General features: G+C 39.9%; 1 protein-coding gene and 1 pseudogene across 2 annotated transcripts; one reads left to right on the top strand and one right to left on the bottom strand.

The window, feature by feature from the left end:
• The first annotated feature begins 14,538 nt into the window (after positions 1-14,538).
• Positions 14,539-21,041, top strand: LOC113894320 (annotated as a pseudogene).
• An 11,977-nt stretch (positions 21,042-33,018) lies between these two features.
• On the bottom strand, positions 33,019-59,036 carry LOC113894319 (RE1-silencing transcription factor-like). Of its 2 annotated transcripts, none has more exons than XM_027544579.1 (4): positions 58,680-59,036; positions 50,397-51,300; positions 45,138-45,221; positions 33,019-38,634 (listed from the first exon to the last, which is right to left on the bottom strand). In XM_027544579.1, exons 2-4 carry the CDS (start codon positions 51,289-51,291, stop codon positions 36,620-36,622), a joined length of 2,994 nt encoding a protein of 997 aa, XP_027400380.1. In that variant the 5' UTR covers positions 51,292-51,300; positions 58,680-59,036; the 3' UTR covers positions 33,019-36,619. The 2 variants fall into 2 exon arrangements, with proteins under 2 accessions (XP_027400380.1, XP_027400379.1); XM_027544578.1 differs by lacking the exon at positions 58,680-59,036 and adding an exon at positions 57,669-57,844.
• Between the last annotated feature and the right edge of the window lie 13,053 nt (positions 59,037-72,089).

The following is a 72,089-nucleotide window of genomic DNA, read 5'->3' as shown; positions in this document are numbered from 1 at the left end:
AAATCTCATTAATAATTTTACATTGATTATATGTTGAAATTAAAATATTTTGGATTATCATGTCAAATAAAAATATTATTTAAATTATTTTCCTCTATCTCTTTTTTAGTTTAATATGGCTAACTAGAAAATTTTTAATTGCTTATGTAACTTAAATTTTATTTCTACTGAGAAGCACTTAAAAATACATTCCATGAAAATTTGCAATAGAGGACATAATAATTATTAAAAGCACTTCAGATTTTGAAGTATCTGTATATAAAGATGGGCTTCCAAGGCAGCACTAGTGGTAAAGAATCTGCCTGCCAATGCAAGAGACTTAAGATATATCAGTTCGATCCCTGGATGGGGAAGATCCCCTGGAGGAGAGCATGGCAATCCACTCCAGTATTCTTGCCAGAAGAATTCCATGGATAGAGGAGGCTGGAGGGCTAAAAGTCCATAGGGTTGCAAAGAGTCAGAAACGACTGAAGCAACTTAGCACGAATGCATGCATACATAAAGATATAAGTCAAAAAGTAAACAAATAAGAATTTCCAGTGAATTATTTATATCTAATATATAATCTTGGAAGTCAACTAAGAAATGAACTGCCAGTTAGTTGGAAAATGGAAAAATAGCATTTTCCCACAATAGTACTTTAAAAAAGTAAAATCACATCTGGATACTTTTATTTTAAAAAGATCAGGTTTATTAGGAAAAGACTTGGATTAGTAAGTTTAAAAACAGCAGTAAATCATAAAAGCTTGATCAAAAACATCAAGTTCTCCCACAGAGTCCAAAGTCAAGAAACAGAAAATGTGCTACATTCTTAGCCCCCTTGCTGTCCATAGAAAACAACCTAAGGTGAAACACTGGGAGCCAAAACAGCATGAGTGGCATTCTCAAATGCCTGCTTTGAATCCTTAGAGAACTCAGAATAGAACATAGAATATTATGTTCAGTTCAGTCCAGTTCAGTCGCTCAGTCGTGTCTGACTCTGCGATCCCATGAATCGCAGCACGCCAGGCCTCCCTGTCCATCACCAACTCCCAGAGTTCACTCAAACTCACGTCCATCGAGTCAGTGGTGCCATCCAGCCATCTCATCCTCTGTCGTCCCCTTCTCCTCCCGCCCCCAATCCCTCCCAGCATCAGAGTCTTTTCCAATGAGTCAGCTCTTGGCATGAGGTAGCCAAAGTACTGGAGCTTCAGCTTCAGCATCATTCCCTCCAAAGAACACCCAGGGCTGAGCTCCTTCAGAATGGATTGGTTGGATCTCCTTGCAGTCCAAGGGACTCTCAGGAGTCTTCTCCAACACCACAGTTCAAAAGCATCATAGAATATAACTGTTGTCTTAACAGGAAGAAATAAAGTGAGCTGTGTTCTCCTTGAAGACTAAACAGTATCATGTGCTCCAAAGGAAATACATGAGTTTCAGTAGGTCTAGAAAGGACTATTGACAGGAAAGTCTATTAGAAACGAGCAAAATGAGGACCTCTGGTTATCAGAAAATATGAAGGAGGAGAAAAGTACTAGACTCATGAAAAATAAACACAATATTCCTACTTAAGAGTCTCCTAACGCTCTTCAACAGGAGATTAAAGAGCCCAGTCCAAGGACACAGGGTCCATTTATAGGTTCAACAAACACTCACTGTCAGACACTACGTGTCAGGCACCATGCTCAGAGCTGAAAATACAAAGTCCTTTTAGGACACATTCCCTGCCTCCGAGAAGTGAATAGTATAGTGAGTGAAGTAGGCATATATACCAATAATTACCATCTGGTTTACACATTCTGTCAGAATTTATTTAAGGAAAATATGCCATATACAGTCACAGAGATAGGTCCAAATCAGGGGCTCAGAGAATAGCCTGCAAGCCAAATCTGCCTTCATCTGCCACCTACTTTTGTAAATAAAGTTTAATTGATTTCTGTATTGTCTGTGGCTGCTTTTCGCTACAATGGCAGGGCTGAATACACAACAGACACTGTAAGGTAAACAAAGACTAAAATATTTAATATCTGATCCTTCACAGAAAACGTTTGCCAATCTCTGATCTAAATCAAACTGGGGGGTCAGGTAAAGTATACTGAAGAAGACAAGAATCAATACTAAAGTTTTGCAGAATAAGTGAGATTTATCTGAAAAAAGTAATAAGCATCCCTCTTCCTATTACCCATTTTTGAGGAGGCATGGGAAATAGGTTGCACAAGCATTCCAGGTTGAGGGAATTTGCCCATGGAAAGGTAAAGAGGCCTAAAACAATATGAAGAACATAATTTTACCCTAGAGAACACAGAAAAGCTGAAGGCAGTTCTCTTCAGAAATACACACATTAACAGTAAGTTCTCAGTCATAAAAACACAGCCTGTTGGTTGTCAGGCTTTCTCTTATCCCTGCAAGTGAAGCATGCTGCTCCTGAACTTCAAGCTATGAAAACACTCAGGTCAAAACTCAGGGTCTATCATCCACTGGAGCAAGACCTGGAGCAGCCAAATCTCAATTCTCTTCTTTGCTACATAGACAGAAGACCAGCTCTGGCTAAAGTGTGTTACAGTTTCTCTCTAAACCCATTTTCACCAAAACAGACTCCAAGATGCGTATTTGAGAGAATCAAAAGCCTGAGCCCTACCCCTTAATACAGTATGGTAAAAGCAAAAGCCCTATTTTGGGGAGGAATAGAACTCATATTCTACCTTAATGATTAAAAAAAATTCACCCTAATCCCAGGGTACTTTAACAGCTATCTAAACATGAGAAAATCTAGAAGTGTATCACATTTCATGAATGAATCTCTGGAATAAGACAAAGGGGAAATCATAGAATGCTCATCCATTCTTCTCTGTTTCTCTCTCTTTTTTAAAAAAGTTTTTGGCTAAGCTGTGCTGCATGCAGGATCTTAGTTCCTCAACCAGGGATCGAACCTGCGACCTCTGCAGATTCTTAACCACTGGATTACGAGGGAAGTTCCTCATTCCTTTTTTTAAAATATTGTTGTCAGCTTTACAAAAAGATTCTCAAAAGAATTTTTTACTTTAAAATATAATTTGACTTCTAAAATATAATTTAATAACATAAATTACATGTCAAAATTTCAGATGCATATATCTCAAGCAATAAAGCAAGCAATATCTTATAATTAAATTTAGCTCAAAATATCACCTTAACTTTTGACTATATTTTACAATTCAAAGGAAACCAGTTTAAGAAAGATACAAATAAAAGGATAACTTTCACCAGTCTTATGCCGTGTTTGGAAATCCCACAGACCTTAGTTAATTAAAGACTCTTACTTGAGACACAGTGATGTCCGTCCGATACCACAATTTCCAAGGAGTGTTCATATGCTGTTCAAGATGTTTATGTATTCCAATTCAGCAGCCATTAACAAAAATCTTGATTGCACTAAAATGTAAAACCAAAAGCATTTTTTACTTAGTAGCTTTATCATAAGCTATAACTAAAGGTTAACAATAAATTTTTTTTGCATCTATACATACTCAGCCACAGGGAGAGGAGAAATTTCTTCACAGTGGCAGCTGTTCGGTTCCTCCACTGTAAAATAAAGTTACTACTTTTGTGCAAAGTTTTATTCAGTTCAGTTCAGTTCAGTTGCTCAATTGTGTCCGACTCATTGTGACCCCATGGACCACAATACGCCAGGCCTCCCTGTCCATCACCAACTCCTGAAGTTTACCCAAACTCATGTCCATTGAGTCGGTGATGGCATCCAACCATCTCATTCTCTGTTGTCCCCTTCTCCTCTTGCTCTCAATCTTTCCCAGCATCAAGGATTTTTCAAATGAGTCAGCTCTTCACATCAGGTGGCCAAAATATTGAGTTTCAACTTCAACATCAGTCCTTCCAATGAACACCCAGGACTGATCTCCTTTAGGATGGACTGGTTGGATCTCTTTGCAGTCCAAGGGACTCTCAAGAGTCTTCTCCAACACCACAGTTCAAAAGCATCAATTCTTTGGTTCTCAGCTTTCTTTATGGTCCAACTCTCACATCCATACATGACTACTGGAAAAACCACAGCTTTGACCATATGGACCTTTCTGCAAAGTAATGTCTCTGCTTTTTAATATGCTATCTAGGTTGGTCATAGCTTTTCTTCCAAGGAGCAAGCATCTTTTAATTTCATGGCTGCAGTCACCATCTGCAGTGATTTTGGAGTCCAAGAAAATAAAGTCTGTCACTGTTTCCATTGTTTCCCCATCTAGTTGCATGAAGTGATGGGACTGGATGTCATGATCTTAGTTTTCTGAATGTTGAGCTTTAAGCCAACTTTTTCACTCTCCTCTTTCACTTTTATCAAGAGGCTCTTTAGTTCCTCTTCACTTTCTGCCATAAGGGTGGTGTCATCTGAATATCTGAGGTTACTGATATTCCTCCCAGCAATCTTGATTTCAGCTTGTGCTTCATCCAGCCCAGCTTTGAGTCTAGATAAATATACATTTTCTCATCAATCTTTTCCATTGATGAATATCAATTACGCCTCAGACAAAGATCATCAATGGAAAAGACTGATAAGGAAATGCATATTTATCTAGACTCAATAAAACTTTGCACAAAAATAGTAACTTTACAGTGGAGGAACCTAATAGCTGCCACTGTGAAGTTAACATTACCAATGATGGGACATAACGACATCATGTGACTCCTGATATGATGTCCTGGGAAGCACACAATACGACCTCTAGATTTGTTCTGCTAAGAACTGGCATAAATTGAATATAATCATGAAGAAATTTTAGAAAAATCCAAATTGAAAAAAGTCTATCCTTTTCAAAAATTTCAGTGTTTCAAAACATTCAAGATAAAAACAAGGGAAGATTTTTTTTTTGCATTTGTGTGTGTTGATCAGTCGTCTGAGGACTGTTTGGAACCCCATGTTGCCCACTAGGCTCCTCTGTCCATGGCATTTCCAAGGCAAGAATACTGCAGTAGGTTGCCATTTTCTACTCCAGGGGATCTTCCTGACCCAGAGATCTAATCCCGTCTCCTGCATTGGCAGGCAGATTCTACTGTGCCACCTGGGAAGTCCTTTTGCATTTATATTCTCTTAAGAGTTTATTATAAACTAGTGTCACAGGCCACAAGGAAGTAAGAGGACCATGCCTTACAGAAAAAAGGCAAGGAGTTGAGGAGGACCAAGATGAGTGTAGGGCCTTGGTGGGAGCATTCATGGGTAGGTGGGCCTCTAAGGGAAACCAGACAATCCAGTAAGACTCCTCGAACAGCTTAACAAACAAACAGGTGCGGTAATGTAGCCCTAGGGAATCAGGCCCACTCCTTTGCAGAGATACTTCCACATCTCCAGACATGATCCACACTATCCTGTGTAGATATATTTAGAATCCTTTTTGGCAAACACATAGACTGTGTTGCCATTTTCTCTTGAGCAATCACAACCTACATGGACAAATTAAGAGTTACAGCCATAAAATCCAGAAGATATTTGAAGTAGAAAGAACAGTGAAAGCTGCATCTTAATTTAATGTCATTACATAGGCTCACTGAAACATCAACTCTTGAACTTTATAAACTTCATTTTGCAAAACTGCTCCACAGAAACATACAACTAACCAAATTTCTAGTGCATAGTATATGCAGTTGAATAAAACCTTGTTATGTAAATTCAGCCATCACCCTCCTAAATAATTCAAATGCCACTTTCAGGTTAATCTGTATAAAGGCTTACATTTTAATTTCAACTTTCATAATATAAATCTAATGCTAATTGTGTAATTTTTTTTTTTAACATAAGGCTACTATACTTTTCTGATCCATTAAGAATGAAAGAGCCATCAGGATCCAAGGGGCATCCATTTAATTCACAAAGATCATGATCTGTTAAGCCATTGAACAGGCAATATATTGAATGCAACATAACTGGAGTTTTACCATGAAAGCTTGCTGATGCTGCACCTGAAGTTGTTCTTTACCTTCCTTAATGACTATTTCTATAATATCAACATAAAGAGGACCAGAAAATAAAAGTAGATCACAAACTAATAGTAAGGTAATTGCTAAAACTCTCAACTGATTAAAATTACATTTTCTATTTTGTTTCGGTATCAGCTGCTGAAATAACTTTTTCTTACATGAGATTTCTTAACCTGGCTTCATGAGGCATCACTGGTGAAGTAGCACAATCTCTTTCCCAATGGGTAGGTTTGGAGAGGTAAATTTATTCAAACTTCAGCAAACATCTTGGCTAAAATGAAACCAAAGAATATAAAAAAGGCAAATAATATTTTTCCATAAAAGTTTTGATGATTCCATTTATACCAAAATTGACATTTTAAGTAGAAGATGGTATATAAATTGGCTAAATTAATCCACCTTGCTAATATGGATACTCTTCAGAGTTAAAAGCCATATTCCATAGACATTAAGTTTTATACTTCATCACTTTCTTAATACAGAGGCAAAAATAGAATTAATATACCACAAGTAAATAAAAACTATACGTATGCCAGGACTTTGCTGGTGGTCCAGTGTTTAAGAATCCATCTGCAATCCAGGGGATGTGGGTTCAGACCCTGGTTGGGGAACTAGGACCCTACATGCTACAGAGCAACTAAGCCCACACACTGCAACTACTGCCCGTACGGGGCAACTCGAGAGTCCATGCACCACAGCAAGAGATACTGCATGATGGAACGAACATCCCAAGTGCTGCAACTAGGACCTGATGCAGTCAAATAAACAAAAACAATTTTTAAAATAAATAAAATACAGACTGTTTTAAGAGACAATGATGGATACTACATAATAATCAAGGGATCAATCCAAGGAGACATTACAATTGTAAATATGGACCCCGTGGACTGTAGCCTACCAGGCTCCTTTGTCCATGGGATTTCCCAGGCAAGAATATTGAAGTGTGTTGCCATTTCCTTCTCCAGGGGATCTTCCCAATCCAGGGATTGACCCAGGTATCCTGCATTGCAGGAGGATTCTTTACTGACTAAGCCACCAGGTCTCAGCTTTCTAAATATATATGCACCCAACATAAAAGCACCTCAACAGAGAAAGCAAATCCTAACAGTCATAAAAGCTGAAATCAACAGTAATACAATAATAGTGGGGGACTTTTAACAATCCCTTTACATCAATGGACAGAAAATCAATAAGGAAACAAAGGTCTTAATAGACAGATTAGACCATTGGGCTTAGTTGATATTTATAGTACATTACATCTGAAAGCAGAAGAATACACATTCTTCTCAAGTGCACATGGAACATTCTCCAGGATAGATCACAAGCTGGGCCACTAGGCCAGCCTAAGTAAATTTAAGAAAACTGAAATAATATCAAGCATCTTCTCTGACCACAGTGCTATGAGATTAAAAGTCAACTACAAGAAAAAAACTGTAAAAAACACAAACTTATGGAGACCAAACCATATGTTACTAAACAATCAATGTATCACTGAATAAATCAAAGAAGAAATAAAATGAAAATGAATGAAAATGAAAACACAGGATCCAAAACCCATGGGATACAGCAAAGACAGTTCTAAAAGGGAAGTTTATAGTAACACAGTCTTGTTGTTGTCGTTCAGTCACTCAGTTGTGTCCGACTCTTTGCAACCCCATGGACTGCAGCGTGCCAGGCTTCGCTGTCCATCATCATCTCCTAGAGCTTGCTCAAACCCATATTCATTGAGTCAGTGATGCCATCCAACTATCTCAACCTCTGTCATCCCCTTCCCCTCCTACCTTCAATCTTTCCCAGCATCAGGGTCTTTTCGTGAGTCAGTTCTTCACATCAGGTGGCCAAAGTATTGGAGCTTCAGCTCCAGCATCAGTCCTTCCAATGAATATTCAGGGTTGGTTTCCTTTAAGATTGACTGGTTTGATCTCCTTGCAGTCCAAGGGACTCTCAAGAGTCTTCAACACCACAGCTCAAAAGCATCAATTCTTTGGTGTTCAGCCTTCTTTATGGTCCAACTCTCACATCCCATTAATGACTACTGGAAAAACCACGGCTTCGACTATATGGACCTTTGTCAGCAAAGTAACGTCTCTGCTTTTAATACAATCTTAACTTCAGGATATAAGGAAAATTTCAAATAAGGAACCTAACCTTACACCTGAAGTCACTAGAGAAAGAAGAACAAACAAAATCCAAACTTAGTAGAAGGAAAGAAATCACAAAGATCAGAGCAGAAACTCAATGTTGTGTCACAGCCTGGATGGGAATGGAGTTTGGGGAAAATGGATAAATGTATATGTATGGCTGAGTCCCTTCACTATTCGCCTGAATCTATCACAACATTGTTAATATGCTATAGTCTAATACAAAATAAAAAGTTTCTTTTAAAAGATCTGAGCAGAAATAAATGAAATAGAGACAAAAAATAGCAAAAACTAAACTAAACTAAAATCTAAAAACAAACAAAACTAAAATCCAGTTTTTTTAAAAGATAAAGGAAACTGATAAACTTACTGCCAGAGTCATCAAGAAAAAAGGAAGAGGACTCAAATCAATAAAATTAGAAAGGAAAAAGGAGAAGTTATAAGGGATACCACATAAATATAAAGGATCATAAGAGATTACTACAAGCAACTATAAGCCAATAACATGGGCAACTTTGAATACATGAGCAATTTCTTAGAAAGGTACAATCTTCTGAGACTGAACCAGGAAGAAATAAAAAATATGAATACACCAATCACAAGTACTGAAATTGAAACTGTAATTTTAAAACTTCCAACAAACAAAAGTCCAGGAACATACGGCTTCATAGGTGAATTCTACCAAATATTTAGAGAATAGTTAACACCTATCCTTCTGAAACTATTCCAAAATATTTCAGAGGAAGGAACACTCCAAACTGATTCTATGAGGCCACCATCTACTTGATACCAAAATCAGAGGAAGATACCACAAAAAAAAAAAAGAAAGAAAATTACAAGCCAATATAACTGATGAACATAGAAAATCCTAAACAAAATACTAGTAAACCAAATTAACAATATATTAAAAGGATCATACACTACAATTAAGTGGGATTTATCCCAGGGATGTAAGGATTTTTCAATATCCACAAATCAATCAATGTGATTCATCACATTATAAGTTGAAGAAAATTAACAACAACCAAATGATCATTTCAACAGATGCAGAAAAAGCTTTTGACAAAATTCAACACCCATTTATGGTAATAAACTCCCAGAAGTGGGCTTAGAGGGAACCTACCTCAACATAACAAAGGTTGTAAATGACAAACCTATAGCTAACATCGTACTGAACAGTGAAAAACTGAAAGCATTTCTTCTATGATCAGAAACAAGACAAGGATGTCCACTATTGCCACTTTTATTGAACACAGTTTTACAAGTCCTAGCCACAGCAATCAGAGTAGAGAAAGAAATAAAAGGAATCCAAATTGGCAAAGAAAAACTGTCACTGTTTGCAGATGATTCTATACATAGAAAATCCTACAGATACTACCAGAAAACTACTAGAGCTCATCAATGAATCTGGTAATGTTGTAGGATACAAAATTCATACAGAGAAATCTCTTGCTTTTCTATACACTAACAACAAAAGATCAGAAAGAGAAATTCAAGAAACAATCCCATTTACCATCACACCAAAAAGAGTAAAACACAAAGGAATAAACGTATCTAAGAAGGCAAAAGATTTATATCCCCAAAACTATAAAACATGACAAAAGAAATGGAAGATGACACAAACATTTCCAATCCAAGAAAATCCTTGTTCTTGGATTGGAAGAATCGATTTGTCAAAATGACTATACTTCCCAAGGATATTTACAGATTCAATGAAATCTCTATCACATTACCAATGGCATTTTTCAGAAAATTAGAAAAAATTTTTAAATTTGTATGGAAACACACACACACACACACAAATAAATCAGATGAGTCAAAGCAATCATGAGAAAGAAAAAATGGAGCTGGAGGAGTCCGGCTCCATGACTTCAGACTATACTACTAAGCTACAATAATCAAAACAGTATGGTACTGGCACAAAAATAGAAACACAGAACAGGAGAGAAAGCCTGCTGGGCATATAAAAGCTATGTTTACACTACACCATAGTCTACTAAGCATTATGTCTAAAAAAAATGTAGGGGCTTCCCTGGTGGCTCAGAGGTAAAAAATCTGCCTGCCAATGCAGGAGATATGGGTTTAATTCCTGATCTGGGGAGATCCCACATGATATGAAGCAACTAAACCTGTGCACCACAGCTACAGAGCCTGTGTTCTAGAGCCCAGGAGCTGCAACTACTGAGCCCACATGCTGCAACTCACACACCCTAGAGCCCATGCTCTGTAACAACAGAAGCCACCTCAATGAGACTACAAAGCCACTACATACCACTAGAGAGTAGTCCTTGCTCTATGCAACTAGAGAAAAGCCTGTACAGCAATGAAGACCCAGCACAGCCAAAAATAAATAAAATAAATAAAATTTTAAAAATAAAAATCAATGCACTCGCCTTAATTTAAAAATACATTTTTTGTGAAGAAATGCTAACCATTATCTGAGCCTTCAGCCACTCATAGTAGTAAAATCAAAGATCACTGATCAGAAATAATCATAAAAAACATAATAATGTAAAAGTCTGAAATATTGCAAAAATTGCCAAAATGTGACACAGAGTCATGAAGTGAACACATGCAGTTTAAAAAATGGCATCAATAGACTTGCTCAATGCAGGGTTGTCAAAAAGCTAAATCTGTAAAGAATGTAATATTATGAAGCACATAAAGAGGAGCAAAATTTTTAAAAGCATGCCTATAAATACTTGTCAGCCCAAGGTAAATTCAAATTTTCCTTCCTGGAACTTTCCTTTCTGGAACCTTCTTCCCAAATATTCTCCATCCAAAGTTAGTTAAATCCCCAGATGCTGAACCCACCCATATGGAGGGCTGACTGTACTTAGAAGTCATCCACTAATACATGGTAACTGAAGCTACAGAGAATGAATGAAATCATCCAGGAATAATGTGAACAGCAGAAGAGAATGAGAAAAAAAGTCACACAGGTGAGAATTATAAGTGAGAGGGATGTAGCAAATGGAAGGAAGGAGTTTTCATGGAAAAGTAATCAATAGTGTTGACTACCAAAGGGTTTACATAAGGTTTTAAAAACGTCCATTTGATTTGTGTCAATTGAGATGTCACTCATTTTCTTAAAATACTGAAAGAAAAAGGAAATATTAAACGTGTTTTCTCAAGGACAACAGAGAGCTAGTATTTCGTATAAAAAGAAGCCAGCTCAAAAACAAGTGTCTAAAACCTGATGAAAGTCAAAGTGAAGTTATTCTGTTGTGTCCAACTCTTTGTGACCCCATGGACTGCAGCCTACCAGGCTCCTCAGTCCGTGGAATTTTCCAGGCAAGAGTACTGGCTGCTGCTGCTGCTGCTAAGTCGCTTCAGTCATCCGACTCTGTGCAACCCCATAGACGGCAGCCCACCAGGCTCCGCCGTCCCTGGGATTCTCCAGGCAAGAACACTGGAATGGGTTGCCATTTCCTTCTCCATGGGACTTTCCCAACCCAGGGATTGAACCCGAGTTTCCCGCATTGCAGGCAGACGCTTTACCGTCTGAGCCACCAGGGAAAACCTGATAAGAGCATATCTAATAATGATATCAAAGGACACAAGCAGGAATTTAAGGAAGACTCAATGCTAGAGCAAATGTGATCACCAATCTAACATTAACTCTTTTTCCACAGGATTATTATACATTGCTAATGAGAATATTAATTAACACAATCAACTACAGTGGTCGCTTGGAATCGTCTAGCAAAATGTTAATAATTTGTGTAACAAGTGTCCATTTTCTAACCCGAAATTCTATACCTAAAAATTTATCCTGCAGAATATACGTGTATTGAACAAAATGATACGTAGAAGATTACTCATTACAGCACTGTCTGAAGTGGAAAAAGACTGGAAATAACCCAATATACATCAAGACACAACTTTATAGTATATCCATACAAACTACGTATCTGTGAAAAAAAATTAGGATGTTCTGTATGTACTGATATGAAACTCTTTTGGATATAGATATATAAAGCAAAAAATAAAAGTACAGAAAAGTGTGAAGCTACTTTTGGTCTGTAAAAGCAGGAAAAATAGAACACTATTCATATTTCTTTGAATATAAATGAAGCATCTGGAGAGCTAAGAATCTAGAACAGTGGTTACCTACAGAGGAGATGGTGGACAGGACAGGATGGCGGAAAAGAATAAGACCTCACAGTTAACATTTTCATGGTTTATGAACCACAAGAATATATGACCAGCTCGAAAATTGAGCTAAAAAACGGTTTCAATTTTGAATGTAATGATTTCTAGACTCAAGATTAAAAGGTGACAGAAATAAATAGTAGAGTTTAAGCTTCTTCTATTTTCTCTGTGAAGCATCTGAGAGAATAAGGAGAAATGAAAGGGTTGAAAACGGTATAAGGAGCTAGAAGAAAACGACATATGAAACAGAAGCTGTAGAGAATGAAATTGGGAGCTTCGGAAAATACACTAGACATGACTAAGAATTCTACATATTAAAAAAAAAAAAGATATGTTGACCATGTTCAGTAAAATACGTGCCACCTAGAACTGTGTCATCTTGTGGAAAGAGGATATGTAAAAGTCATCTTTTAGGATAATCTACATAGGCACATGACATCATGAAGAAATGCCAAACCAGATCAATCCCTGATCCCTACCGCCCACCCCATTCTTTGTCACTGGTGTATTTCCAAAGCCTAGCACAGTGCCTGGCACAGGCTGACCCTCAAAAATTCAACAATTCAATAAATCCATTAACTTTGGCCTTAAGGGAAATCAAGAAAGCAGCCCTTTGCATCAAAGTCAGAACAACGGAATTTGTCCTGTTTCTGTACGCTATTTTCTTTCCTTTTTTTTTTTTTTTGACAGTTCCACAACTGAGATATTTTAATGTAAATATTATAAAATACATACAATAGAAAATACAGAATGGTAATAGGTGATACAAGACAGAAAGTAAAAGGGGCTTTCCTGGCAGTCCAGTGGTTAAGACTCCCCACTTCCACCGCAGGGGACAAAGGTAATCCCTGGTGAAGGAACTAAGATCCTTCGTGCTTCTCAACCCCCCCCCCAGCATGAACAGAAACCAGTTACTTTTTTTCTTGCTGTCAAATGTAACAACTGGTCTAGTCAACCTTTCCATAGATACATTACACAGCAGTACCCCTTGGGCCTTGTGCCTGCTCAATCTCTACATGTTTACCAACTGCTTAATTATATATGTGCTACACTTGCAAGACAAGACAATCAAATTTTGGTGATCAACAGGGGTACTATATGTTTTGAGCAATATTATGTTAATGAGGAAGAATAAATATAAAGTGTGAAGAAAATGGGCGTCTGTCAATCCAGGGTTAAAGTTTCATTCCTGCTTTAACAGTAGTGATGCTTAATACTTTACATGTATGTCAACACTGTAAAATCAATATAGAAGAAACAATGCCTTGTGACTTGTTAGAATACTTCTAAATTTTAGTTATTTTAAAGAAGCTGTTGTGTTTACAGTTGTGACACTGTACGCTATTTTCAATACGCGAAGGGAGTGTCAGATTTACCGAGAAGACAAGGGAAAGAAGAGTCCCTCCGACCGAGATCATAAAGACTGCGTTTCCCGAACCCTCCACCTCTCAAAATCCCGGACTCCTTCCCAGCCTGGAGAATGTGGGTAAACGACTGGGGACGTGGTCCGACCGGCCCGGTAAAGTGAAAGAATGTTGGTCTCTCAGTCGCCTCCGACAGCAAGGACTGTAGCCTGCCAGGCTCCTCTGTCCATGGAATTCTCCAGGCAATTCTCTGGAATACTGGAGTGGGTAGCCATGCCCTCCCTCCAGAGGATCTTCCTCACCCAGGAATCCAACCCGAGTCTCCTGCATTGAAAGCAGATTCTTTATCGCCTGAGCCACCAGGGAAGCCCAAGAGGTACCCTGGATCGGGAAAGTGAAAGTGAAGTCGCTCAGTTGTGTCCGACTCTTTGCGACCCCGTGGACTGTAGCCTGCACCAGGCTCCCCTATCTATGGCATTTTCCAGGCAAGAGTACTGGAGTGGGTTGCCATTTCCTCCTCCAGGGGATCTTCCTGACCCAGGGATCGAACCCAGGTACCCTGGATTGGGAAGGAGGCCACAAATCCTCCATTCGTTCAGCCCCCCCTTAGATGGCTCGCCCCTTAGATGTTTCCCCCCTTAGATGGCTCGCCGCGGAGTATTCTGAATGTTCACGTACCCTTGTGTGTGTCACACATACTGATTAACGGTTCACGACACTCTTAAAATCACAGACAGAATGGCCGAGCAGCCACACACACACACACACACACACACACACACACACACACACACACACACACACACACACACACACACACGCGCGCGCGCGGCGTCAGACGAAAGCACCTCTCCCAGAATACTCTGCGTCTTACACTGGAGGCGGGAGGGGCGGGGGAGGGAATATAAATTATGCGCCTGCGCAAAGCGTAGGTTAAGGTTTCCTAACGGCTAGAAATTCTGCACACTCGCAAATTGTAGGCGGACGCTTCAAGCTGTTTATATACGGGGAGGATCGCTCCTACACGCTTGGCCTCGGATATAGCCAATGAAAAGTTTTTGCTTTTTAGTGCTGTTACATAATGACACAAGGGTTCCTTGGTGGCTCAGCCATACAGAATCCGCCTGCCATGCAGGAGACGCTGGTTTGATCCCTGGGTCGGGAAGATCCCGTGGAGAAGGAAATGACTACCCACTCCAGTATTCTTGCCTGGAGAATCCCATGGACGGTGAAGCCTGGGGTCGCAAAGAGTCGGACACGACTGAAGCGACTGAGCACGCACGCATAATGACACATGGGGAAAAAGCCAAGAAGATGTACTAATGAAAGGTTTCTATTGTGGCTATAAGTCTGCGGCATTCGATTTTCGACTTTTTTTTCCCTCCTACTTCCAAAGACAAAAACCCGAAGATTTTAAAAATAAGATTTTTTATTAGCGGGCAGTGCCAGCGGCGGGGCGCTGAAAAGCCTGAAAATGAACAGACCCTCACTCGCAAGCCTATTCCACCAACCCACTCTAGTCTTAAGTCCCCGATATCTTTATCTCAGCTTCAAATGGGTTCTTGGGCCATAGAGCCTTCATCGAGAGAACTCAGGCGATTAGACGCGGAAGAAATAGCTTCAGTGCGACGCTGACGAATGACAATTCTCAGATACTCCCGGCCTGTCCCTGTTGTTTCACCAGCCACAGTGCTCCTGCCCCAGGTGGCTCCGCCCCTTTGCCCTCTCCAGCATTAATTATGCTGCCCGCGCGCCTTGCTTGCAGACTGCTCTGCGGCTTCCTGCGGGGACCCACTCCCACGTAATACTCCCATGTAGTGCGCCACGACGTCCGGGAGACGCTCCTCGAGAGGAGATGCGCGGCCGACTCCTCCTCCCGGCACCCAGCGCCTGGGACGTGGCCTTCCCCGTGGCGCGGTGGCGACTGGGGGTAACCCAAGAGGGGCTGACCTGGAGGAGAGTTTTCTGTTCCCCGAATGCGTCCAGGATTCGGAGCCGGAACTGACCCTCCAAGACTAGCTGTGGGAGCTGCAGCAGCGGCGGGAGGGGAAGGAGCGACAGCGGCAGCGGCGACGGCAGGAGAGGCGGCAGCAGAAGTTACGGGCCAGCCAACAGGTGCTCCCGGCCCGTACGCCAATACTGCTTAGTGTTGGTGCATCACCAGCGCGCCCTGCGCTTTCAGGTGAGCCAGGAACAGTTCCTGGAGGTGGTGAGCGCCGCTCTGCGGTGGCCGGAACCCGCCCTGGTGTTGTACAAGGTGGAGCTGCTGGATCTGCCCGACGTCCTGCTGCTGCACCTGCCCGGCCCGGTGGGCCCCAAGCAGCTGATCGTGCTGAGAAGCAAGGTGGACCTTATGCCCCAGGACACTCCCGACTACCAGCAGCGACTCCAGGAGCGACTGTGGGATGGCTATTGGCGCCGGGCTCTTGCCGCCCCGTGGCTACCGAAGGCCACAACATCTCAGCGGGCACAGGCCACCGGATGGGGAGGAGAATGAGAATGTTCCGTCCAAGATCCGCACGGTACTCAGAGCCGTGCGGCTTATCAGCGCCAAGACTGGCTATGGAGTTGAGGCGTTGATCTCCGCGCTCCAGCGCTCCTGGCGCTACCGCGGCGACGTCTACCTGGTTGGTGAAACCTACGCTGGCAAGTCAACTCTTTTCAGTACGCTTCTGGAGTCCGATTACTGGATCGCCAAGGGCGCTGAAGCTATCGACAGGGCCACCATCTCCCCTTGGGCTGGTTAGCCTTGGGGCACCCATCTCCTTCGTTTTCATAAAAGTTATAAGTCTGATCATGTTTCAGGCACCTAATTCTGTATCCTTCAATGTCCAGCAGGGGCTGGTGGGATGCTTCCCTCTAAAAAAATTCTCTCCCTACTTTGGTCACATTTCTCTTCCATATCAGCTTAGTGCTTGTAAATTCAGTATAGGTTGTAGTAACTTTTCAGTAGAAAAAATTATAATACTCTGATGTTCAAGCCACTGTTCTAAACACTGAACCAGGGGACATGGTTCAATGAACCAGGGGACAAAGCAGTGTCTGCTCTCTTGGAGGTTTCCCTTGTAGCTTTAGTCCTTTGTTTCTCCAGAAAATCCTTTACTCTCTACACCTCCTCCACTCCTGTCTTCCTCTTTATATCTTGAGTTTACTCATGAGAATACTATACAGATTTATTATTATTTACTTATTTCGGGTTGTGCTGGGTCTTTGTTGCTGTGTGTGGGCTTTCTCTAGTTGCAGCCAATGGGGACTGCTCTTCACTGCAGTGCAGGGGGCTTCTCTTGTTGATCACAGGCTCTAGGGTACATGGGCTTCAGTAGTTACCCCTCCCAGGCTCTAGAGCACTGGCTCAGTAGTTGTGGCGCACAGGCTTAGTTGCTCCACAGTATGTGAAATCTTCCCCGGATGGGGGATGGAATCCGTGTCGCCTGAATTGGTAGGTGGATTTTATCCATTGTACCACCAGGGAAGTCCCTACTATACAGATTTAACATTTGAATTCTTCACTAATGCAATATGATTTGTGGCTTTGTTGAGAAGAAACGTCAAATATGTGGCTTTAAGAAACATCTGTAATAATTGCAAAATAGGTGCTTCTAAGACCTTGTTTTTATTTCAGTTTTATATGGGTTGGTAGACTTGCATTGTATAAAATAAGTTCCTTCTTTCTTCCTTAAGGGAAACCAGTCAGCTTGGTTTACAGTTGTGGCTTCCAACTTTCTTCCTGTTTTGTTGGAAAAGGTGGATACTATATATCAGAAGAAGCACATGGGTTATACGCTACTGAAGGTGAGCCAACATGATTTGATGGTTGAATAGTTAGGTTAATACACCCTGGTAGTCCCAACAGCCCTGATAAAAAGCCTTTGTTGGACAGAACCATCTTTGTTACACCATCAGCTAGCTCTCCCTGACCTTGTTCACCTTGAGGATTTTGGGTATAAAGTGAGATGGGCTCTGATAAGAAAGGGGATGTTGGATTGGACTGATCCCAGGATACTGACAGAGCTTTTCTCTAGGTGACACTGTCCAATATGGTAGCCTTATGTGGCTAAATAGCCAACATGTGGCTATTTCAATAAGTTAATTAAAATTAAATAAACTTTAAAATTTAGTTCTTTACTTGCACTAGCCACTTTTCAACTGCCCAGTGGTCACATCATTTCAAAAAGTTGCACTGGATAGAGTGAGATGTTGGTTTTTCTCACAACTGGGTGATGCTCCTGACATGTAGTGGGTGGAAGCCAGAGATGATGCTAAACATAATGCGTGCACAGGACAGCCCCTCACAACAGGGAATTATCTGGTTCACATGTGAGTAGTGCTGAGCTTAGAAGCCCTTGTCTGGGTAGAAAAGCTCTCCTCCCAGATTCTTAACCACAGACACTTAGAGACTATCGTACGTCTTCTCTCCTGCTTACTTGATCCTTCCTTTGACCTGTTAAGCAGTGTGAAAATTTCTCTGATCTTTCAAAAACAAAACAAAACTCAGTGTCCCACTCCTTCCTCTTCTTTACAATCAAGCTGACTCCTGCTCCTCACCTCCCATCCTCTGCAGTCCCTGCTGTGCCCTTTTTGTGCCACTGAAATTGTTCCAAGTTCACCAGAAACTGAATGGGGCCTATTTATAGTTCTTTAACCAGACCTGAATACACACTGTTGGCTAGCCTGTAGTGTATGATGGTTAAGATCACTGGAGCTAGGCTGGGTTCAAATCCTACTCTGCTCCACCACTTAGTGAAGCTGTGTGACTTTAGGCGAGTTTCCTTTACCTCTGTCTGTTGTGACCACACCGTGAGGTTGTGGAGAAAATCCAGTGCCAGGGCACCGCTGTCACTGCTGTGTAAGTGTCTGTGGCGATGAGGAGGGGGTTGGGACATAGCTCCTGCAAAAATACCAGGTGCATCCAATGCAGATGTGATTTACATTAATGAATGCTCATACAACTAAAAATAGGTCAAAATGCACACCTGCCTTTCAACCAGGATAAAACCAACCTGACTTCAGAAGCAAATGCTTCTTTCTCTCTGGACTAAAAAAGCCAGAGTGAAATTAAGACTCCATTGAAATAACTGGCCTAAAGTTGATGCTCCAGACACATGTAGGATTTGAGGGGAAGGCTCCACCTTCATGCATCTGTGTAGTCTTCAGGGTGGACTCACTGATGCTTCTCAAAGCGACACCCAGGCTTCTCTCCCCTTGTAATACAGTTTCTTGGGCCACTCTGCCTCCTCCTTGCCTTCTGGTTTTCATTCATCTCCCGAGTCAAAGTCAGTCCTGCCTCCTAATCATCACTGAGACCAGCCTCACAGTCCAAACTGTAGCCTGCTTTCTGAGATTATGAGGTATAATGTAGACTCGTTTTATTGTCTTCCTCCCACCCCTACCCCACTACAGCTGTAGTTCTCAACCAGGTTGACTCTTACCACAAGGCAACATTTGGCAAAGCCTGGAGACAGTTTTGGTTTTCACAACCTGATGGACACTGAGTAGAGGCTGCTAAAGGTCATGCAGTACACAGGACAGCCTCCTCCGACAAAAAATTATTCAGCCTAAAAGGTCAATAGTGCTGAGGTTGACAAACCCTGCACTACACAAATTTTTCCAAAATACAAAGCAGGTCAAGTATTATGTTTTATTCTTTTCTCTTTCCTGCATATAATTCCTTGTTAGTTCCACATTACTGAGAGAAATCTCAACTGATAGCCTCATCACTATTACACACACACACACATACACCTAACATACTCTACACACTTAAACTACAGTTCTCTGAACTCATCATCCTTTTTCCAGTTTTTTGTCTGTACATGATTCTAACCCACAATACCTTTTCACTGAGTACTCTATTTTTCAAAATTCTGCTCATGTTTTCCTTGACCAAATCACATTAATTACTCTCTTCACAACCATAGTACTTAATAGAGGACTCTCATCACTTTTCTTACCCTACAAATTATTTACTTGCTACTTCCACCTTCTGATTTCCTGTGGGATCAGGGACCATATTGTAACATCTTTGTGTCCTTAGTGCTAAACACAGAGAGATCTATTAATACTTCCAATACATGGAAACACTTGTAAACACAGAGCTGAATCTTACCCATTTGCCATGTACCCTTCAATTCTAGTGAGGTAGGGAGCAACTTCTGTCTAGCTAGGCCTGTAAGAAAGGTGTTTGGAAGGTTGTTGCCTTAATTGCCCAGTTACTATGTCTAAAGCTTTATGGAGGGCTGTCAAAACAGTGTAAGCTAATAAAACAAGATTCTGCTGTCTGGAGGTGACCACCAGATGGATGTCATGGGGCCCTTGTCACTGGGATCTGTAGGTTTCATCCTGTCACAGAGCTCCTGGCCTTTTCATTTGATCTAGAAATGATTGAGGGTCTTTATCAATATTTTAAAGTTTAAAAGGGTTTTATTATTGATACCTGTACAGTACTATTGTATCAGTGCCTTACTTAATATTAGAGTTATCAGGGGTTTCATTTGAATTTCCAAATAACTTCATGTCTCCCAGTGGAAGGTTCCAATGGGTGGAGAAGAAACAATGGCGGGATTTCCTCCTCTTATTGCTTAAGACATCACATTAGATGAAGGATTTGAGGAATCTGAAGCAGTGGCTGACATCAGGTTCTCCTCTGCAGGTAATTTTACACCAAGCACTTTTCAAAAGGGGAATAATGTAGCCTTCCTGATGTTTTGGGCTTCCCTGGTGGCTCAGACGGTAAAGAAACTGCCTTCAGTGTGGGAGACCTGGGTCCATCCCTGGTTCAGGAAGATCCCCTGGAGAAGGAACTACCAACCCACTCCAGTATTCTTGCCTGGAGAATCCCATGGACAGAGGAGCCTGGTGGGTTACAGTCTACATGGTCCCAAAGAGTTGGACGTGACTGATCGACTAACACATACACACTGATGTTTAGCATATTTTTATAGTTGTGTATAAAAATATCTATTTTATGCATTAAAATATGCATGTATATGTTGCCTTAACTGACATTAACTGAAAATTTTAATAAATACATGCTAGATTATTCATAAGATGCAACCTACTCTGAAAATGAATCTGTACATTTTCACAAATGCATTGTATGCTTTAAAAAAAAAATGGAGTGAGACAGCAGTAGCTTCCCTTGGGTCTCCACCTGGAGCTGTGTTTGGTGTTTTTAATAGGATGTTTGCTAACACCATCTGTATTCTGTTGTGTGCCTACATAGGTTGGGTAGCAGTGAGCCCAAAGTTTAAGGACTGCACCTCTGATGCTATATACCTCAAGGGACAGTTCTGACATTGTACAATCTGCAGAAAAAGAAAAAAAGATAGCTGTATGAAGCTGACCTGTTCACACTGAAGATCAACTATATAGAATATACTGTGTACATCACATTGCATTTTATTAAATATCGCTATAATAAAGCCCCTTCACCCTTTTTAAACTACCAAGGACCATGCCTCTTTTTAATGAATTGAGTTTGTAAACACATTTTTTTTTAGTAGGGCATGTACATGTGCATATCTGTGATTCAAAAATACCTAAAAAGGAGTTCTGTTACATTCAGGTTTCTCCCACTAGTATTTGTTATTGAGACCAGATGGCATTTCTTATTTAGAATCTAAAGAGCAGCTTAGCAGTTGGTGTAAGAGAAAATGGCAGAAAGTCAATGTCTCCAAAATACACTGGCTTAAATGAAAGAGAAATGAGTAAGTGGCTGTGCTTCAAGTAGTCAGCCAAACACCCAACAGTGGAACACTCCATGGCTTCCCTCTCTGGGTCTAAGGTGGTTGCTCAGGTTGTCATCCTTACACAGCAATGAGAAAAAGAGAGTAAAGAGCACGCAGTTACCTTACTGAAAAAAAGGGAAAAGCTGGAAGTTGCCCACATCACAGTGTCCAGTGGGCAACAGTTCCATGGCCACACCCCTCCATGGGGAAGCTGGGGGATGTAGACGGAAATGCGGAGTCAGATTTTTATTACTAAGGGAAGAAACAGTGAAAGAAATCTGGAAAACAAGTAGAAGTTTCCCTTACGTTATCTAAACGTACCCAAACATCTTAGAAAATGATTTATATCTTTTTGGTATCTGAGATCTATTCTGCAAGGATAAAGCACTTCCACTATTTTCTCAGCATTTGCCTGTAAACACTGTACATAAAACACTACACCAGTCAGAAGTCTGTACCTTTATGTATTCTTAGTTGAGTAAGTGGCATTATAGCTGTGGACAATGAATTGGTGAGTCAAGTCCCAGGTCCCAGTGTTGAGATAAACGCTCATGGAGTAGGCTGGCCTGAAATGCAGATCCATGAACTTCCTGTAGACTCAGGTTTAACATGAACTTAATACTCCAGGTTCTCTGTCAACAGGTACACTCTAGCCCCCTTCTCACTAAGTTAAGTCATTGTTGGATAAATGGTATTTTAAAATGAAACTGGTAAAAAAAAAAAAAAAAACTTCATAGATCTCACTTTCATCATGTTTCAAAGTGAATACTATTGGCATATTGGGGAAGGTGGTACTATATGTGCATCCTTCGTCCCTAGATACTAAACACCACTAGCATGTAACATAAATGCCCTGCCCCATTACTCACTGTGACATTGGAGAGCCCCCCTGGTGTTTCCAGACCCACCCTCTAGAGGGTGGTGGCTTCCCACGTTGAGAAAATGATAGTTGATTTCTATTTTGGAGAGAATGAAATACTGTTAACTTTACAAGTTAAAATTGTGACCATTATATTTCTATGTACTGTTCATAGTTTGTAGCTTAGTCCTGAATCTAGACAAGAAGATAATATGGTAAATGTGCATTTTAGAAAAATACAGAACCCAAAAACTGATGCTGGTATTTACCTGAAAACTTACAGGCTTTTAGACATCTTGACAAAGATTCCATTTTTAAATGTTCAAAGTTTATATCCTCAGGTTTTTCTTACTTCTAATATTCAATGGTTATGGTTAGATTGAGGCATATCCAAGTGTTCCAAGGTATCTTGCTAAGTTTCAAACAGTAAAATTTACTAGGTAAATTTCAGTTTCACTGGTTGTGTTAGTTAATCTCTTTGGGTCTTCATTTTCTCATCTATAAAATGAAGGAATGACACTAAATATTTCTCAGTCCTTTCTATGATTCTCAGCAAAAGCAGACAGGAAAGCCAAGAAAGGTTGGTTACAAGACCTCAGATGAAAAAGGCTGTCTGAGCATAGACAGTGGAGACGGTGCTAGGATTCGTTATTAATTTATAACACATTCAGTCAACCTAGTGCAGCCCAGAATGATAGCCCAGTTGCTCTATCCAATTGATCCAGTGTGGATTTGCTTTAAGAAAGTTCTCTTATTGTGTTGGCTTCTGAGCATTAGCCAGCTAACTGATACTTCCTAATCCACTGATCTCAGGATGAAGACTGACTTTCTGTCTCTAATCATTTATACTGTGGCAGCACCCAGCAATCAGGAGAGTAGATATTAATGGCAAGGTGTCAGGACAGCCCCTCATGTCCACAGAACAGGGGTTGTTTTGAGGGACTAGAAAATGATTAAGCAAATTTTATACTAGTTCGTTTACTTGGTTCTGCAGACTTGTGTTCAGCATGTCACCTCTTTTGTATTCATGACACTGTAGAAGTAAAAATGTGCAATCAAAGAGCTTTTTGACTTCTGTGATATTAAATGCAGTTTTATCTTTTTAAAGTTCCATTATCTTTTCTCCCTTCTGTAAAACACAGCATTTTCTTCAAAGTTTCTGAGACAAAGTGATGTTTAACACATTTTGTTTTTCATCACCATAACCAGCAAGCCCTACCCATCACTGGGGCTTTACTGTGTAGTTCCCCAGTGTCCTATTTGTCTCTGTTACTTGCAACACGTCCCATGACAACGGAGAAGTGCAGCACAGACACAATCTTGTGTGCTTGTGCTTCTTGCTTACTCACTCTCTGCTAAATGGAAATCAAGGCTGGTTTCCTGCAGATGACTAACTTGGAGCTCCAGTGGCGCCAGACATGGCAGACCTCTTATTGCTTCACAGAGTAGGCACCCTGTGCTCCAGCTGAGGTGAGCTGTTTTGTAGACGGCCTCTGATCATTTACCCTGGCTTCCCTCCCACCTGGCTGTGTCTTATGAACCAACAATCATTTCCATTCTTTCTCAGACTGCTCCATTTTCTCCTGGCTGCTCTCCTCCCTGAGGGATTGTTTTCTCTCAAATGTCAAAGAGTGACGCTTAAACAATAAGAACAGACTTCGGGCTCGTGTGAACCCAACAGCACCTCTGCCTGCTCTTAATGTCTCTGTCCTGTTGTCTGTCCCACTGATGCCTGGTAGTGGGTGGGAATGGCTCAAGATTAGTATTTTAACATCATATAGGAACGATGCTTCACTTCGTACCTTCATGTCAAAGACCATCAATATTTTCTCATTTAGAACAGAAGTTTCATGATCTGAATATTTTTAGGTCTGCTGCTGCTGCTGCTAAGTCGCTTCAGTCGTGTCCGACTCTGTGCAACCCCATAGACAGCAGCCCAACAGGCTCCCCCGTCCCTGGGATTCTCCAGGCAAGAATACTGGAGTGGGTTGCCATTTCCTTCTCCAATGCTTGAAAGTGAAAAGTGAAAGTGAAGTCGCTCAGTCGTGTCTGACTCCTAGGGACCCCATGGAGTGCAGCCCACCAGACTCCTCCATCCATGGGATTTTCCAGGCAAGAGTACTGGAGTGGGGTGCCATTGACCATCCTTAAAAAACCCACATCTTGGAGCCGCAGGTTCCTGTTTTTCAGAAGCTTCCTTTTGCTTCTCAAACAATTCTCAGAATTTAACCTGGTGGAAGCACTTGGCTGTAGTATTCTCACTGGTAGGTATAAGATGATGCTTAATCACAGATACTGTCAGTACCTCTGGCCAGGAACATTGGTAGAGCTGAGAAAACTGAGGCCAGACACACACACACACACACACACACACACACACACACACACACATGTGCTAGAGACCACATCATCAGGTGATTTTGAACATGAGGGATTACCAAAATCCTTCTTAAGTCTTCAGTAAGTCCCTGGAAAACAGCCAGCATGAATGAATTAGGAAAAAGAGAGAACTTTTTTGTTTTGGCAGTTGGTTTTGCCTTCCCTAAAAAATAGCAAGACAGGAGAATTAAATTTGCTTAGTATCACTGATACTTTTCTAGTGTTTCTTCCTATCCTGCCTAAAGACAGAACCTCAGGACAGTTGTATTTGAGGCTATTCACAGAAATGGGAATACAAGACCACCTGACCTGCCTCTTGAGAAACTTATATGCAGGTCAGGAAGCAACGGTTAGAACTGGACATGGAACAACAGACTGGTTCCAAACAGGAAAAGGAGTATGTCAAGGCTGTATACTGTCACCCTGTTTGTTTAACTTCTATGCGGAGTACATCATGAGAAACGCTGGGCTGGAAGAAGCATAAGCTAGAATCAAGATTGCTGGGAGAAATATCAACAGCCTCAGATATGCAGATGACACCACCCTTATGGCAGAAAGTGAAGAGGAACTAAAAAGCCTCTTGATGAAGGTTAAAGAGGAGAGTGAAAAAGTTGACTTAAAGCTTAACATTCAGAAAACGAAGATCATGGCATCTGGTCCCATCACTTCATGGGAAATAGATGGGGAAATAGTGTCAGACTTTATTTTCTTGGGCTCCAAAATCACTGCAGATGATGACTGCAGCCATGAAACTAAAAGACGCTTACTCCTTGGAAGGAAAGTTATGTCCAACCTAGATAGCATATTGAAAAGCAGAGATATTACTTTGCCAACAAAAGTCCATCTAGTCAAGGCTATGGTTTTTCCAGTAGTCATGTATGGATGTAAAAGTTGGACTGTGAAGAAAGCCGAGTGCCGAAGAATTGATGCTTTTGAACTGTAGTGTTGGAGAAGACTCTTGAGAGTCCCTTGGACTGCAAGGAGATCCAATCAGTCCATTCTAAAGGAGATCAGTCCTGGGTGTTCTTTGGAAGGATGATGCTAAAGCTGAAACTCCAGTACTTTGGCCACCTCATGTGAAGAGTTGATTCATTGGAAAAGACTCTGATGCTGGGAGGGATTGGGGGCAGGAGGAAAAGGGGACGACAAAGGATAAGATGGCTGGATGGCATCACCAACTCGATGGACGTGAGTCTGAGTGAACTCCGGGAGTTGGTGATGGACAGGGAGGCCTGGCGTGCTGCAATTCATGGGGTCGCAGAGTCGGACATGACTGAACTGAACTGAACAATTACTATGATCATATGATAACCCATAGAGTGCCTATTTCTTTATAGTCTTTTAATACTATGAATAGATCTTATTTAAACATGTACAATGAGCCTGGCACTTTTAAGCACTTTACATTAACTGAATCCTTACAACAACGCCATGCTGGAGGTATTGTTATTACCTGCATTTAGAGATTGCAAGCTAAGGTTCACATAATTAGCCCAGAATTAAGGCGTGATGGATCTGTGATGCCAAACAAACCTAAGCAGTTGTGCTCCAGCACCTTGTGGGTTTAATTATACAGTAAAACTTCATTTTTTCCCCTTCTGATGTACAGTTCTCTTTATTTTAATATATGTATAAGCTCATTAACCACCATAATAAAAATACGTAACAGTTCTAACAGCACCCAGTTTTATAATCACCACACAACAGTCCCTGTATATACAAGAATCCATCTCAAATCTAAAGGTGAGAACTTTTCAACCTTAGGAGGGACACATCTCAGAAAAGCAACCCATTTTGAAGATCTCAAAGGTAGTGCCACTTAATTCTCTCTTTAGCTTCCTTTGAATCCTCCCATATACAATTCCAGCCTAAGAATATTCCTCAGAGCTAGCATGTGACTGTGAAATGGGCTGCAGCCTTGCTAACTTCAGCAGTGGTGTCCAAACTGTGTCCCACTGTGAATTCTGTGCTGTCTTACCATCTCAGATAGTTTTAAATCGAAAGTGCTTCCATGACTGGCTGGGAATCTTTACACATTGCTAGTGAGCTTTGCCAAGTACCACGGACAGATCACAGCATGAGTGGAGATCCTGACTCACAATTCTGATTAACAGGAAATTACACACACAGGAAATTTGGAATGCAAATACACAAAGAAATACACCAGTAAACTATCCTAAAAGAGAAACTGATTTAAAAAAACTAGTGGTCTCTATTTCTTCACATATCAAATAGCTTCAAAACAATTATTTAAAAAATTAATTTGGCCTTAAAATTGTTTAAAAATGGCCTTGCCTTTCTCCTTGACCACTTATCCTGTTTCCTATCCCTTTTCATATCTTACTTTCACTAAAAGGGGATCTTAGTGGCACAACTGAAGCCTTTTATTATCTCCAGTTTTCTCAACATTTAACATCTAGCTGGAAGAGATCACTTTCTATGGTTCACTTTAAGGTTAAATATTCAACAGGAAGAAAAAATTGGAGAAATGGTGACTACTTTCCTTTAAATACCAGATAGTATATTTTATTGAAATACTTAAGGAAAATGTCTTTTTCACTGGATGAACAAACTATTATGTAAATTAATTCCAAGAAATAAGCACAACATTTATAGCATGGGAAATTGGATGAGGTTGCTCAACAAAGGAAAACAATGCTTAACAGTCCCATTTACTAACTCACTAATTCAGCATGGGTTCAGAAAGTTCTAGGTACAGTTGCTCATTTGTCAATTGGAAATGCTTCTTTTAAAACTACATTGAGGGCATAAATTAGGTTTGTATCTACACTTGTTGCTGAGTAACTAACCACCCCAAAGCAATGACTTTAAACAAGCTTTGCTCTGATTCTTCGTTGTTGTTCCATCACTAAGTTGTGTCTCTGCAACTCCATGAACTGCAGCCTGCCAGGCTTCCCTATTCACTATCTCCTGGAGTTTGCTCAAATGACTGTCGACTGAGTCGGTGATGCCATCCAACCATCTCATCCACATCCGTTGCCGAGTGACTAACCACCCCAAAATTTAATGACTTGAAACAAGCTTTGTTCCAATTCTTTGGTCTGGCAGTTTAATCTGGGCTCAGATCAGTGGTTCTTACGCTCTACAGGTCATGCATTTGCAGACCTCACTCCCATGTCAGGAACTTCAGCTGGGATGGCTGTTAGCAGCTGGGAAGCCTGGGTCTTTTCCCATGGCTCACTCTACCTAGGATCTCATCCTGAAGTAGGCCAGTTCAGGCTCATTCACAGGTGATTTTGTTCAAAAACAGCATGAGTAGAAGTTACAAGGCTGAAGCTCACAATTGCACAATGTCACACTGCTGTTTTCTATTGGTCAAAGAAAGCTGCAGTGGCAGCAGAGACTCAAGGTGATGGGAAAGGCTACCAAGAATCTGTAGCCATTTTCATCCACCACAAGGTTTCAGCATGTTCATCACCTTGAGGAAAACACAGTATAACATGCTGAGAGTCAATTACTAGGTAGGTTGATAAGAAGTCCAGGGTCCCTGAGGAGGAGAAAGGGGTCTAGGGCTCTCAAGGAGAGGACAAACATTTTTTTCCACATTACTTTGTCTTAGTGAATATAACAATGTGTCTTGCACATTTTAATTTCATGGCTGCAGTCACCATCTGCAGTGATTTTGGAGCCCCCAAAATAAAGTCTGCCACTGTTTCTATTGTTTCCCCATCTATTTGCCATGAAGTGATGGGACTGGATGCCATGATCTTTGTTTTCTGAATGTTGAGTATTAAGCCAACTTTTTCGCTCCCCTCTTTCATCAAGAGGGTCTTTAGTTCTTCGCTTTCTGCCATAAGGGTGGTGTCATCTGAATATCTGAGGTTACTGATATTTCTTCCAGCAATCTTGATTCCAGCTTGTGCTTCATCCAGTCCAGCATTTCTCATGACGTACTCTGCATATAAGTTAAATAAGCAGGGTGACAATATACAACCTTGACGTACTCCTTTTCCTATTTGGAACCAGTCTGTTGTTCCATGTCCATGCTACAGTAATCAAAACAATATGGTACTGGCACAAAAACAGAAACATAGAACAGGAGAGAAAGCCTGCTGCGCATATAAAAGCTATGTTTAGCTTCTGGTTAGATATTATGAACTGGTTAGACATTATGATAGAGTGAAGGCTGCTTAAAGAGTACCCTCTTTATCATGTTAATATAAATAACAATTATAAATTGAGAACCTTCAGATTAGGCTGAAATCCTTTTCACCACCACTCCTAGTTGCTCCATTTACCACAGCATCCATCTGCCCACGTAATATTCTTCACTTAATCAGAAAAGCAGTGTAGCACAGATCTGCCACACTGTGTGACACTAGGCAGTTTGCTTGTCTGCAGGAAGCAAAGTGGGAATACCAACCTACTTCTTGGGGATGTTGAGAGGATTAAGAGGTAATGCAATGTACTCAGAAGAGTGCTTGATATTTAGGACTCCTCCTGCATGTTCATGTGAGATCTCCAGTTCCCTGCAAAATGCTTCCCAATTATTTCCAGGTATCCCTAAGGGTGGATCACATGGATCATGAATAAGGCTAGCCTACTCATATGTGAAGTCAGCCAGTCCATTCCTCTCCAACAACAGCTCTCTTTAGTGTAATTTCACACTCCTGCACACAGGCCACCGAGCAGAAACATGCAAGTCTTACCACTGCACTGCTGCCACGACTAACCTGCAGAAAATTCGTGTTCATTACTACCTCTACCAAAGAGGCTAGCTCAGTACTAACACAGCAGTGCAGATTCCTGCCCTTGGCTCCCTCCAGTCCCTGGGTAATGCAATCACTATAGCTGCCTCTGCTCCTGTTAACTGCAAGGCCCCATGCTTGCTACTAGGTAAACTTCTCTGCCTTACTCTCCATATATGTAAGATGTGCTGTATCACATCAGAAAAACCTTTCTTCTTCCATGCAGATAAAAATCCTGCTGGTATCCCCACACTAGTTCACCAGAAATGGCAAAATTCCAGCTACTATTGTAGCTCATGCTCAAGCAGGGACCTCTATCTTAATTTGCAGCTGATAGCTCAGTTGGTCAAGAATCGGCCTGCAATGCAGGAAAACCTGGTTTGATTCCTGGGTTGGGAAGATCAGCTGGAGAAGGGACAGGCTACCCACTCCAGTATTCCTAGGCTTTCCTTGTGGCTCAGCTGATAAAGAATGCGCCTGCAATATGGGAGACCTGGGTTCCATTCCTGGGTTGGGAAGATCCCCTGGAGAAGGGAAAGGCTACCCAGTTTTCTGGCCTGGAGAATTTACTTAGCTTAGAAGGGTATCCCCCACTACCAAATAGGGTAAAGTGAGTAACTCAGCACATGAAACAAGAACTTAGGTCTATGGGGGGAAAAAAGCTGCTCTTGATAGAGAATACCAGTTACCATACAAGTTATGTAACTGATTTAAGCAAAAATCAGTAGATGCTAAAATCAATGGGTGTGTTGAAGAATAAGATAGTTTCATTGTATCATCCCACAGAATTATAAAGGGAAAAAATAACTTTGCAATGGAGAAATATGATGGACAACACCTTAATCAAATAATAGAAGTTAAAACACCGATAACAGCATCATGTCTCTTCTGATGTAATGTACCAGTACTTACTATTCCTGCCAAGATGCATGACCTGATGTAAAGCAGGAGGAAACAATTACAATACTCCAAATAAGGAACATTCTTTAAACAGCTGGCATGCACTCCTCAAACTCTTAATGTTGTAAAGGACAAAAGCTATGGAATTGTTTCCAATTAAAGAAAACTGACAACCAAAGGTGATGAGGGATTAGGAGCAGGGAGGCTGTTAAAGGTTAGTATTTCATGTGGCACACTTTGAACACAGACTGTGGATTAAAGACTACACTAATCTTTAAAGAAGCAATTACCTGGTAGTTCAAATGGTAGTCTGCCTGCAATGTGGGAGACCGGGTTTGATCCCTAGAGAAGGAAATGACAACCCACTCCAGTATTCTTACATGGAAATTCCCATGGATGGGAGAGTCTGGCAGGCTACAGGCCATGGGTCACAAAAAGTCGGACATGACTGAGTGACTTCACAATGTTTAAAGTCCTGAATTTCATCATTATAATATAATTGTATAAGAGAAAGCCCTAATACAAATTGAAGTATTCAGAGATGAAGAGGTATGCTTGCAACTTAATTTCTGGGGTTCCACTACATACTGCGTACATACTAGAAAGGAAGTATGAATGGTGGATCCCAAAGGGGTATACAAGATTTCATGGTATACTATTCTTGCAATTTCTTTGTAAGTCTTAACTTTTCTCAAGCTAGTTTCTTAACAAAATCTCTTTCTCAAGACTTGCTATTTCCTGCTACATTGACTTTCTAATGCATTCAGAAAAATATCCTACTCTATGAACAAAGAGATTTCTGCATTATCAAAACCTTAAAATTACAACTACTACTGAATATTAATTAGATGAAATCAAGGAAACGTACACATACGCACCACAAAACACCACCCACACAATTATTCTTGTCCTGGGCAATTAACAACTATTTGTCCTTCTAAGGGCCAGATACTATTTTAGGTGCTTGAGCAAAGCAATGAACACAAAAGCATTCTTATGGACACTACAATATAGTTGAGTAAAGTTGTGGCTATGGTTGTTCAGTCACTAAGTCACTGAGTAAAGTAGTGGACACAAAAGCCCACATACCATTTTAACATTAAACTCTACTATTTTACAAGACACATTAAGACAAGTAGGTGGATTATACAACTTACTCATGTCAAATAAAGGAAGGACTTTATATATGTAAGGGTATTTACTCTCTTATCTAGTGGAAAAAGTCTTAACACTAAAACTATATCCCAAGCACTAGACTAAGTGCTCAGTAAGTATTCAACATTCAAACCCACTCTACAGATACAAGGACCATATTACCCCATTTTCAGGATGAAGAAACAGGTTTAATAAAGTCAAAAATTATTTGCCCAATTACAATCATAAGGAAGAGAGGCCTATTGTGAACACAACTCTAACAAGGGCCACAGAGCACTTAATACAGTGAACATCAAAATCCTTTTAAAAGGCAATTTTGGGTAACTAGTGGGAAGGTGCTGTATAGCATAGGGAGCTCAGCTAGAGGGGTGGGATGGGGCGCATGGGAGGGAGGGTCAAGGAGGGGATGAATGTATACATATAGCTGATTCACATGGTTGTACAGCAGAAACATTAAAAAGCAATTATCCTCTGATTAAAAAAAAAAAAGGGCAATTTCATAACACTGAAACTTCCCCTTAGTACTGATTACTAAAGATCAGTACATTGTTCTTACTATTATTATTAATAGCATCTTTGCCAACCTGCTTTTATGGAGCTGAAGATAAAAGCTGTGAGGTAACACTGGAGGGGAGCTCATAATACTGTACCATTAACTCTGCCTACAAACTAGGGTCAAGCCCTTAGTGAGACCATGGGCAGGATCCAAGAATGGCAAGAGGTTAAACAAATGATACAAGTAAAAAATTATAACAGAGTGAACCTCTGAGAAAGGAGTAGCAAAGGACAGGAGAAACACACTTGTAACCAAATACACTGATAACTTAAAGGTAACAAACTAAGTCACACATCAATAACATTTATATATTCATGATAAATTCCCCATATATCCTTGCATCATGCAGAAAACTTTGTATTCCTGTTATTAATTCAACCATGCCAATATAATAAATGCTTGAAAATTCATTTTTCTTTTTGCTGATAAAGTCTTACAGGAGAAAGGTGAACTGCTCATCAATTCAACAAGAAAAATCCATTCTTTTCTGATTCATGATCTTATAGGTCATCTGATGAATCAAGACAAAATGCAATCCAGTTGTTCTGATGTTTCTCCAACTTGTTCTCCCTCTTCTCTCAAGGCCACAGAAATATCTAAGCCTTCAACATACAGCACAACTGTATATTTCTACTAACAAAGGAAACAGAATCTTACTAGAATATGGCTTATCTGTTTTTCATGGGTTTCATATTCTCAGATTTCCACTGAATACAGTAAAATCCTTAAACTAGTGAACATTCAATGTAACTTCTAATTTTCTCTTCAGTACATCTTTTCCCAATCATGAGTCAAAATTAGTATCAGGCTTGCAACTGTGATGGGGCATGTACATTAAAACTATAAAAGGGACCTATAGTTGGAAAGAAATTACTATGGAAAACCTCCTATACGTCGTCTCTGCAGGTTTTTTCCTCCCTGACCTTCAGCTCCACCTCCCAGAAAACAAATTATAGAAAGAAAGGCTTGAAAGTACTACCCACTGGGACTGTTAGCCCAAAGGACAATGTCTGCCACAATCTTTCTACTTACCATGAGTTATTGTTACCTTGGGTAAAAGATTTTGAAAATTATTAATACACTTATAATTTCAGCCAAATAAATTTGACTTGATATACCAATAATAAACAAAGCCATAAAATGTTTTAAAACTTTATTTCAATGTAACTATACTTACAGAAATACGCATATTGGTTAATAGAATGCAATTTAACTTATCCTACACAATTTGAACCAAAAAACTTGGTACATGGTTTGCTTTAAAAAAGAAAGAAAAAGGATTTGCAGTCTGGTTTATTTTTTATCTATTACAAATGTATATAAAAGATCTTCCATCAAATGCTGCTGAAGTAAACAGCATGAACCTTGAGAAATTAAACTTTGGTTTGTCTCTGAAAAATAACATGTATTGCACTGTAAAAATTAATAAAGTTGGTGCAACAAACATTGTTGTAACGTCTCAATGCCAGTTCATAAAGTTCAATAACTAATGGATGTTGATGAAAATGGGGAGAGTCTATGTATACATGTGAAAATATAAAAGCCATTCAATCTAGTCTGATTTAAAACTAGAAGTCCAGTTCACCTGCTGATGTCAACAAGGAAACTCTGCACAGTAGCTATTTTTCTGATTTGTGCAAAAAAGAAAATGAAGTTTCTTCCCAAGCTTTTCAGTCTAGAACTGAAACTACAGGAAAGGTATTCTGTCCATTGTCAATATTCATGGGATGATATGCGATGACTCAAGCTTAAATCTGAATTAGCACTTACATGCAAAATAGTCCCCAAAGTTAAAGACCAATTGACTTCAGAAGTGACTTCACAAGTCACTTCGAAAGTCACAATAAAGTTATAATGGCCCTTCTTGGAAGACTAGAGTAAAATACCCAGCCATAGTTGTAAGAAATCTTTCAAAAAATGCAGCCCTTTGTGAATGACACCTCAATTAAAAAAAAAAAAAAAGAGGGGGGTAGCCCCACAGAAGCAGCTCTGGAAAGAGAAAAAATATATAACTTAATATATCTTAAAAACCAATGTGAATATAGGTTCAGAAGATAGTTAAAAGAGATATTTTTATAAGGCTACCTAGGATTAGGCTTATAACATATTCTAGTCTTTCAACTTTTGCTCTAGGACTAAATATCAACTTACAAATAACATGTTCACCTTTCATTCCTTTATTAAAAGGGAAAATTCTAGCTTCAATCCTATCCAGTGGAGGGGAAACTGAGAAAACAAAAAGACTCAAAACAGTTCCACGTAAATATCACATTTTTTAAATGGAAGAACTTCCAACTAGACCAGAAGTTCTTATTACTAATACACTTTTCATTGAAACAATTTTTAATAAGTACAAATACATGGCATTAAGTTTCAGAACCTAATATAGGCCTGACAATCAAGTCCTTGTTTTCTGGAAGAAAGGCCTCAAGTCCACTCAATTTCCAGTAACAATGTTTTCACAGATCACTTTAATAAAGGGTTTTAATTTCCTTCATATGTTCACTTTTGGCATTCTAGCCTTAAAATCTAGATAAGAAAATTAACCAAATTCCCCAGAAGTCAAATTTTTTTTTGAAGTATCAAAGAATCCACAATACCTCTTTCCCAAACTGATTCCCAGTTGGCAATTTGTACTTAACATGAATTTTTTCACATATACTGTTAAAGGTAACATACAAAATGTACCCATGAACATTAAAAATAGTTGTCAGAAAGGTTTAACTAGCCTTATAATTTAAGTTTTAAAACATAAATATTTGCAGCTTGATCTTTCGTTGACAATGATTGTCGGAGCTTAGAATTCAACATCATTTACAAATCCCTATCATGCATACAAAACACACACCAGTAACACACAACTTACTCATGTCTTGAGAGAGTCTTCTGCTTCTTTATATCTTTGGCCTCCCAGTCAATTCCAAGTTCAAATGTCTTTTATCAAACTTTAATCTATGATTTTTTATCAAGTTTCCCACCAATACTTCAATATTTTCCTAATCTTTCACGTTGCATTGCCAAACTCTGAAACCTTTCTCAGACATCAGACAAAAGAAAATAAATGAAATATAAAATGGTAATTTTAGAAAAGAATATGGGAGGGTTGAAATTATTCAAGGCTCCCTATTGGGATCATACTTTACTGGACTACAATGAGTAACTGCTATCAATAAGAAAAATCCTTTGCTGGATTCTTTCATACTCTTCGGTGACTGGCCAAAGAATCTACCAACAAAGTTTGGGAGTATATACTCTTCCATACAAAGTACCCTCATAGGAACACCAGAATAGCTACAACTCATTTGAGGCCTCACCTATAGAAAAAGGCAGTCACAGGAACAGCCAGGACACCCACTAGTTGGTGGAGATCCCTGAGAAAGTGTGATTTTTAAAAATCTGGACTGAACTTCAGTTTCACCAGCCTTTTCTACTGTATTCACAGGAAGTAGCAGCTGGTCTACCATACTACCTTTCTCATCCTAGATTTTCTGTATAACTGCTATGGCTTTGGAATCTCACAAACTCATATTGTGTGTAACTTAAAGGAGGAATTATCCCTCCTAGTTCCAGATTTGCAGTTTCCAAATAAAAATTACAGCCCTTTATTCAGCGGAGTAGACATAAACAACAACCATCTACAAATGAGGTTTTCCTCTAAGATACGATTTAACACTGCACTTTTAGGAAGTAGATGTACTAAGACACGTCAAAAGTTTACTTATGGTTGATACTTGAGATAAATATCCATTCAATATAGACCTAGTGGTTTATTTATTGTAAAGTTCAAACTGAGAGCTATGATTTCACTACATCCACTTAAAATAAATAACATTTGAAATGCAGACTCTGGCATATATATGAATTGAACCTACATATTTCATTTGCTCAGAAATTTGTACACAATAATATTCTGCAAGACAATTGCAGCAAAGGGGAAAAAAAGCCTGCCCTTTGCAAACAAGAATAAAAGCATCCCTCCAAAGAGGAAAAAATAAAATGCCATATATGTATAAAGTGTTACTGTTCAACACAAATGCTAGTTCTAGGGAAAAAAATGTAACTGCATAGATTTAAAAAGTGCAATCTTAAGCCATTAAAGCACCAAAACAAAAAAACACACCAAAATCAGTGTTTTTTTTTTTTTTTAGGACAATTAACATATACACAAATAAGAAATACCTATTGATCAAAAATCAGGAAGTAAATACCTGAACCGATAGAACATCTACTGTTGGCAGAATTTCTCTTCAAATTCAATGTATTTTCTCATCTTTAACACAATTTTAAAGTGCTAACTTCAAATAAAGCAGGCAAATTCTTCAAGTAATTTGCCATTTAAGTAAGCCAATTTTTATAGGGCTAAACAAGGAATGAAGAATAAACTAAAGTGAACAGGAAGACAGACATGAGAAAAAACTGACAAGTTATTGCTGAACAAATTGATAGAATGCTCTAATACCACCTTGGCATCCTTGGTTCAGTTAAAGGCAAAAGATAAAAATATTTTTAAAAAGCTAACAGGTTTAGATGACCGCTGGTTTAGTATACTAACTCCCTTGGATTTGCTAAAATGTGTACATCAGTAGGTACACGGAGTCCTAAGAAAAAGAGTGGGACTTAAAAATCAAGATTGGACAGTAATTAATTTTAAAAACAAAAGGCTGTCTACTACTCCAAATGAATATAAAATGTCAGAGACCTTATACACTAAGAACTGAAGCCTTGACCAGAGTTTCATTACTCCTGCCCTTGAGCTGCCTTTTCAAGGAAGTATATATTAACCAAATGGCGATTGAGGTGTTTGCTGTAATCCTTTTCCTTTCGAAAAGAACGATCACAGAAGATACAAACGAAATCTCCCGCGGCCACTTTGACAGCCAAGGCATCCTTTCCATCTTTCCCACTGGTCTCTTGTGGAACTGGCCGAGCACCGTTCAATCCAGAATCGTCACTGTCCTCTGACGTGTTGTCACTTAGGTCACTTCCATCATGACTGTGGATGCCTTCGTCTTCATCCATTTCCTGAGACTCGTTTACTGCCACGGTGACAGGAGGTGAGGCCACAGCAGTTGTGGACACGGCTTCATGTTTTTCTAGCGGTAGAGCAGAAAGTGGTGGTGAAACTGGTTCTTCAACTGCCGAGTCTCTGCTGGGGAAATTCTCTGCTTTCTTCTCATCAGTGTCCATCTCCATTTCACAGAGCATAGCTTCAGCTTGATGTTTATCCTCTGAAGTTTCACCCTCTGGCATATTCAAGTTTTCTTCAGAGGATGAAGTGTTGGCAGATTCCTTGATAACAGCAGCAACACCAGCCAGACTCTTACCTGCCTCTTCTGCTTCCACTTTTTGAAGAGGGGCTTCTTCATTTCCTTCGCCTGCAGGGAACAAATTTTGGTCTTTCGATTCTTCCCCCTTTAAGCTTTCCTTTGGCAGGGGTGGTGATGGTGGGAAGAGATCCTGTGCACTGGCACTTTCTTTTAGAAGCTGCTTGTCTTTAACAGGCACTAAGCCAACCTCAATAAGGACTTGCTCCTTCCGTGCCATTTCACTCAGCATGCTGGACTTTTCCTTTCTATTATCTTTGCGAGGAGACCTTCTGGGGATCGGCTCCATGGGAGGAGGAGGCTCTGTCTCAACAGGCCCCTTCTGAACGACCTCGATCTCAGCATCCCCCACAGGGGGAGGCGGGGGAGGAGGCTCTACCTGAACAGATCCCACCTGAGCAGGCTCTGGGGGAGGAGGAGGAAGAGGAGAAGGCTCCATCTCAACAGGGGTCACCTGAACAGGCTCCATGGAAGGAGATGGCTCCATGGGAACAGGCCCCTTCTGGACAACCTCGACCTCACCACACCCCACGGGAGGGGGAGGGGGAGGAGAAGGAGGCGGCAGCGGCTCTGTCTGAACACACCCCACCTGAGCAGACTCCATCTGAGTGGGCCGCCTCTGAGCAGGCTGGCTGCTTTTCTTACATGATTTACTTCTCACAGTTTTCTTCTTTGTACTGTTTTTCACACAAATGTTTTGCTTTTTATTCTCCTCTACTTTGCTGTCACCCTTTGGCACTTCCTGACTATTTTTGGATTTGCTTTCTGCCTTCCTTTTCTTTTTTGTCACAGGTTCCTCATCATTAACAGGCTCTTGTAAGGGATGGGCTTCAGCTTCCACCTTCCTTTTGCTTTTCTTGCTTTTGCAGCTTTTTTCTGAACAGTTTCCCGGGGACACATCCACTTCTTTACCTTTCATGGCCGATTTGCGCGTTCTGGTGGTCACTTGGCTTGAGGCATTACTACAAGGCTTTTTCTCTTTTGAAACATTATCTTTCTTTTCCGCTTTTACAGACCTTTCGTTTTTCTTCCCAGTCACATCCCCTTTTCCTTTTGTCTGCTCTGTTTCTGTTTTCTCACTGGTGAGTTTGTTATCAGGCAAGTCAGCCTCTCGCTTCTTGGTTTTCTTTAGTTTCACCTTTGAGACATCCATGGTTTTATTAGGACAAGTAGGATGCTTAGATTTGAAATGATACTGCAGATTACACTTCTTGGAAGCTGCGTAGTCACATACAGGGCAGTTGAACTGCCGTGGATTAACATGTAGCTCCACGTGTTTTTTGAAGTTACTTCTGTCTGCTGTTTTGTAGTCACAGTGTGGGCAGTTAAGAGGTTTAGGCCCATTGTGAACCTGTCTTGCGTGGCGGGTTACTTCATGTTGATTAGAGGCCACATAACTGCACTGGTCACACTTAAATGGCTTCTCACCTGAAGGTAGACAAGAGATGTTACAGAAGGCACACATTAAGAAATGAATTCAAGATTTATTCAAATATGTTCATCAAGAAGTGGAGATAGATATAGAGATATACATATATAAATAAACAAAACCACCAAAACTATTTCATGAAGACTTTATCATGCAATTTATATTTACCATATTTATTTGTATATCTTTGCTCTATCCTTTGATTCTCATACCAAATGGAAGAATAATTATCTCAATCATCTTTCAAAAATTCATTAACTAATGCTCTCAGTCACTAGTAAAGAACACAGATTCATCAAGAAGTACACAACAATTACTGGCAAACTAATCTGGGCTTTTTTTTTTTTTTTGGCTACCCCTTGGGGCTTAGGTTCTTAATGTTAATTCTAGGACAAGGGCACTCAAAGAGATAAGGTAATTTTAAAGTTTTTATCTTTAGTTAAACATATAATGGAATAGTACACAAAATTCCCATACATTCATTTAAGATAAACCTTGGAATTTCAAGTATTTTACACTCTCTGCCACACTCCCAGACCTTCCACGTGAAACTTTTAAAACAATGCCTTGGCCTCAGGGAGCAAAACATGTTTTCTTTCGATTTAACCCTTTGTCCTTTATGGCAAGAGCTGAGTCAAACTTTTCCAGTGCCACAGAGCTGCTATTCTACAGAAAAAGTTTAACAAGCAACATCTTTTCTTAATTCTCTCCCACCTTCTTCTAGACTGGGCAAAGGAACTAGGTAAATGAAAAGGGGCATACAAATAGATATGGCATATTAAATAAGAACAAGAAGTCATAACCACAGGCACATACAAGACCAGAAGCCTCCCACCCACCCCCAAATTAAAGGCATAAGATTTAACTCATTCTACCTGAATACATACCCATCTAGATCACAGTCTAGCAAATATTACCAAACGGTATCCAAACCCCACTGGTCCAATGGAATGCATAGCAGAAAAATGGAAATTGACATTTATGAAAATTCATCTCTCGAACAGTCTCAAATTCACACCAAATCTTTTTTCATAAAGCAAAACTATTCAGATATTAATAAAACCACATAGATGCTAAGCTTTACCTGATTAAAAAGATGTGTGACGACAGATCACAAAAACTTGTTCAGTTTACGACTACGTTCCCATTGTCAGTGACCACATATTAGTCTACCAACAGATTTCTAAAACACGATGCATTACTTTCTACTTGGTCCTATCTTGTCCTTTCCATTAAATGACTTAAATGGAGACAAACATCTACTTAACATATATAGACACAGAATGGGGAAAAGAAATGTGACATAACCGTTAAGAACTTGTTCTACAATAAGAATACCTGGGGGGATCAAATATGGGGCTCTGCAACTTATCGTGAGGTTTTTAGCAAGGTACTGAAAACTCTCTAAGGCTCAATTTCCTCATTTGTAAAGTACTCTTTAAGTGTTGTAAGCTATAAATAATCCAATCCAGTTCGAGCACTTAGTATAGGACAGATGGCCAAATAGTCAAAACACATTGCCTGTAATTCATGACTTTTGGAATAAACTGGTCTAAGTTATAGAATGGCTAAACAAAAGGGAAGATTTCATGTGCTTATCTTGCCTTACTGTATAAATTCTGCCTTTGAGTATACAAAGAGTTGATGAATGGAGTTGATCCCTTTAGGAAAATATTTGAGCTCATAAAAGAATTATAATGAAAATGTCATTTTATGGATTTCCATGGTGGCTCAGTGGTAAAGAATCTGCCTGCCAATGCAGGAGACACAGGTTTGATCCCTGATCCAGGAAGATTCCACATGTTGAGAAGCAACTAAGCCTGTGTGCCACAACTACTGAGCCCGTGCCCTAGGGCCCAAGAGGCTCAACTACTGAGCCTATGTGCCACAACTACTGAAGCTTGTGCACGCGAGAACCTGTGCTCCCCAACAAGAGACACCACGACAGTGAGCCCCCCAAGAGAAGCCCCAGCTCACCGCAACTTGAGAAAAGCCTGCACAGCAATGAAGACCCAGCAGAGCCATAAATAAACAAATGTCATTTTATAAACCCTAATGAATGAGGGTATTTACACAGCCTGCATCAAGTAAGGTGTAAGCCTCCATGTGTGAAACAGTCAGGGAATGGGAGTTCCTAGGATTCTGTTTAAAACTATGATGACATCATTTAACCACTTCCTTCACTCCACCCCCATTTTTGCTTTATTGTTATTAAATCTTTATTGTATTGAAAAATCAATTCATCAAGTTCAGTTTATTAATACCTAGCTGAATGAACATTCTTTTGCCCTGTACCAACAGTTTTAACTTAATTCCCTTTTCCAGTTCTAGGAATATTTACTCATTTTTAATTTTACTTTTATGAATGTGTCATATGTCTATTTTATTCTTCCTAAATAAAGTACAGGTATAAGGCACATTCTTATAAAAAAGAGCCCAGGAAGAGTATAAAGGGAATTTCTAATTAAACAATAATAGGGGCATACTGGAGAAGGCAATGGCACCTCACTCCAGTACTCTTGCCTGGAAAATCCCATGGACGGAGGAGCCTGGAAGGCTGCAGTCCAGGGGGTTGCTGCGGGTCGGACACGACTGAGCGACTTGACTTTCACTTTTCACTTTCATGCATTGGAGAGGGAAATGGCAACTCACTCCAGTGTTCTTGCCTGGAGAATCCCAGGGATGGGGGAGCCTGGTGGGCTGCCGTCTATGGGGTCACACAGAGTCGGACACGACTGAAGCGACTTAGCAGCAGCAGCAGCAGCAGGGGCATACTACTCAGCAATAAACAAAAAAGTTCTGGTAATGCAGCATGGAATGAATCTCAAAAACATTTTACAGAAGTAAAAAAAAATTAACAGAAATCAGAGTTATCAGTTGAGGGGAAATAGGGGAGTACTGATTGGAAAGAATAAAGAGGGAACTTTTCTAAGGGTAGTAGAAACATTTGGTGTCTTCACCTAGATGGCAGTCAAATAAGAGAAAACATATATAAAGTCACTGACCTGTAAACCTAAGATGTGTGCATTTTCAAGTGTGTAAATTAGACTTAATAAAATACTGTTTAAAAATTTTCAAAATGAACTCCTATGCTAGGAGAATGGGGGAACTATCCAGGGTGATATATACAAAAATATAGTGGCAAACATAAGTTCAATGTATCAGGATCTCTAAACTATTTAAGTGAGGATGCTTCAAAACCATCACTTGTAAACACAAATAGAACACAGAATAACAGCTGATTAGGTTAGTGTGTCTATATATTTCACCACACCATTACTCTGATCCCTTCTGACTTTGGCCTCAGAAGACCTACCTGAATGGAAGTGCTCCAAGGAAATAATCAATGTGGTTTTGTTTCATTAACTAATTTGTCATTTTAGCTAAAATGTACCAACTCAACGGAGCCTAATCTCTTCCAGAAATTAATCTAAGCACACACTTCTGTTCCCTAAAAGATGAACAGGGAAGTGAATGCCCAAGCTGACCTGTAAAGATCAGACTCCAGACCACAAAGAAAGCACCCAAGATGTTTACTCCATGCAACCCAGTTAGGAAGGCTACCTTCCCAATTTGACCACATTTAGCCTCAATGATTTGCAATATAGGATCCACTGGAAATAATTCAGCACACTCATACACAAAACAAACTAGCCATGTTTGTTTCCTGTTAGTGACTCACAAATTATTGGCATCCAATAAAAGACAGTGGCTTTGCTATCTCCATACTTTGTGTTTCTAATTTCATTATTCTGTAGCTTCTTGAGCCATTTGCTGAGCCATAATATTCTGTAAACACTGCTGATGACTAAAACTGAGAGTGTGAAAATATGAAGCCAAACCCTGGCTCTTCTAAATTGGAGGAATGACAAATTAACCTTAGATAAAACATTTATCTTCTCAAAACCAGTGTCCTAATCTATAAACTGGGATTTAAGTATTCTAGAGGTACTAAGATTTGAGATAACAAGTTTCAATTTTTCAGCACCCAGCATGCATACAATAAATAGTTAACCGCTACTCATTATTAACACTTTAAAAATATTTGCTATATTACAATGGCAACTAGTAAAAATCAACTTTAAAATATAGCAAAAGATAACAGTAATCAATGCAAAATCATTCAGGCAATCATTATTGTTTGGTATAAAACAGAGATACAGATTTATACAGTGACAACAGTATCACTCATTCAATGAAAAACATACAAGTGTGTTGTCATTCTGATCCAGTGACACTAATATAAGGTCAACCAGATATTTCAAGTGAGACACAATTCAAGCATTTAGACTTAATTACCAGTGTACATGTTATACAAGGCACAGGGAAAAAGGAAAAACTAAAGATACCATGAGAAAGCTAAGTTAAGACAAATCCAGAAGAGAGGACATTCCACAGAAAAAATGGTTGTATTGCTTCAAGGCTTTAATGGGGACAATAACAGAACTTATTATCACAAGTGGAGAAGGCAATGGCAACCCACTCCAGTTTTCTTGCCTGGAGAATTCCATGGATGGAGGGGCCTGGTGAGCTGCGGTCTATAGGGTTGCATAGACAAGACAGTTATGAAAATGGAAATGATCTAAGTCATGAAAAACTCTTTTTTTAAAGGCTACAGCACAAATATTAGTAGGATATGATGGCCTATCCTCAACAAAGCATCCATGTTATCCGCAGAAAGTGAAACCATGAAGCACCCAAAAGTAATACTAAAAACAGGTTTCTGGTTAAGTGACTCAACTCAATAGTTAAGAAGATTGAGAAGGAGCATTCAAAGTATAAAACTTGATAAGCATGTAAGGTCAAGAAGGGCCAGTAAACATGCTGTGATCCCTCACAGCTGCTCAAATTAGAATTCATACTATAATCGAGTCTTAATCACTGACCTAAAACAGAAATACCCAACAGAAATAAAATGCAAGCAACAGAGGTTTAAGTTGTCTAGCAGTCACATTACAAAGGCTAAAAACAAAACAAAACAAAAAAACAAGTAACAATAATTTTACTTACTTAACCCACTATATTCAGCATCATGCCAAAATGTAATCAATATTTTAAAAAGATTATTTTATATGATTTTCTTCATACTGTTTAAACTCAGGTATGCACCTTAATTCAAACCAGCCACATTTCACTAGCTCAGTAACCACATATGGACAGTGGCTATCCAATTAGACACCACAAACTATTATCCTAAGGTAAGGGGAGTTGGGTCTATATACACTTCGGTACACAGCAAAATTTTAGCAGAATTCCCCCATAGGGCTATATATTTAAATTTAGGAGAATATGCTGATCAGATGTGCTTGTTCACCAAGGGTCAGTGTGACTAAAACGAATTATCCACTCAAGACCACTATGCTAATATTGACCTAACTTTGCTTTCTATCTATGTTTTAAATAATGGGGACCAATTCTGGTTGGTGTTCTTGATAATTTCAGTCACTGGAAGGGATATAAATCTTCAACTTGCTATAGACCTATATTTTATCTATTATAAGTTAATAAATTGGAATCATGGTTATCTACCATTCTTTAAAGTTTGGCTCTTTATAAACCAGCCCTCAGAAGCCCTGTCAACTCCCAGAGAACAAATCCAAATTTCAGAAACTGAGCAGCTATAAGGAATCCCTGGAACCTGGTAACCACACAGTATGAAACTTGGTGTTATGCTCTGTTGGAGGGTAAGGGAGGCAAGGGCAGCTGGGTGGGAGTATGAGAAAGCAGAGGCAGTTCAAAAAGGATTAACCAGCCTTGGCCTATGTTCAACTTTTATTACATCATGGAACTTAAGTTTTGACCTCATGCGAAGAGTTGACTCATTGGAAAAGACTCTGATGCTGGGAGGGATTGGGGGCAGGAGAAGGGGATGACAGAGGATGAGATGGCTGGATGGCATCACTGACTTGATGGACTTGAGTCTGAGTGAACTCCGGGAGTTGGTGATGGACAGGCAGGCCTGGTGTGCTGCGATTCATGGGGTCGCAAAGAGTCGGACACGACTGAGCGACTGAACTGAACTGAACTGAAGGACCCTCCGCCTGGACAAAGTACACACATACATCTACATTCAGTTTTAGACATTCCACCTATGGACTCCCTGGTTAGAAATCTCCATTTAATACAGCTCTACCCTAGCAGACCACTAATTTTTAATTCTGATTTCAGAATTATGCTATAAATAAACATTTAGGATCCAGTTCCTAGTCTAGAAGAACTTTCTTATAATGGCAGTTTACTAAAAACAATAGATGGAAGATTGGGACTGACATATATATATGAATTACTATGAGAAAACAGATAACTAATGAGGACCTACTGTTTATAGCACAGGGAACTCTCTTCAATGATCTGTGGTGACCTAGATGGGAAAGAAGTCTAAAAAGAATGGATATGTATACTGTATAACTGATTCACTTTGCCGTACAGTGGAAACTAACACAACATTGTAAAGCACTACAATAAAAAAAAATTTTTTTTAAAGTTCCCATTTCTTACCAACCTGAATGAGTACGCATATGTCTGGTTAAATGAGTCTTCTGAGAACTTGAGTAAGGACAAAGTTCACATTTATACGGACGTTCACCTACAAAAATATAATGATTAGTGTTCAAATATGATAAAATAATGCAAATACCGTTCTCAACCATATACATATCATGCAGTACTGAGGATTTTTTTCTCCTGTTCCTGGCAAAATGATCAATTTTTATCATGTATTAGAAAAATCATTTAAAATACACATAACTACATTATATCAGCTTTGCTAATAAAAAGTATCATTGGCTTTCTGAATTCTCACAGCCCTTTTAATTTTCACAGTAATGCTACATGTTATTACATTAAATATTAAGAACTGAAAAACTATCTTGGATCAGGTTATCAGCAACATCTTAAAAATAGAATTATCCTTAAAAAAATTTACTACATTGTAAATCAACTATATTTCAATGATATTCTTTTAAAAATCTACCCAAATTTTCTGATGCTATGACTTGGGTAATTTTTTTGGTCTTTATAAATGATAAAACTACTATTTGAAATTGTTAGCTTTAAGCAATAACATTTTTGAGTGAGGAAGCTATTGTTTCAAGCTAAAATTTTCAAGTGGTAGCCAGAACTTTTATAAAATAAGTCAGTGTTAAAGCAAATTATAATCATTAAGCGACAGGGACTGAGAGTAACTGAAGATGACAGGCCAGTAATTTACTAAAGAATTAAAAGACTCAAAGGCAGGAAATATGTATTTTTTGTACACACATTATCAACCACAAAATATGTATCTTTTAAAAAGCTTGATAGGGACTTTCCTGTTTAGGACTCTACACCTCCAATGCAGAGGGCACGGTTTGGATTCCTGGATGGGGAACAAAGATCCTACATGCCATGGGGTGCAGCCGGAAAAATTAAAAAATAAATAAAAATAAAAGCAGCTGTCTCTCAGGACACAATGGAACATTACATTAAAAAAAAAAAAAAAAGGCTTGATAATTTGTTTTCACCTGTTCTTTGGCCACAAGATAATAATTATGACTCTGGAGAAGCTTCTTTTTCTGTAAAAGTATCTTTGAAAGTGAAAGTGAAGTCGCTCAGTCGTGTCCGACTCTTTGCGACCCTGTGGACTCTGGCCTACCAGGCTTCCTCCGTCCACGGGATTCTCCAGGCAAGAATACTGGAGTGGGTTGCCATTTCCTTCTCCAGGGGATCTTCCCAACCCAGGGATCGAACCCGGGTCTCCAGCATTGGAGGCCGACGTTTTAACCTCTGAGCCACAATTTAAATCAAGAAAATATATGCAGAGCATTTAATGCAGTGCCTAACACACAAAGCCCTCAATAAACGTCAGTTATTATTTTGTAAGTTACAGTAATAGATGTGTCTAAAAAAATGGGATAAGGAAAAGACGAGTACAAAAAAATAGAAAGCACTGATGAGTGTTAAATGTATTTTTAATAACTATTCAGTTGTTATTAGCCAGTAGCTATAGATTAGTTGTAAATACATCATAGCAACAAAATGCATACTTTGACATGGAAGAATTTTAAGACAGCTTATAAAATGTTGGATATATTTCTGTAAAGAAAACATATAAATGGCCAATAAAGACATGAAAAGATGCACAATATCATCAGCCATTAGAAAAATTCAGATCAAAACCACAGACATGAAGACATCACACCCAAAGGATGGCTACAATCAAAATGACAGATGTTAAAATATATTTGTTAGGAGAATTATTTGTGGAGAATTCAGAACTTCAGTACAGTATGGGTGGGACTGTAAAACAGTGCAGCCACTTTGGAAAACAATTTGTCAGTTACTCAAATGATTACACATAATTACCATATAGTCTAGTGATTCATTCCTAGATGTATACTTAACCAAGAGGAATAAAAATATTACATCTACACAAAAACATATACATATTCATAACAGCATTATTCATAACAGCCAAAACTTGGAAATAACCCAAATATTCATTAACTGATGAATGGATGAATAAAATATTACTTATCCATACAACAGAGTATTATTTGGCAATAAAAGGAAAACAAGTACTGTACATATGACATGAATAAACCTTGAAAATATACTAAGTAAAAGAAGGTAGCTACCAAAGATCACACATGATTCCATTTATATTAAATACTCAGAATAGTTCAATCCACAGTGATTTGTATGGTTTATCAATTGTATATTAGTAAAGCTGTTACCAAAAAAAGTGAACGGAAGAAAAATTTAATACCCTTTCAGATTTACATGAAGGATCAACTAAGGATCAACTTTTAAAATTCTTCATAACAAATAGATTGCTTCAATCTGTGTAACTCATCAAACCAGACACAAATACTCTAGAAATGCTAGTAATTTTTCAGGCATACATAAGGCAAAAATATAATCTTTTAAAGTAGAATTTGTGTACTTCAATAAAAATTAATTTTTAAAAAAGTAGAAACTGTGAACTAGCTAAATATCAAACCCACAAAGTGAAAAATCTTTTGAGTTAAGATTCAAATAAAAACCCTCAGCCGCTTACCATGATAATTACCTATAAAAAAGAGATTCAGAACTTTGAATCTTAGCTGCATGTGACCCTGGGAACATCACTTCAGGCCTTTGGTAAATAAACACCCTGCTTCCTCAGCAAATTTTTCTGAAGATTAGCAGAGTAAAAGCACCTAACCCTTAGCACTCAGTAAAGGAACTTAAGAGACCCACTAAGTGAACCTGAAAAGGTTCCCTAAGTGAGAAGTAAGAAACAAGTGATTCCTGTGGATCATTTCTATATTTCTGCTCATTAGCACTAGATAAATTAATTTTTCCATAAATACAATTTTCATGCATGCATTTAAAACCAGAGGTACTCTCAGAATTTACATAATCAAAACAGTATCCTTCTATTTATACACCAACAAATTATTTTGAAATTTTTTTTTTTAAACACCACAAATAAACATAATGGGGTGTGGTGGGGAAGGAAGCTTTTTAAAAGTATTAAGACACACTAAGTTTAACACTAAAAATGCAAAATGAGATATGTGTACCTATGGAAGTCATGATATTATTGTGGAAATATCAACCTTACCTTAAGGTGAGGGAAAGTTATTCAATAGATGATGAAGTATATAAAATACAGCCATTAAAATTAGTCACCATTTCATGATATGCAACAATGTTAAATCACTATGTTGTATACCTCAAACTAATACGGTATGCTAATTATAACTCAATAAAAATAAAATTTCGAAACATTAAAAAAATTAGGCACCTAGACTATAATTAAATGACAAAAAACCACTGTAACAAAAAATGTTTGAACTCCTCTGGTGGTCCAGTGGTTAAGAAGCCACCTGTCAATGCAGGGGACACAGGTCTGATCCCTGGTCTGGAAGATCCCACATATCACGAGGCAATTAAGCCCCCGTACCACAACTACTGAAGCCCATGAGCCAAGAGCCCATGCTCTGCCAGCAGAGAAGCCACTACAATGAGAAATCTGCAACTAGAGAGTAGCCCCTAAAGTTCTAGCACAGCAAGGAGAACCCAATGCAGCCAGAAATAAATAATTTTTTTTTAAGTTTCAAAAAATTCACATAAAAAATTGGAAATTTATACTGAAAGTAAAATTTTTCCAGATCTCTGCATCTTTCTCATTTTTTATGTTCTTAAATCAGCTAACTTAGATTTATCATTGGAAACATTTTTAGATTTGGGGGAAATTTTTAAAATTTTTAAGTGACTCAACAATTTTGAAAGTGTTAAAATATAACTGACACTAATAAAATCAAAATTCAGTACAACAAAGACACTGGTAATATTCTTTATGATGACTTGTATGGTGGTTAGGTTAAGTGCTAAATCACTTCAGTCGAGTCTGACTCTAGCCCACCAGGCTCCCTCTGTCCATAGGATTCTCCAGGCAAGAATGCTGGAGCTGGTTACCATGCCCTCCTCCAGGGTATCTTCCCAACCCAGGGATCGAACCTGGGTCTCTTATGTCTCCTGTGCCGGTAGGTGGGTTCTTTACCACTAGCACCACCTGGGAAGCCTGGTTATGAGTACAGATTTGTAAATATTCACCACTGCCAATAATACCTTTTTAAAAAAATTCATAAATGTGTACATGTAAAACTCATGCATTTTACCATGTCAGTTACTACCTGAAAGCTCTACAGATTAAGGCAAATCCTAAATTAGGCCCCAAGGTTTCACAAAATTATTAAAAGAACATGAAGTATTTATGGCAGAAGTATATTTGGTATTTGTTGGTGAGGTTAGTTTAGTCTAATAGTTTGTTTAATTAAAACAGTTAAGTGATTAATGGTGTAGGATTCCCAAGAAACTCTCCTTTCCTATGCCATGTAATTTTGAAATGTTTGTACTTTTTTAAATTTTTGAAACAAGATGGTTTTAAAGCCTGGAGACAATTAATTACAGGTTAAAACAAATTCCAAGGAGACTGCAAAGTATTTTACTTGACCAGATTTTAAATTACACAGAAGCCATCTGTTGGAGCTTAGAAATCTTGCTGCAAATGTGTTTCTTGTAATGGAATTTTATCTGCAAGCTGTCTTGTTTATGCCTACCACTTCAACATCAATTCCTCTCCTCACTAGGACTCACTTTTAGCACAGGGTTCAGTCCTACAGAGTGACAACTACTGCAAATGCGATCTGATGCGAACAGCATTCCACAGCCCTTTTCTCTGCTGATGGGAGGAGCAGAGTACTAGGTTACCTTATCTATGTTGTTCAGACCAGTAATCAGTCCTCAAAGGTACCAATTCACACCAAGAAAATGTAATGCAATTATCAATAGTTACAAACAATGCTTTTAAAAAATAAGACCCCTTAATTACACAGATTTGAAAGTCAATTTAAAAGTGATTAAGGGGTGTAGGGGAGAAATGCCAGCAACCACTGAGAAGGGCTTCCTTTTGAGGTGAAGATGTGCTGAAATTGATTGTGGTGCTGGCTGCATAATTCTGTGAACATACTAAAGCCAATGCATTTTAACAGTAAATGGATGAACTGTGTGGAAGTGGAGTATATCTCAATAAAGCTGTTATTTGATGTACAAGTTGATATATGAGGTATGATTGCCAAATGTGATAAAATGATGATTTTAACTGTTGCGTATAGGTGATGGGTACCTGTGGGTGCAGTGAGGCATTCTCTTTACTTCTGAGATGTTTAAAATTTTTCACATTTTCCATTTTGGGGGGTACAGTACACTTAATAAATGAGAAAGGTACTCTTACCTGTATGAGTTCGAACATGCTGAACATAATTGTTTTTTCTGTCTGAAAAATAGTTGCATTTTCCACATGTGTAAACTTTCCTTGGAAAATGGTTTCTCAGGTGTTTCCTCCAGTGATATTCACTCACTGTGGTGTACGTGCATATGATACACTTGTAGACTCGCTCATTGTCCCCGGCTCGGGTGTGATGTTTCAGGTGAGCAGTATAGTGATCATAGCGATTGGTATTGTAGCCACAGCGGTCACAGCGGATGGGGCCCTTGGAGAAATCGCCCTCTTCTCCAGTAGAAGAGCCGGATTCCCTGGCTTTTGCTTGCTTCTCGGCACTTTCCTCCACAAAAAATTTCTTGGCGCTGTGAACTCGGATGTGATGCACAAACTGCTCTTCAGATTCTGCTTCATACTGGCATGGTTTACAGCGGAAGGGTTTGGTCTTCAAGTTCTTGCACTTGTCCTCTGCTACGGGTGTTTCCTGAGGAACGTCTTTATTTGAGCTGTACGTTTCTGAGGCAGCTGCTACCTCAAACACAGGCCGTGGCTGCACAACACTGAGTTCCAAACTTTCCAGTTCCATGTTCTCCAGCCCACTGGGTTCGCCTTTCACCTCAGGAGACTCCTCAAGTCCTTCTCCATCACTATCTGAGAAGTTGCTATCCCCAACAGGCATCAATTCTGCCATCTGCCTTTCTTCGCCAACCAGGTAATCACAGCAGCCGCCATTTACCTCCCCAGTTAAGGCCACGTTTGCCAACATGATGAGCTGAGGCGCAGCCAGTTCAGCTCGAGAGAGATCAGGCAAGTCATACATGTCGTTTGGCAAGGCCATGCCCATGGTGCCACTGCCGGTGAACAGCCCTCCTCCTCCGGAAGACTGCCCCATTACCTGGGTGGCCATATCTGTGCTCTGCATTCAAAACAAAACACACAAAAGCACCAGTTTAAGCACAACTTTTACTGGTCTAAAACAAAACATCACTGTAATTCTTTGTAACTTAAAAAAATACATTTCCCCATATAATCTTTAAACCCAATCAGCTTCATTAACTATTGAAAATAAGTCTTTAAAATAGCTTTGTAATTCCAAATTCTCTTTATTGCAGTCATCAAAAAAATTTCTATGACCCCTATAGGAAATTCTATCAAGTGTTTGACACATGGCATGTCTTCCCTCAAGCACTTTTACTTTCTGGTGGAAAAATTAAGTAACCTTCATTTTTAGAGCTACTTAAAATTATATTTTAAATTCTATACATGAATAGTAAACTGCTGTCCTCTTAACTCCCGCTTCAACAGTTTACTGGTCTAAATCAGAAAGGGGAAAAAGATCCAAAAGCCAACTGTGCACAGATTAAAGTATGGTCTGCAAAGTAGAAGCCTGTAATAATTGCTCCGACAATTAAATCTCATATGAACTCAACTATCTTCAAAAGAATAAATTACCATTGGCCCTTGAACAACAAGGGGCTAGGAGCACTAACTCCCTGGTGTAATCTAAAATCGGAGTGAAACTTCTGACTTCACAAAAACTTAACTACCAATGGCCTAATGTTGACCAGAAGCCTACTGATGACAGTTAACACTTACTTAGTATGTTATATATATTACATACTGTATTATTACAATATAGTAAGCTAGAGAAAAGAAGACGTTAATAAAATCATAAGGAGGGCCAGGCCAGGCGGGGCTGAGCAAGAACAGGAGACCCAACCCCGACACCCATGATCGTGATCTTCCAGGTGATACTTGAGACTCTCTGCACCTTCATTTATGGAGCACCTTCCAAGGCCAGGCCTTGGGATGCAGCCCCGCAATGATCAGCTCAGTCTCTGCCTTTGTAGGCTAACAGTCTAGTGGCTATACATCATCCTGGTAAGCCCGAACTCACCAAAATTGTGACAAAGGAGCTGGCAAGAACAGGGAGCTAGTCTTGAGGTTCTGGGAGTACTGAATCCTGCTTATCTATGAAATGCAGTTAACACCTCAGCAGGACCTATTTCCCCAAATACAGGATGACCCTTCTGTTATTTACATATGTAAAAAATTGAGACTTGAGAAAAAAAGGCTCTCGAAGGTGCCACTGATGGCTAGTTAATAAACCCTACAGCGACTGCCAACCAGTCCATCCTAAAGGAGATCAGTCCTGGGTGTTCATTGGAAGGACTGATGCTGAAGCTGAAACTCCAATACTTTGGCCACCTCATGCGAAGAGTTGACTCATTTGGTGGGAGGGATTGAGGGGCAGGAGGAAAAGGGGACGAGAGGATGAGATGGCTGGATGGCATCACCGACTCAATGGACATGAGTTTGGATAAACTCTGAGAGTTGGTGATGGACAGGGAGGCCTGGCGTGCTGTGATTCATGGGGTCGCAAAGAGTAGGACACAACTGAGCGACTGAACTGAACAGTGACTGTCAATCCATTTCAGATACTTGTGGCAGCAAACAAAGCCGTTCACCTCTCCAAAATGGGAAAAATGAAAACAAGAACTTTACCTACTGAAATTATTTTCAATCTTTCCCCAAATAACAGTATTTCACAGGCCTTGAAAAATTTTGGTATCACAGCAAATGACACTTCAATTCTAACTGCTTTTATTGAAGAGGGAGAAAAACATATAAACCAGGAAGATGTAATATCCCAGATAGAAAGTCATCAAGTTTCTCTAAAAAATCTCCTTGAAATAACAAATATTACAGAAATAAAAGATACTTTCTTGGGATATTATTGAATGTTATCACTTGCAGAATGTCAACAAAAGATGTTTTGTGAGATGACAAGAAACAGTAAAAATTTTCCAGCATCAAAAAAAGGGAAATTGTAAGAAAAAATATATTTATAGTAATGTATTCACTGATATCATAAGTTTATGCACACGTATGTAAGGTACCCATACTGTCTTATACAATTAAAAATGTTGTTGTTAAACATTACTAATGCTAGACATCAAAAAAACAGTATGAAATTCATATTTATTTATGGATATAACATTTATACACTGATAACAAAGAAGCAACAATATGACTGCTTTATGATAACTTAATGTGATCAATATGATTGCATCCTGATAGTCTAACACGTGCAAATGAATGAATCTTTATAAAAATGTTATGGCATACATTACTACAGTCATATTCGTTCCACAGTATTGGAAATGTCACATTAAAAAAAAACTACTTACCTGTAACAACAGGCTGATACAGTTTTGCCAACTAGGAGAAAGGCATACTATGTGGTGGTGTAATTTTTTGAAAGCACAGTTAAAAAAACAGCAGGAAAACAGATAGTTAATTTTATATTGAGAATCAATCATGTTATATTAATGTAAGGGTACACTTCAATACGAGTCTTGCACACTGTCCTACGGAATGAACACTTAGGTGATAAAGATGATGACACAGTAACATCTCAGGACTCTTGACATAAAGTTACTAGATTTTTCATAAGACACACACAACTGATAAGTTTATTAACTGTACAACATGATGTTTATTTTCTGTTCATTAAGTGGAAGTGGAGCATCACAAAGGTTTTCAACCTATTAGTCTTCATTCACATTGAGCAGTCTGAGAGGAGGAAGGGTTGGTTTCGCTAAGGAGTCAAAGAGGTGAAGGAGGAAGTGGAGAAGGCAGGACAGTCAGACTCATGCAGCTTGATGGAAATGCATCCCAAATTTTGTTTGACTTTTTTCCTTTTTCATTTCTCCCAAAATGTTCCTATATGGTATCAATCTTTACATGGTATGCTTTAGTTTCACTGTATCATAGAATGCTCCATGTTGTAAAAATGCACTCATCTCCATCAAATTATCTTAATTCCTCTGATTTGAATTTCTCCAAGACCCCTGTCTTAAAACTCTTCATCCTACTTTTTTTTTGCTGTGAGATCCAGAATCTCATTCATATTTCCTTGATTGGCTCTGTTGTAAATCCTGTGAAGTCTTGCACAACATCTGGACAGTTTTCTCTAACAGGAATTTACTATCTGGTGCTTGATGGTTTCACAGCTTTTCCTATAAAAACAGCATCTTCAATGGTGTAATCCTTTCAGACTTTCATGATGTTCTATCAGGGTTCTCCTCCCATAGGATTGACAACCTTTCCCATCTTTTTCATAGAGTATCATGTCTAATGAGCTTAAAGACTCCCTGATCCAGAGGCAGAATTAGAGACAATTCTTTCTTAGGGAAAGTAGACCACTTTCCCTAAGGGTGTTAGCCAAAGTCCAATTCTTCTGCATGAATTCATCCTGTGTGGAATATTTTAGAAATTTAAATACAAGTTGAAGAAATGGGGAGATGCGATCAGAGACATATTTTCTGTATTTCACTGACTCAGTTCTTCGAGCAAAAGCAGCTAAACGTGCCCAAGCAAAATTTGAACCTGAAAACGGCAGTTCCTATGATGGGAAGTAGACTCGTAGGCAGCTTGAGGGTGGAGTAAAAAGAACAGACTCACTTGGCTGATTGTTCATTATGTATTTTCACTGGATGAGTAAAATCCTAGTTTTAACAGAGGTGGCTCTCTATTTTGTGTGGAGGGGATACAACTCTGATCTAGGCGTAAGTAAGGACCACAAAAGCCATTTCTTTGGAATTAAAACTTCAGAGAAGAAGAAACGTTGCCAGTGGACAATGAAAACAAAAGGTGGGTCATTATTTAAAAACCTAAAAGAAAGTTAAGAGGGAAGACATGAGAAATTTAAAGGTCACTGGGCTACAAGACAATGTTTCTGCTCCTTGTCTAAATGGATAGAATTCATAGACATCCAGCTTCCTGGAGTAGTTGGCACCATTATTGAATGTATCCAGAGAACCAAGAGGAGACGGAGAGATGGCAACAATTCCATGACTTAGATTCAGGACTTAGAGAATCCATAGTAGTGTTATTCAAAATAAGTTGATTTCCTGTGTTCCCTGATAAGTAAGTCACAAGTTTTCTAGGGCCTGCTAACACTGGTGGGAAATGTTGCATACATTCAAGTCTTGTGTCAGAAATCTACACTTTTCTGAATCAGTTCCCATAATCATTGGTGGCAGCTTAGCCCTGTTCAGTCAAGTGGGGTTGGGCGTAGTTGAACACGTCTCTTTAGGACTGGTCTCAAGCCATAGAAATTGATGGAAAACATTCAATTTCTTCTTTGTGGGTTGTTCTCTCATCTTTCTGACCTCTGCTTTCCCAGATATTAGAGTATTATAGTGGCTGCCACATAGCTAAATTGTTGTGTAATCACTGGAGGCAGCTCCTCATCCCATGTTTATTCCTTATGTGCTTTTTTTTTAAATCTCTAAGAAAGGGTATGGACATAAGCTCACTGTTTGCAAATAACCTATAAAATTATGTGTCTGTTGAGTTATATATACAATGAAAATGCAACTGAATAAGTTTAAAAGACGAGTATAAAATAAATGTGATCAATGCAATTATGAAAAAAAAAAAAAGAAAGTAGACCACTTCAGAATAATTAATGTTGAATTTGTGCGGTTCTGGGTGGCCAGGAGCACTGTTCAAAGCAACATTACTTTAAAGAGCACTCCAGTATTCTTGCCTGGGAAATCTCATGTAGCTGGTAGGCTACAGTCCACAGGGTCACAAAAGAGTAGGACACAACTTAGTGACAACTACAGCCCCTGCTCTCTACAACTAGAGAAAAGCCCGCACAGCAACAAAGACCCAGCACAGCCAAAAATATATAAGTAAACAATTTTTAAGTGAATTTTCAATTTGATATAAAAAGGTATTTCCCAAAACATGCAAGGTTTTCAGGCCTGCTGGTGTAGCTGCAGTAATGATGTCACAAATACCCTTTTTCTTTAATTTAAAAAAATTAGTATGGATTCATTTATTTTGAGATGGTGGGCAACCTCAAGTGCAGACATCAATCTACACCAGTACACATCAAGCAATTCAACTTTTTCTTGTAACAACTTTGCTTCTGGGGAGCACTTCCAGTATCACAAGTGGTACTATGTATGGGTCCATGATGTTATGGTATTGCAGTAAACAGGATGAAAAATACGCTAGAACTGCAAGTGGTGACTTTTTAGTGAAAACACAATTTACTGGACAGAGGGCTGATTAGCCTCACCTAGCATTTTCAGCAGACACTTTCAACACTCGAGCTCAACAAAATTAAAAAGAGGTGGCCACAAAATTATTACATTAGTACTGTATGTACTAGAGTTACTTTTACACAATTATGATTTAATAATGAATCTCAATTTACATTTCGATGAATGGCACTAGTGCGGTGGCTTATTCGGTTGAGTGCAAGTCTTGATAAATTTCAACCTTCTATTAGATTTATCAGTAGTAAATAATAGACTAGTATTTACATATATTTTACATATTCATAACATGTTTCCCCTAATTTTTTGATATTACTAGGCTGCATGGTTGGTTTGTTAATTTTTTCAAAATACTGCAAAGCTCAAAAACTTTACAATTTATTCCTTGGGAAAAAAAAATCCAAGTGGACCCCCACAATTCAAACATGTATTGTTCAAGGATCAACTATATTGTGAAAAAGTACTACTTCTTTTTTGATTATTTGACCTGTTACAAAGTAAAAACAAACAAAAAAAAGTAAGTAATCACCTTTTCTCCTGTGAGAAGAGATGTTTGGTGTATTTAAGACTTCACAAATCAAAAAAGAAAAAAGACTTCACAAATCAAAGTAAAGAAACTTTCAAATTCCCATATAAAATAAGACAACTCATTTTCACTATCAGCAACTTTCTTGCACTGTGCTTGACTTGGCCCACTTGCACAGCGGAGCCATTACAAGATCACCTTGAAACCTTGGGGTTTTCATACACCATCTTCACACTTTAGTTTCCAATCTAAAAGGTGTTATTCACGAATCAGGTGTTCTCTTACAAATCAGAAAAAGCAAAACAGATGGCAAAGACTGAAAAAAAAAAAAAAAAAGAATGCTAAACCCAAAATACAAACAGTAATCCGTTTCACCCAAGTGCATAAACAAACTCATTGAGTCATAGGTACCAAAGAAAGTCGGAATCAAATGCCATCACACAAAGCAAAGGCTGTCCAAAGCCTTAGCGAAACGCCCAGGCGACTCATAATTCCTAATTCTCCCCAAACCCTAACTACCATCCCCACAGGCATTTCCACGTTGCTCAGGAAGGCCGTCCGCGCACAGCCCGAAAGCCCAACGTGCCACTCGGATCCTACGTGCTGCCTTCACCAGCGCCGGCCTCGGCCGCGGCATTCCTGACTGAAATAGGCATTCGGCCATTTTCTCAAAATACGTACCAAACACAAAGCAGCTCTTCGCAAATTCCGGCGCCCTCGCTTCCCCTCGCCTCGGCCCGCTCACTGCACCATCGACACACCAAGTCGTCCTGAAGCGTCTCCCGGGCTCCCCACCACTGAAGACGGCGAAACAGGCAAACTCGGGGCGCCGTTGGGCCAGACCGAGTCTTCCCAGTCCAGGCTGCCCCCTCCCGGCCCGCGCGCCCCAGTCCGGGAAGAGTGAGGAAAGTTGCCGCGTCGTCGTCGTCCCCGCTCCTCGCCCGCCCAGGGCTCGCCCTCCGCAGGGGTCCGGGAGCCTCCGCGGGCGCCCTCCCGAGGCGCCGGGCCCCGAGGGCCAGAGGGGGCCCCCCTGCGCCCCGGAAGTCTGAGGCTCACTCCCCCACGGCGCCCCGCGGGACTCGCGCCCCGGCCCCGCCGACTCTGGCGGCCAGACGACCCCGCACGCAGGGCCTCGGCGGCCTGGCTGCCAGAGCGCAGAAATCGCTGTCCAGCCCCATTGGCGGAACCGCCCGGGTCCCGGGCTGACTCAACTCGCCCGGCCGCACTCAACGGCGCCTTCCGGCGAAAGGGAGAGGCCGGGGAGGGAGGAAGACGCGAGGGCCGCCGGCAGGCGAGGGGCTGCGACGGGACTCGGAGCAGGAGGAGCACGAGAGGAAGTTAGTTTCAGGACTAGGGCCCCAAGCAGCTCCGCTCCTGGCCTCTAGACAAGACATCCCCGCTCCTGCGCCCGCGCGGACGCGGCGACCCGGCCTCGACTGGGGAGGGGGTCCTGGCGCCGCGCCGCCCCTCACCGACGCCCCCGGCCCAGCCCCCCGGCGGCGACGATGTAACCCGATCCCGCCCGGCCGCCCGGCCGCCCGCCCCCGCCGCCGCCCGAGCCACAGTATCTGCAAATCAGCCCTGGACAGCGCCTCGCCCGCGTCCTTCCGCGCCCTCCCCTTTCCGCGGCCACGGCCGCCCGGCCGGCCCGCCGCCCCCACCCAACCGTGTCTCAGATCGCGCCGCGCTTACCGGCCTTTCTGGGCGAGGAGGGGCGACGGCCCGCGTCGCCGCTCCTTCACGGACTACTTTTCTTTGTTGCAGGAGTTTCGGGGGAGGGGAGGGTGACGGTGGAAAAGTTGGACGCTGGGCTCGTCGAGGCCCGCGAAGACCCAGTGGGGCTGCACAGAGTGTTCAGGCCGCTGGCTCTCGCCCTGCGGTCCGGGCCGCCGCCGCCACCCACAGCGGGCTCTGGGGCCCCAGGCCTCGGCGGCGCTTACTCCGCTCCTGCGCCCTGAGCTCTCGGGAGCCGCACATTCCAACACAGGAGGCTGCGCCGCGCACCCGACCCGCGCCGCCGCCGCCACTCCCGGGACACGCCCCCTCACCGCCCGCGCGCGCCCGCCGGACACGCCCCCTCTGCTGCTCAGAAGCTTAGCCGCCTGGCGCGCCCCGCCCCTGGGCGAAGCAAGCTGTGAGCTCCGGCTGCGCTGAGGGCGCGCCCAGGGTTAACCGCGCCTGGTTCTCCCAGTCTCTCACTTGAGCTCTTAGGTAAAAAAAAGACCCGAGCTCCTCTTCATTTGTTGATTTCCTTCATAAACTAACAACAGAAAGTTATCTCCCAGCTCTGGAGCGCTTTAAAAACAAGTCTACAGACTTTGACCCTTCACTTTAGGAGCATTGTCAACCGCCCTTTCAAGTCTAAAACGCTCTAAATTACCTTTCAGAATTTCTTGAAGACTCCACCCATAGCCACCCTTAACCAAGTAAGCTTCGTATTAAGCTTCTTTGTGGGGGCGGGGGGGGGATTACATAAAAAACAAAATCTTCGATCTGTTAGTGAGTTGTAAGAAGAAAATGTTTCTGAAAGATCATGGACTTAAATTGTGAGAATGAGGACAGTGGGGACAAATCCCTAGACATGGAAAGTAAGCACGTCATTGCTGAACCTTCAAAGTAGTATTTCAGTATAGCATTAGAGAGGGTAGAGAAGGTGCCAAGGATGGGGAGGCTGCTTAGTAAGCAAGTTTTGGAGAGTAACTTGCTTCCACTTTTTTAAACTAGGGTAGCCATGCATGGTGGGCTACCGTCTATGGGGTCGCACAGAATCGGACACGACTGAAGCGACTTAGCAGCAGCAGCAGCAGCCATGCATGATACCTGACACAGCAATATGCTAGAGAGAGAGAATAGTTTCTGCACCCGCTTCTTTTTTGTTTTCACCAGAAATACCTTATTAGTTTGCCTTGAAACCTAGTGGCCCTCTTTAAGCCCCTTAGTATGGAATTCAAGGCCCTGGTTAACCGATCTAGATAAGTTGGACAATCACTAGTATTACAATAAAGAGAGCAGCAAGTGCTACGAAGCTTCAGAGTTGTTATTCAGTCGCTAAGTCCTATATGATTCTTTGCAACTCCATGGACTGTAGCACACCAGGCTCCTCTGTCCACTATCTCCCAGAGTTTGCTCAAATTCCTGTTCACTGAGTAAGTAATGCCATCTAACCATCTTATCCTCTGCCAACCCTTCTCTTTTTGCCTTCAGTCTTTCCCAGGATCAGGTTTTTTTCCAATGAGTTGGCTCTTCACATCAGGTGGCCAAAGTATTGGAGCTTCAACTTCAGCAACAGTCCATTCTGAATATTCAGGGTTGATCTCCTTTAGGCTTGACTGGTTTGATCCCCTTGCAGTCTAAGGGACTCTCAAGAGTCTTCTCTAGGACTGCAATTCAAAAGCATCAGTTCTTCAGTGCTCGGCCTTCTTTATGGTCCAACTCTCACATCCATACATGACTACTGGAAAAATCATAGTCTGGACTATACGGACTTTTGTTGGCAAAGTGATGTCTCTGCTTTTTAATATGCTGTCTATGTGTGTGCTTAGTCACTCAGTCGTGTCCAGTTCTTTGCAAACCCATGAACTGTAGCCCACCAGGCTCCTCTGTCTATCAGATTCTCCAGGCAAGAATACTGAAGTTGGGTTGTCATTCACGTCTCCAGAGAATCTTTCTGACCCAGGGATCGAACCTGGGTCTCCTGAATTGCAAAAGCAGATTCTTTACTGTATAAGCTACAGGGAAGTTCATGTCTAGGTTTGTCATAGCTTTTCTTCTAAGAAGCAAGCATCTTTTAATTTCATGGCTGCAAAATCACCATCCACAGTGATTTTGGAGCCCAAGAAAACAAAGTCGGTGACTACTTCCACTTTTCCCCCCTCTATTTACCATGAAGTGTGGGACCAGATGCCATGATCTTAGTTTTCTGAATGTTGAGTTTCGAGTCAGCTTTTTCACTCTCCTCTTTTATCCTCATGAAGAGATTTTTTTAGTTCCTCTCCACTTTCTGCCGTCAGAGTGGCATCGTCTGCATATCTGAAGTTATTGATATTTCTCCCGACAATCTTGATTCCAGCTTGCGAGTCATTCAGGCCAGCATTTCACATGATGTACTCTGTATATAAGTTAAATAAGCAAGGTGACAATATACAGCCTTGTTGTACTCCTTTCCCAATTTGGAACCAGTCAGTTGTTCTAGTCCAATTCTAACTGTTGGTTCTTGACTCACATTCAGGTTTCTCAGGAGATAGGTAAGGTGGTCTGGTACTCCCATGTCTTTAAGAGTTTTCCACAGTTTGTTGTTATCCACACAGTCAAGAATATCTAGAACTTCTCACGGTAGGTGATTATACAGTTGGGTTTTGGAGAATTAAAATTTCAACAAGTGGAAGATAATGGAAGGAACATTATACATGGTGAAAACAGCACACCTCAAAACCTATGTATTGAGGCCTCCTAAGTCTTTCTAGAGCTCCCTCAATTCCTTCTCTTTCAAGTCCCTTCACTGGTCTAGTTTATGAGAAAGCCTCCAGACTCTTTTCTCTCCTGGTCTACTCCTCATAGACCTGTTTCCCTAAATCTGGATGGTATGTTATTATTTTTGCAGTGTCAGATGTAAGATGGCATGAAAGCTCTAATGTGATTATCAAAGGTTTTGATTTTTAATATTAAATGCAAGCCCTCTCTATAAATCAAATTTAAGAAGTATTCATTTTCATCAACTCAAACAGAAAAAAGAAAGAAATGTGGAAAGAATAGAAAAAGAGAAAGAAAAATTAAAGAGAAGAAGAAAAGAAGCAAGGAAGCAAAGAAGGAGGAAAAAGGGAAGAAAAAACTTTTGTAGGTGTGGTATGAAATTTTCAACATTTATTCTTTTTTTAAATTTAAACTAAAATCTAACTTGGATTGCATGGCTTTTTTTTGATGCTGTAGCCCAGGGAATAAATCTGGCCTCAATCAACACTTCAAAGACATAAACTTTGTTTCCTTTTTTCATGTCCAAAAGGGCAAAAATGAAACATCTCTTTTTAAACTTACTAGATAAATGTCCTTCATTTCCTCAATCTGACTGCTTACTGGAAATGTTTTTTAATTGCAAATTTATTCCCATATATTGTGATGCAAATAAATGAATGGCAATCGACAGCTGCATTCATTTAAAATTAGCAGAGGCCCTTGTTCCAGAGATGTCATAATCAGAGTGACCCAAATCATCATGACATGAAGGCCACAGGTCAAATTCAAGGCCAAGTTACAAATCAATAGGAACTCTCCTTAGGAGAAACTGTGCTGTGAACTGGAATTCTTTTTCAAGAGGCTGTATTTTACTTTGCTGCATCCAAAATTTAAGATCTTTCACAAAATAAAGACTTTGAAAGGTGAATGAGTTCTGGTTTTCTCATTTTGAGACCATGGATTCTTTACCATATATTTAATTCATCATTTAAAATTTTTAATTATCATTGTCTTTTAAAAATTAATTTTGATTAGAGTATAGTTGCTTTACAATGATTCTATGTTCTGAGTAATATTTTTCTCTAGAGATTTATTTCACAAGCTTGATTTAATATTGTTTTTGAGTTTCCATATGCTTTTTATTCCTAACCATGTTTCATTTTTTTCTTTAGAAAAGAGCTTAATTTGACTGAACTTACATTTAATGCTACACTGAATTATGATAATCTGTTTTAAATGTTGCATTTTACTTAAAGTTGTCATTGTTTAAAAATTTGGGTGTAACATCTCCATCCTGATATTACTGGGTTTCAAGTCTATTCTTGATGTCACCAGCCAAAGAGACAGCCAAAGAGATGGCTTTGGTCTGTCAGGGGCTTATGTTTGGGGGTTTTTCTCCCATTTTCCCTACATTTCCAATAGTACCTGTCACTGCTTGCACCTCTAGGAATCTCCTCCTGATATAACTGATCCTGTAGGTATCAAAACTCTGACACTGACATTTTTGCTCTCTGAGTCAGCACAATTTCTATTTCTCATTTAGTTCACAGTGAACTTACAACATAACTTAAAATATTGCTCTAGGGCTTCCCTGCAGTTCAGTGGTAAATAACATGCCAACCAATGCCAGAGACACGGGTTAGACCCCTGGTTCGGGAAGATTCCACGTGCTGGTTGTATGTGGAAGATTCCACAAATAATCCCATGAACCACAACTACTGAAGACTGTGTGCCTAGAGCCTATGCTCTGCAACAAGACAAGCCAGTGCAATGAGAAGGCTGCACACCACAACTGCAGAGTAGCCCCTCCTCACCGCAATTAGAGAACAGCCTGCACAGCAACAAAGACCCAGCACAGCCAAAAATAAATAAAATTATTTTTAAAATATTGTGTTTTGCTCTCTACAATCTTATTCTGAAACTTTGGTAAAGGTTAAAAAAAAGTTGTGATAAATTAATCACTGCACTGGCCAAATAGGCTAGAGAACCATTTGTCCTTCCCTCTGTTACTTTGAGAAATCACTTCTCTTAAGAGGGATAATCAGTAAAGTTCTACTGTATAGCACAGGCAGCTATATTCAATATCTGAGATAATATAATGTAAAAGAACATGAAAAAGAATACATATATATGTATAAATGAGTCATTATTGTTCAGTAGAAATTGTAAATCAACTATACTTCAATAACATTTTTTTAAAAAGAAATCATTTCTCTTGAGTTTCATCTATGAAAGGAAGAAGTTGCACTGGTGATATCTAAAATTCTTGCAGTTTAGAAATCTAAGGTGCTTTTTATTTTTGTTAAATTTTGAATCTCCTGCAGGTATTTTCTAGAAAAACTATATGCTTTTTTTTTTAGTTCAATATACCCTAGTTTCTTCTCTGTAGCTTCATTTGTCCTCTGTAAGGAGACCCACCATTAGGCCTTCAGAACTAAAGACAGAGATTTAAGTCCTGCTCAAGTATTGTTGACAGTATCTTCATGTACCCTTGCTGCCAGTTGGGCCCCAAAACGTCTTATTCTGGTTCTGGTAACCAGAACACAGGGTTTTATCCATGATAGTATCTGCAGCTTGAGTCACAGAGGTATTCCCTAAATGCTGAGAGAGGGAAGGAGGTGAGCCAGGGAGCTCCAGAAGAAGCTGAGCTCCTCCTGCTCCTGAGGGAGCCCACACCACATTTTGCATTACTCTCCCCTGTTCCTCTTCCACTCAAATCCCTGGCTTCCTTGAATCCTGGCTACTTGAAATTGCTGTTCTTTTTCTGAAAGACTGTCCAGTACCTCTCTGTCCATGCAAGCTCATTCCTTCCACTCCTGAGTCAGATGACATCTTCTCAGCCGCACTCTTTAGAATTACAGCCCCTCCCCCTCTGCACCCAATCCTATTGTCCTTCTCTGCTATTAGCGTTTATCACTAACAAACACATCTTGTGTGTTATTTTTAAATTTTATTTACCATTTTATTTTTTATCTTTCCTTACTAGAACCAAAGTCCAGAAGAGCAGAGAAAAAAAATTTTTTTAACTCCCTCCCATCTACCTCCCCATCCCACCCCTCTAGGTTGATAACAGAGCCCCTGTTTGAGTTTCCTGAGCCATACAGCAAATTCCCGTTGGCTATATTTTACATATGTTAATGTAAGTTTCCATGTTACTCTTTCCATACATCTCACCCTCTCCTCCCCTCTCCCCATGTCCATAAGACTATTCTCCATGTCTGTTTCTCCATTGTTGCCCTGTAAATAAATTGTTCAGTACCATTTTTCTAGATTCCATATATATGTGTTAGAATACGGTATTTATCTTTCTCTTTCTGACTCACTTCACTCTGTATAATAGATTCTAGGTTCATCCCCCTCATTAGAACTGACTCAAATGCTTTCCTCTTTATAGCTGAGTAATATTCCATTGTGTATATGTACCACAACTTCTTTATCCATTCATCTGTCGATGGGCATCTAGGTTGCTTCTATGTTCTAGCTATTGTAAATAATGCTGCAATGAACAATGGGATACATGTGTCTCTTTCAGTTTTGGTTTCCTCAGGGTATATGTCTAGGAGTGGGATTGCTGGGTCTTATGGTGGTTTTATTCCTAGTTTTTTAAGGAATCTCCATACTGTCTTCCATAGTGGCTGTATCAGTTTACATTCCCACCAACAGTGAAAGAGCATTCCCTTTTCTCCACATCCTCTCCAGCATTTACTGTTTGTAGACTTTTTGATGAGGGCCATTCTGATCTGTGTGAGGGGATATCTCACTGTCGTTTTGATTTACATTTCCCTAATAATGAGCAATGTTGAGCATCTTTTCATGTGTTTGTTAGCCATCTGTATGTATCCTTTGGAGAAATGTCTGTTTAGGTATTTTTCCCACTTTTTGACTGGGTTATTTGTTTTTCTGGCATTGAGTTGTATAAGCTGCTTGTATATTTTGGAAATTAATCCTTTACCAGTTGTTTCATTTGCTATTATTTCTCCCATTCTGAGGGTTGTCTTTTCACCTTGCTTAACATTTCCTTTGCTGTGCAAAATTTTAAGATTAATCAAGTCCCACTTGTTTACTTTTGTTTTTATTTCCATTATTCTAGGAGGTGGGTCATAGAGGATCTTGCTTTGATTTATGTCATCTAGTGTTCTGCCTGTTTTCCTCTAAGAGTTTTATAGTTTCTGGTCTTACATTTAGGTCTTTAATGCATTTTGAGTTTACCTTTGTGTATGGTGTTAGGAAGTGTTCTCATTCTTTTACATATACCTGTCCAGTTTTCCCAGCACCATTTATTGAAGAGGCTGTCTTTGCCCCATTGTGTATTCTTGCTTCCTTTGTCAAAAAATAAGGTACTCATAGGTGCATGGGTTTATTTTTGGGCTTTCTATGGTCTATATTTCTGTTTTTGTGCCAGTACCATACTGTCTTGATGACTGTAGCTTTGTAGTATGATCTGAAGTCAGGAAGGTTGATTCTTCCAGCTCCATTCTTCTTTCTCAAAACTGCTTTGGCTATTCAGGGTCTTTTGTGTTTCCATATGAATTGTGAAATTTTTTGTTCCAGTTCTGTGAAAAATGCCTATTAGATGGTAATTTGATAGGGATCACATTAAATCTGTAGATTGCATTTGGTACTATAGTCATTTTCACAGTATTGATTCTTCCTACCCAGGAACATGGAATATCTCTGCATCTGTTTATGTCATCTTTGATTTCTTTCATTAGTGTCTTAAAATTTTCTGTGTACAGTTCTTTTGTCTCCTTAAGTAGGTTTATTCCTAGGTATTTAATTGTTTTTGTTACAATGGTGAATGGGATTGATTCCTTAATTTCTCTTTCTGATTTTTCATTGTTAGTATATAGAAATGCAAGTGATTTCTGTGTATTGATTTTGTATCCTGAAACTGCTAAATTCACTGATTAGCTCTAGTAATTTTCTGATACTGTCTTTAGGGTTTTCTATGTACAGTATCATGTCATCTGCAAACAATGAGAGCTTTACTTCTTCTTTTCTGATCTGGATTCCTTTTATTTCTTTTTCTTCTCTGATTGCTGTAGCTAGGACTTCCAGAACTATGTTGACTGATAGTGGTGAAATGGAGACCCTTTTCTTGTTCCTGATCTTAGGGGGAGTGCTTTCAGTTTTTCACCATTGAGAATAATGTTTGCTGTTCAGTTCAGTTCAGTTCAGTACTGTAGGCTTATCATATATGGCCTTTACTATGTTGAGGTAGGTTCCTTCTATGCCCATTTTTTGAAGAGTTTTAATCATAAATGGGTGCTGAATTTTGTCAAAGGTTTTTTTCTGCATCTATTGAAATTATCATGTGATTTTTATCTTTCAGTTTGTTAATATTGGTGTATCACATTGATTGATTTGTGTATATTGAAGAGTCCTTGCATCCCTGGAATAAACCCAACTTGATCATAGTGTATGAGCTTTTTGATGTGTTGCTGAATTCTGTTAGTTAAAATTTTGTGTTTCTTTTATGCCGGGTTTGAGAGAGAGAAGCTTCATGAAGGGGAAAGGATCAAGACTGGGCCTCTTTAAAAGAGCCTTGCTGGCACTGAGGGCCTGAGGATGTTCTTTGACCTCTGTGAGGAGTCATGTGAAAAATTAATGCAAAACTTCATGATGGAGTATGTCAGTGTTGTAAAGAAGTTCTTGAATGGCGTGTAAAATACATCAAGTACAAACCATTATCAAAGCCTAAACAATGAGATCAAGCCCTGGGCCTTTGCAGTAGGAGCATTGACTCCAAGACCCTAGACTACCAGAGAACTAACCCTAAGGAGTATCAAATAATGAGAACTCACACAAAGGAAATCACTTGACTACAAGACCCTGCATCACCCAACCACCAGTAGCACCCTGTGCAGGACACCTCATCTAAACAACAAAGCAAAAATACAAATCCAATCATCAGCAGACAGGATCACCATCTCATTCAGCCTTGCCCATCAGAGGAAAAATAAACAAGCAAAAACTAAGCACAAATCTCACCCTAGAGGAAGCTCACACAAACCACTGTGCCAATCCTGAAGTGAAGTGAAGTCACTCAATAGTGTCCGACTCTTTGTGACCCCATGGACAGTAGCCTACCAGGCTCTGCTGTCCATGGGATTTTCCAGGCAAGAATACTGGAGTGGGCTGCCATTTCTTTCTCCAGGAGATCTTCCCAACCCAGGGATCGAACCCAGGTCTCCTGCATTGCAGAAAGACACTTTACCATCTGAGCCACGAGGGAAGCCCAAAGTGTTACCATGGAGGGCAGAAATCAAAATGAAGAAAGAATTCAACCTTCTTCAAGGAAAGAATTCAACTTTCCTTGAAGCCTGGGAAAGGAGACCTCAAACACAATAACTTAAAAAAAAAAAAAAAAACAATGAAAAGGCAGAGAAATACTGCACAAATGAAGGAACAAAGTAGAAACACAGAAGTCCAAATAAATGAAGAGGAAATAGGCAAACTACTTGAAAAAGAATTCAGAATAATGATAGTGAAGATGATAAAAAACCTTGAAAAAAAAATAAAATGGAGAAAATGCAAGAATCAATTAACAAAGACCTAGAAGAATTAAAGGACAAGCATACAGAGACAAACAACACAATTACTGAAATTAAAAATACTCTAGAAGGAATCAATAGCAGAATATCTGAAGCAGAAGAATGAATCAGTGAGCTGGAAGACAAAATGGTGGAAATAACTTCTGAAGAGCAGAATAAAGTAAAAAGAATGAAAAGAGCTGAGGACAGTCTCAGAGATCTCTGGGACCATATCAAATGCACCAACATTCAAATTATAGGGGTCTCAGAAGAAGAGAAAAGGAAAAGGTATGAGAAAATTTTTGAAGAGATTATAGTTGAAAATTTCCACAACGTGGAAAAGGAAATAGTCAACGAAGTCCAAGAGGCACAGAGAGTCCTATACAGGATAAACCCAAGGAGAAACACACCAAGACACATACTAATCAAGCTAACAAAGACTAAACACAAAGAAAGAATATTAAAAGCTGCAAGGGAGACGCAACAAGTAACATACAAGGGAAACTCCATGTGCTTAACAGCTGATCTTTCATCAGAAACCCTGCAGGCCACAAGGGAATGGCAGGATATATTTAAAGTACTGAAAGGGAAAAATCTACAGCCCAGATTACTGTACCCAGCAAGGACCTCATTCACAATTGATGGAGGAATAAAAAGCTTTTCAGACAAACAAAAGTTAAGAGAATTTAGTACCACCAAACCCACTTTACAGCAAATGTTAAAGGGACTCATATAGCCAAGAAATACAACAGAAGAAAAAAGATCTACAAGATCAACCCCAAACAATTAAGAAATGGCAATAGTAATATATATATCAATAATTACTTTAAATGTAAATGGATTAAATGCTCCAACCAAAAGACACAGACTGGCTGAATGGATACAAAAACAAGACCCATATATATGCTGTCTACGAGAAACCCACTTCAGACCTCAAGACACATATAGACTGAAAGTGGGAAGATGGAAAAATACATTCCATGCAAATGGGAAGCAAAAGAAAGTTGGAGTAACAATCTCATATCAGACAAAATAGACCTTAAAATTCTTACAAGAGATAAGGAAGGACACTACATAATGACCAAGGGATCAGTCTAAGAGGAAGACATAATAATTATAAATATCTATGCACCCAACATAGAAAGTGAAGTTGCTCAGTCATGTCCTGCTCTTTGTGACACCATGGACTGTAGCCCACCAGATTCCTCTGTCCATGGAATTTTCCAAGCAACAGTACTGGAGTAGATTGCCATTTCCTTCTCCAGGGGATCTTCCTAACCCAGAGATCGAACCTGGGTCTCCCACATTGCAGGCAGACTCTTTTCCATCTGAGCCACCAGGGAAGCATGCACCCAACATAGAAGCACCTCAGTATATAAGATAAACACTAACAGACATAAAGGAGAAATTGACAGGAACACAATAATAGTAGGAGACTTTAACACCCCACTCATATTAATGGACAGATCATCAAACAGAAAATTATTAAGGAAACACAAGCCTTAAATGATACATTAGATGAAATGGATCTCATTGATATCTTCAAGGCATTCCATCCAAATGCAGAAGAATACATCTTCTTCTCAAGTGCACATGAAACATTCTCCAGGATAGACCACATCTTGGGCCACAAATCAAACCTCAGTAAATTTAAGAAAATTGAAATTGTATCAAGCATCTTCTCCAACCACAATGCTATGAAACCAGATATCAATTAGAAGAAAAAAAGTGTAAGAAACACAAACACATGGAGATTAAACAACACATTTCTAAATAACCAACAGGTTACTGAAGAAATCAAAAGGGAAATCAAAAAATTTCTAGAAACAAATGACAATGAAAACACAACAACTCAAAACCTATGGGATGCAGCAAAAGCAGTTCGTGCTCTTTTGCATCTTGTATTCCCAGCATACTCCTACTTCCACATGTTGCCTTGGTGGAATTTAAGAGTCTGTTTGAGCCTTAGGGGTGACTCCATTCACCTCTGTTTACATACAAGCCACACCTCTCTCCCTGCATAGCCCTGCCCCTCCCCTCATTTCATTTCTCTGCTCTGGCCCTCCCCATTCTCCCTCCATGTGATATGCAAACCACAATATGTCACAACTGAAAGGGATCTCAGGGATCTAAGATCTCAGAGATCTCTGTTTTACAGATGGAAAGATGGGCCTGCAAGCATTTGGCTTGTCTAGGTTTGCTCACCTAGTTGGAGCACAGCTGGAACTGAGATCCAAGGACACAGATTTCCAACTGGGCCACTGATCTTTCTATCTCAAACTCTCCAGTCTTCCTCTGCTTGTTCCTGGCCCCAGGAACATCCTTTTCTGAAAATTCCTCTGGGCCTAATGAGCTACTTTGTTCAATGGCCCCACAGACAGGGTATTTGAGGTAAGAAGTCTCTTCAAACCACCTTTCCTTAACTCTTCAGTATACTTTTATGCTAAAATTATTTGTCTTTTGGCTAGGAGAGGCCTTGTTGACTTCTATAGCTTTTAAAATACTGAAGATACAGGATTGACATTTTAAAGTACAAGGCTATTCATTAGTTTAGGGGAAAGGGGATTTAACTCAAATATACAACTTCTTGAAGCCTTTCTCTTCCTTTGAGAAAGAGGTAGAAAGCTTCTACTCTGTGCTTCTGACGTACCATAGAAAGTTTACTTGGGCGCATACTTTTCTTTTGTATGTTCCCTTGACCTGACCATGAGGACTGTGAGATAAGGTACTGTGTCATATGTTCTTCACATGATCTTACTCCTGACAGTCAACGAAATCAAATATCCAACAAAATGTTGAACTCAGCTGAAGCTAAAACTAGGCACTGGTTTTATCAATATTTCTTTGATGAGTAATCTGTATGTTTTCCTTGTTTGTCTTCAAATTAACACTTAACCTTCCAGAATGGCTAAAACAGCGGGCAATATAAAGTGCTGATGAAAATGCTGAGCCACTGGAGCTTCATATATTAATGATGGCAATGCAAATTGGCCATACAACCATTTTGGAAAACAGTCTTGAAGTTTTCTATAGAGACTTGAAATATATAATCTGGATATCCTGTTCCAGAACAGAACTGAAATTTTATGTTATGCAAAGAACTGGTAGGGAAGTGTCCAAAAACTGGAAACAGCCCAAATGTCCAATTGGTGAATAGATAAACAATTTTAATACACCCATACAATGAAATAAAGTGTCGGAATTAAAACTTTTCCTGTACTTGCTTTAGTGATTGAAAGTGAAAGATGCTCAGTCATGTCAGACTCTTTGCAACCCCATAGACTATACAGTCCATGGAATTCTCCAGGCCAGAATATTGGATTGGGTAGCCTTTCCCTTCTCCAGGGGATCTTCCCAACCCAGGGATTGAACCCAGGGTTCCCACATTGCAGGCAGATTCTTTACCAGCTGACACACCAGGGAAGCCCCCTTCAGTGATTGAGATCTTTCAAATTCAACTGACAGAAGACAGATTAGCAGAAGATAACAATTAATCACCATATTTATGTTAAGGTATGGGTGCAGAGAAATGTGTGACTCAAGGGGCAATTAGAATTTGGGGCTTATATGCCATGTTAATGGGCTTCCCAGGTGGCTCAGGCAGTAAAGAATCTGCCTGCAATGTCAGAGACCTGGGTTCAGTGCCTGAGTAGGGAAGATCCTCAGGAGAAGGGAAAGGCTACCCACTCCAGTATTCTTGCTTGGAGAATTCCCTGGACAGAGGAACCTGGTGGGCTACAGTCCATGGGGTCACAAAGAGTAAAACATGACTGAGCAACTAACACTTTTTTTTTATATCATCTTAATAAAGGAAGGGGAGGGGGAGAAAGATACTTAAGGGGAAACAAGTGAATTCTCAATGAGGGAAGGGGAGGAAGAAAGGGGAAACAAACTGACTTTTTGGAAAGATAGATGGACCTGAGGAGAACAGACAGGAGATATGATAGTTCTGGGACAATGTATGTTTACATGTAGTGTGGAGACTTCTCATTTCCCATGATAAGCCTCAGTCATCCTTGGTGGATCCCACAGATGGCCTGTAGGGGAAGGGATTTGTGATCATTGAATTTTTCTTACTTCTGCTTTTAGGAAGATGAGTAATTTCAGGAATTCAAATGTC

Source organism: Bos indicus x Bos taurus, chromosome 6, assembly GCF_003369695.1.
Source record: "Bos indicus x Bos taurus breed Angus x Brahman F1 hybrid chromosome 6, Bos_hybrid_MaternalHap_v2.0, whole genome shotgun sequence".
NCBI classification, from domain to species: Eukaryota; Metazoa; Chordata; class Mammalia; order Artiodactyla; family Bovidae; genus Bos; species Bos indicus x Bos taurus.
The sequence above is the reverse complement of the archived record's forward strand: the minus strand, read 5'-3'. Positions and strand labels throughout refer to the sequence as shown.

What these genes read in the sequence shown, in the direction of transcription:
- LOC113894319 (XM_027544579.1), bottom strand. Translation starts at nt 51,291, where the DNA reads ATGGCCACCCAGGTAATGGGGCAGTCTTCCGGAGGAGGAGGGCTGTTC. An exon ending in GCATGTTCGAACTCATACAG is followed by an intron (nt 45,222 to 50,396) that starts GTAAGAGTACCT and finishes ATATTTTTGTAG; the next exon opens with GTGAACGTCCGTATAAATGT. An exon ending in ACATATGCGTACTCATTCAG is followed by an intron (nt 38,635 to 45,137) that starts GTTGGTAAGAAA and finishes GTCTACCTTCAG; the next exon opens with GTGAGAAGCCATTTAAGTGT.